The sequence below is a fragment of the Gobio gobio genome, assembly GCF_949357685.1.
Source record: "Gobio gobio genome assembly, chromosome: 5".
In the NCBI taxonomy this organism is placed as follows: domain Eukaryota; kingdom Metazoa; phylum Chordata; class Actinopteri; order Cypriniformes; family Gobionidae; genus Gobio; species Gobio gobio.
The window spans coordinates 17485460-17557548 of NC_137101.1; the positions used below are offsets into that span (position 1 = coordinate 17485460).

Genomic DNA, 72089 nt, shown 5'->3' on the forward strand with positions numbered 1-72089 from the left:
AGTTTTGTTGGATATAATGCAATATTTGGGGTTTAACTTTAGCAGTAGTGGGATTTGAACCCAAGCCTTTACCACAGTCTCACCCACAAGTTACGTGTGTTTAGCCACTGCACCATCATGGCTTTCACATTCAGTGTAGCATTTGGGAAGTTTTGTTGGATTTAAAATAAGCAACAGCAGGATTTTAACCCAAGCCTTTATCACAGTCTCAATTACAGATAGTGTGTGTTTAGCTGCTGCACCATCATGAATTTCACACTGAGAGCTGTCATTTGGGAAGTTTTGTTGCGGTTAGGGCTGGTCCGAATATAATTTTTTTTAGCTTTGAAGCTTCGGTAGTAATCAACACAGAATATTCGAAGCTTAGGAGGGAGGGGGCTGAACATATTCTTCTCTCTAATAAAGACAGGAATCTCGAGAAGCGGCACGCCTGACAGGGCTTATATGCTCCGAAAACGGACACTGCACTAGTGATACAAAACACACCGGTCTGTTACGTCCCACTAACAAGGTCCTATGTTTCGCAGTACATTCATTTAGATTGATGATAATAGGTAATTATCGAGTGAGGAGCAGAATGACAAGAGGACGGCAGAAGATTTGGTCTCTACGCGAAATGTAAAAGCGCCTATTTAAGTGAGTTTATCATTGTACTGTTTTGTTGTTGCGTTTTTCATTTAATAATTAAAAGTCACTGCACCATCATGGCTTTCACTGTGAGTTTTGGCAATTGGGAAGTTTTGTTGGATATAATGCAATTTATGGGCTTTAAAATAAGAAAAAGCAGGATTTGAACCCAAGCTTTTAACGCAGTCTCATCCACGTCTGACGTGTGTTTAGCCACAGTGAAATGCAGTGAAAACATGACGCATCCACGAAGGCAGCCTCAACGTGCAGCCTTGTCTGCGAGACCAAACAAGAACTTACAGCCAATTGGTAGCGGTCTTTGGACACAGCTGCATCGCAATCGACCGCTCCACTGGGGGGATTTCCACGTAACTCTTGACTGCCCCACCATCGAGGGTAGTGAGGGTGAGGAGGCACTGGAGGTTGGCTCGTCGATGGAGCCCTCATTGTCAGACACGAGAGACAATGAGACACCATGAGTGACCGCCTCCAGGAACACATGGGTGGAATGTCATCTTGAAAAAGACGCAGTCACACCCGTGTAAGCATTTTTAGGGGAAATGCTCTCTCTGGTGCGGAAGCACACAGGGGAAATGGCTGTGGCACACAAGAAGGAAAAAAGTGCACTCACTCATTGAAGGCGCAACCTCTCACTCGCAGAATGAACAGCAGTATTTGAAGGTGTAGACTCTACAGAGCTGGGTAAACAGCTCTTTGTAGGGATCGTGACCACTGCTGAAAGCACCGTCACACCAACACCAACTCAAGACAAGAGGCTCCTTCCCAAAAGAACTGCAGACTTGTTCAAACACGTCTGTGAATTCGCAGAGCAGAACACGTGAACCGCTCCGAAGCAAAAGGCAAATATGCGATGCATCCGCTTCCTTCCTTATTTATACCCGCATTGTGGGGTGGAGCGTCAGATGCAAATCTCGGCTTGTTTAGTTACACTCGAAGTGGATTGGTCTCTCAAGCGAGATCCCAATTTGTCGGTTCACTTTCCCGACGGGACGTCGAGAGTGACCGACTGAAAGGGAACCGACACTGCGATAAAGTGCAGGAATTGAAGATGTGACACGGCTTATTCCCATCAAGTGCATTTCTCTTGCAAGAATACTTGCAGTATGCGTGATAATACCATGAGTGACGGCATTCTCATATTCTGTGGTTTAAAGGGTTAGTTCACCCAAAAATGAAAATTCTGTCATTAATTACTCACCCTCATGTCGTTCGACACCCGTCAGACCTCCGTTCATATTCGGAACACAAATGAAGATATTTTAGTTGAAAGCTGATGGCTGAGAAAGGCTTCAGATAGGCCTCCATTGGCATTCAGTACATTCACACTTCCAAGACACTCACCACAGTGGCTCTACAATAATTTTACGATGCGACGACAATACTTTTTGTGCGCAAAAAAAAATCAAAATAACACCTTTATCCAACTTGTTATTGCCTTCCGTGTATGCCTCCACGACGCATGCGCGAGAATATGACGTAGCGCCGGCCATGAAATGCACACTTAAGCCCCATTTTGAGCACTACGCCGAGACCTAAAGCACGATCAATGTAGAATCCAACAGCTTAGACACGCGCGTCTTCCTCTGCTTGTAAACAAATCGCTTCTGGGTCATATGTCAGAACGCCGGATCTGCGTCATATTCTCGCGCATGCGTCGTGGAGGCATACACGGAAGTCGAGAACAAGTTGGATAAAGGTGTTATTTTGATTTTTTTTTGCGCACAAAAACTATTGTCGTCGCATCGTAAAATTATTGTAGAGTCACTGTGGTGAGATGGACTTTGTAACAGCGTTTTAAGTGCCTTTCATGGATCTTGGAAGTGTGAATGTACTGAATGCCAATGGAGGCCTATCTGAAGCCTTTCTCAGCCATCAGCTTTCAACTAAAATATCTTCATTTGTGTTCCGAATATGAACGGAGGTCTGACGGGTGTCGAACGACATGAGGGTGAGTAATTAATGACAGAATTTTCATTTTTGGGTGAACTAACCCTTTAAGATAGATTTAGTTTAAACTCCGTCAGAACTTTAGAACAAATGAATCAGTTGTTGCATTAGTTTTATAATCTTTGAATGAATCACCCTCTAATATTCATATTATAAGTACAATAATTAAAAAATCATGGGTTTTCACTCTGTTGTTGTAACCTTACTGTAGGTAATAATTAGCTCTTACAAGCCATATAGCATCATAACTAAATAATTCAAAGGATTTCAATATTGAAATATACAAAATAATGTCTTTCGTGGCAGCTGATATTTGTATCCTCACTTTTGAGAAGCACCCATCAAGTCAGTAAGTTGAACTGGACAACCGGATCATGCTTGAGTCATTCAATTGTGTCGGTTCTTTTTAATGAACCAGTTAATTGTTCACACAAATCTTATCATATGGGTATGGCTTCTGAAAAATTCTAATAACCATACGGACAGCTTTTAGTATGCATTTTTGTATGAGAAAAATCTTGCATTATGCTTATTAAAGCTAATGTGTGCTCAACATGAAGGAAAACATGGCCCTCAGGTTACGCTAAATATCAATTTTTATTCTTAAAAACCATACACGATACTCGACAAGTTTAAAATGTAAGTTGAATCACGATATCCATTTACATTGCGCAAGATAAACAGACATGTTCTTTTATTTCCAAACGTTAAGATAAAAAAAAAAAAACAGATCCTTAAAACAGATGGATAAACATTCATTCCCATTATAGGAAGACGCTATAGAAAAAAAAGTTATGGATTATTTTACTATATATGCTCTAAATTGCAAACTCAAGCAGGTTTTTTTTTTTCATTTAATAAACATGAAAAAAAAATGAAATAACTTATTAAAAGAAAAAAAAAAGTGCAGTTGCAATGACTGAACAAAACCGAATCCCTTTCTCCTGTTCTTCTTTATCTCTTCTCCTTTATTACACCCTTAAATGAACCAACGAATGAAGAGAAGCAACAGTCAGAACTGGAACCCGCTGCCAAAAAAATTAAGTCTACGCCTAAACATTACAAAAAACACAAAACATGTTAGTATTTTGACCATAAGTTTCATGCTATAAGCCACCCTGAGTATTATATTACTTGGAGAACCAATCACGACCCTTGTTTAAAGAGTACCCGCCCCCCCTCCCATGAATATAATTTATGTAAAATCCCTGTAGGTCTGGTTCAGCAGGTTGAGATGTTCTCATTTCCGCATAAAAATACAATTTATTTATATGGTCTGTATCAAAACGTTCCTTGGGAATCTGAAATAAAGTACCCTGTGCTGTGATACCAGTGTTACACGCATGATTTTTTTTTTTTTTGAAAATTCTTCTTGTTGATTCCTTTGTGTTTCCAGTACTTCAGGTCTTAAATATATCCTACAAACAATTGCAGCAATATTTTCTTAACTGATAGCAATCTTTATGGAATATGAAGGAGCAAAAAAAAGAAAAGAAAAAAAGAAGTACAAACTTTGTCATTTTCAGATGACCATCAAACCAAAACACTTAAGGAAATTCAAAGAAAGAAAGAAAAAAAAGAAAGAAACAATTTTTGAAAACAGTTCACTCTTTTTCCTTGCTTTATTTTTCCTTTTGACCGAGACAACAATTTACTACCTAAAAAGACAATCTTAAGTTAAACTCTTTACTTTTTAAATCATTGCATCCTTTTCAATTCAATTTTCTAGTTGTTGTTGTTTTTTCAGCCTGAGTAAACAAACATGATACATTGGCAGGAACTTAAATGTCATTGTTGAACTGACTGTGGACCGTTTCAAATAGTTAAATCAGAGATCATGATTTCACGATCATAGTATCAGAGATGCGTTCATTCTTTAAAAGGCTGACCTGGAGTGGCCTCCACTTCAAAAATCACACCGTTAAAAGCCTGAAGACTCCAGCCATTTCACACAATTCAACTTCCAAATGAGAATGAGACATGGAATCTTGAAACTTAAAAAACAAAACAAAAACTAACAACTTTAAGGGGTGAAATAGTAAGTATGAGAGGAGATGTAAGGACAGAGATCATCTACGGCTCCCTTCAATCACCAGTCCAATGAAAAAAAAAAACCTCCCATGGACCTCAATACCTTCTCTGCTATACAAGCCTTAGTGTTTTCTATTTGGCTAGAAGGTTCTATGTATCTACAAATATATAACAAATAAAACTTGCAGGCAAAAATTGTTCGGTTTCCATAGAAACACCCTTTTTTTCCTGAAAATACAGCAGTATCTGAAATATTTCTCTTTATTTCATTTGTCCCCATTTCTCTGCATCAGGAAGCTCTTCCACCAACAAACAGAAGAAAAAAAAGTATCTACAAACTTTGTAAACAGACCTGTGTCTTCCAAAAAACATAAATAATTCAAAATATTAACAGCCAAATGATGCAGAAATCAGTGTTTGAATAAGCAAAGGACAAAAAGAACAAATGTACAACACCATCCAGATAAAGAGAAGCAAAAGCTAAGAGCTAAGCTCCCGAGAGATCCTTGGCTCCGCCCCTCTCATCCAATGAGTTCTCCTGGCTTTAGTCTCTGCGGAGACGAGCAGGTGGTGTGTGTCGTACCGAGGGGCGGAGCTGATCAAAGGGACGTCTCTAGGCTGTGCATGGGGCTCCCGGGAGTCGAGGGTGTGGCGGGCTTGCTGGGATCCAAGAAGAGGTGGATGCCGCTGTCTACGGCGTTATTGTTCTGATTGGGCGAGGGCGGGGGAGGAGGCGTGGGTGTGGCGTTTCTCTTAGTGGGGGCGTCGTCCTCCGCGTCAGTGTCGTCGATGAGGGGGATGTGGGGTTCCGAGTCCTCTATCCGGAACTCCGGATGGGTCATAAAGTTGTGGATGGAGCTACGAGACTCTGGCTTCTCCAGGCCCTCATAGGGCGACAGCGAGCTGCGGAATGCATTCACCACTCGGATCTGTGGGAGAACGGGACGCAAAGTCAGCATTGCCGCTTGCAAAGATCTACGGCTCGTTTGCACACACGTACACAACAGGCATACAAAGTCAAACATCACATCACATCTTTTTTTTTTTTTTTTTTTTTATAAGTAAAGGTTAAACCAAAGGCCAAATGGACTGGTTTTAATTGATGAGTGGAGAGCAGTGAGGTTAGCGCACCAAAACCGTCTGAGAGAGAGAGAGAGAGTGTGTGTGTGTGTGAGCGGTCAGATGTCGTGCAACTTAGAGAGAGGACGAAACTCTTGAAAACCTGATGCTTGTGTTACGGTGAGCTTATCCTCTGACCGAGGGACGGAAAATCCTCTTTTCTCAGGATTGAGAAGTAACAGATGTACCAAACTGGAAAGAACTTAGGCGTCTTCCCAGTTGTAAAAAAAATCACAGATAGCCAATTATTCAAAATGCAAATGAGAGAGAGAAAGAAAACAGGAGACAGGAGAAGAGAAAGAGGACATGGTAACCCCAGAGGACACAGCTCAACACATGAGGTTAATATTTTTGGGCATGCTTGTATTGGTGGGGGAGGGATCAATCACTTATTATGTTGTGAAGTAGAGACGCAAACCTTTAAAGCAGCCAAGCAAGTTTAAGCTAACCAGCACAAGTAAATTCACAAACGGTCTAGAGACTGGACCCATGCAGAGCAGCGCTACCTTGTGTTTCAACAGAGGTAAACCTTTGAGTATAGCCCATGACACATTTCACAGAATCTAAGAAGGAATATGCGGCAGTCAGTGTCGTAGCGTTTTCAACTCGGTTTCCCAATGTCCAATATCCATTTCATTAGCAAGACTAAAACAAAAAGACAAAATACAAAGTGCCCTGAACAGAGAAAAGGGGGTTGAGGACAGCCAGGACCTGATGAAAGATGGAAATATTGATGTGGTTAGAATTGTGCTGAAAGACAAACAGAAACAACATGATTCCACCAGCTTTTCCTCCATTCGCAGATCATCCCTGTAAAATAACAAAGTTACATAAAAAAAGACAGACAGCGAGAGAGAGAATGATAAAACTGGCACTGAGTAGAGTATGAAAGAGTGTGAGAACCACGTCGAGTACGGACAGTAACGGCAAGAATGAGCGATACCACAGGAAAGGTGACGGACAGCAGGATTACAGAAACGTCATTTGCGGCTATGATCCTACAGACACCCGAGATACTTACCAGAACGACGCCTTTAAAATGTCCCACAAACCCATTCACAAGACCAATTTGGTGCGATTGGTCGGGTTATCAGTGTGACCATGGGCGTATACTCAAAACATTTACACGCAGAAGACTAGCAGCCTGGAGAGCACGCGCAGGGCTGCAGACACACCAGACGGTATTAGACAAACGACTCTTCGTCGGTGAAACCCAGCCAAAGCCATCAAACACAGACACAGATACCTCAACCTTAACACTTAAAATACACAGCCGTTAACATTGAGAAGCGATGTGGAGATACAATTCGTTTTGAACGAGGAAGCGAGAGAGAAGGAAGGACATTAGGAGAATGAAGACCGTTAGGCGAGAGGAGGAAATGTTAATTGTCATGCACTAATAAACACGCACTCACACCCGACAGTGGCAGAAGCGGTGTTGAAGGCAGTAGCAGGAGATAAGGCTACATGTGTAGGGCTAGAAACATTGGTTACATCGTGCTGTTGGCTGGTGCTGGAGGGCTGGCGCCTGACGGCCGCCTGAAAGGAAATTCCGCTCTGGAACGCACTCACTACATCCATCTGGAAGGAATCAGAGAGTGTGATAGGCCCAGAGAACGCACAGGAGAGAGAAAGACAGAGTCAGAGGAAGAAGAGAGAAAAGAGAAGGGATAGAGGAAGAAGGGCACCCATATAAAGAAGAGAGAGACAGAGAATAGCTGAGAGAGAGAAAGAAAAAAAAGGCACTGAATTAAAAGAACCTGACCTGACATTTGCCTTTAGCATTGATCGGCTTATTGCACTGATAAACTGCATTAATAAACCCTCTTCCACCAGTATAAGGTCACCATAAGTGGTGGATCGATTGGAGGGTTTATTAACTCAAACCATAAGCAGAGAAATGGAAATAAAAATCGAAAATTGATTCAGCAAGACGGGCATTTGGGCTTCTGAGCTCGGGCAGAGGGGACTGCGGAGTTGTGCGGTTTTCGAGAGGTTACCTGAGTCTGAATGCGGTTGAGGCCTCTGAACCAAAGGATCTGCCCCCTGCGGAGCTCTCGCTCAGCATGGTCGATTTCCTCCATGTCATCCAGCTCGTCCAACTCCTCATCGGGGATTTCCTCCTTCTGCGTGCCGTGGCCAGCGCTCTTCAGGAACTTCAGCCGACTCGTGGGGACCGAGGAAATGAGCTGAATGAGAGCATAGATATATATCAAGTGGCCACAGGAAGAAGAAAAAAACAAAATGCTCTCAGTCAGGCAATTTAACTCACTGCCATTAGGTGGCACTGCTCTATTACTATTGAGTATTAGTGTTACAGGCTACAAGGAGGAATAGTCAAATAATGCTCACCTGTCCCCAGAGTAGACATCCAAAGCCCAAGAAGACACACCATAGCCACTGTTCAATGTTCAGCCCCACGCAGCTGAATGGCTTTCCTCCAAACTGCACGATCACAATCTGAGGGAGGTTAAGTGTCATTTTTATCACATTTTTTTTCAAAAAAAATCACACTAGCATTTTAATTCGGAAGTATCTATTTCTGTTTAAATAGTCAGCGTGCTCTGTTTATGGACTCACTGTATACCTGAATAACAAAAGTCCCAAAGACGATGGTACAGAAGATCAAATTGTTGAAAATGCCTTCAAAGACGTTTCGTTCCCCATGGATCTTCCGTGCATTGATTTCGTTAAACAGCTGCATCATCACAAAGGTGTTGAAGACGATGGTGTAGTGCTCGGAGGGGGGAGCGTGAAGAGGGGCATTACGCCCACTGTCAATGTCGAAAATCTTCTCACCTGAAAGTAAAGACATTGCGGTGTTAGAAACCATAACAGAATACATTACAATAGATAGGGTACAGTCAACTGGCTTATAAAACGATTCAGAATAACAATTGTTGGCTTTTATTTACATTATTTTAAAGGGATGGTTCACCCGAAAATGAAAATCCTCACCCTTGAGTTGTTCCAAACCTGTATGAATTTCTTACTTCGCCTGAAAACAAAGGAAGACATTTGGAAGAATGTTTGTAAACATGAAGATCTCGGGTTAGTATCCCCCCCACTATGGAAGTCAATGGCTGCCGAGATCTGCTTGGTTACAAACATTCTTCCAACCATCTTCCTTTGTGTTCAGCATAACAAAGAAATGTATACAGGTTTGGAACAACTTGAGCGTGACTAAAAGATTTTTGGGTGAACTATCCCATTATCCCTTTTCTCCCTTTGCTTTACACCATTTTAATGTGCTTGAATCAGTCGGTTTAATCACTGTTGCTTGAACATGCGCTTGTTCTTACCAGCAAAGAGAAGAGTGAAGATGATGGTGAGCTGGTAGACTCCATGGCCCAATATGTTTTTCATCATTGTCCTGGAGATGAGGGGTTTATTACGGCCGTAAGGCTTCCTCAGCAGAAGAGATTCAGTTGGGGGTTCAGTGGCCAAGGCCAAAGAGGCAAATGTGTCCATAATCAGATTTACCCACAACATCTGTACAGCTTTCAAAGGAGAGTCCTGGGAGAGTGAGAGAGAACAGGAGGTGACCGTTCTGACCTCATTCACTGTAACGTTCAAAAACACCCTCTCAGAGTACTGACTTTTTGCATTTTGTTTTTCAAGGGAAATCAGCATTTAAACATGAGAATACGGAGCTGAAAAATAGTCCGATTTAACACAAAGCACAGAACTACATGAATTAGAGCTGCTGAAATTCAGGTGGAGTCTGCGAGCACAAATAGTGAGGGCCTGCTCATGAACAGTATCCAGGGAAAATTACATACGAAACAAGCAGAACACCTAAGGCTTAAGGCCACGTCCAGCCTTTGGCAACTGACAGCAATGCAAAGCGCAAATGTAATCCTCTCATTCATTATGCAATAATACAGGACCTCAACTGCAATCAGCCCGACTATCATTCCATTTAACAGAAGCGATGCTGGCTCATTTCGGACCGGTGCTTTTGTCTGTGGACAGCAGTGCCAGATCCCATGCTGACTGCATCCAAGTCTTCATGCCTCAGACTAACAATTTCCAATCACTTTACGCAGGATGGGTAGCAATCAGCAGCTTCCATCAGCCACCACGGTGCATCTGTTAAGATGCAATCCTTTGCGCAGAACTGCCCTATTTAGCTTAGCAGCTCGGTCAGCCACAGCATTATTGTGCTTCATGGTAGAAGAGAGGTTTTTTTAGTGATACCTGTGTGATGCAAGCTCCGGTGAAGGCCACGATCACAGCCACCACATTGACAGTGAGCTGGAACTGGAGGAATTTCGAAATGCTGTCGTACACGTTACGCCCCCACATGACTGCCTTGACAATGCTGCTGAAGTTGTCATCAGTGAGGATGATATCGGAGGCTTCTTTAGCCACGTCTGTGCCTGCAATGCCCTGAAAATAACAAGCACACAATAAAAAAGCCATTCAAATCAAAATCTAGTGCACAGAATCCTTATAGAATTCATTTTTTTCTGTAGCCACGTCAGGTAGACCCACATACCATGGCAAACCCAACATCGGCCTTTTTTAAGGCAGGGCCATCATTGGTGCCGTCTCCTGTTACCGCCACAACCTGCCTCTGCTCCAAAACAGTGCTGTCAATTATACCTGAAGAAAAAGACATTGGTCAAGACAAACGGCACAACATTAGAGACACTTTTTAAACACAGAATTAATCGCTCATACTGTAGGAGCGAGTCTCTGAGCACCTTTGACTAGTGTATGCTTGTCTGTTGGCGAAGATCTCGCCAGCACCCGGAGTTTAGGCCATATTTTATCAATCCGCTCTTGTTCAATCTGAAAAAAATAAATAAAGTAATCATATTATGAGCTTGTTAACTTCTGTGTTTGTGTGAAAAGTCCTGCCATTAATAGACCGTGCCTCTCACCTCTCCCTTTTCATTACGGATCCGGCGGTTGAACTCTTTGCCCTCCAAGCAGAGGAAGTCATCTCCTGCCTGCAGAATGCCACATTTAGCTGCTATAGCACGGGCAGTGTTAAGGTTGTCCCCGGTGACCATGCGCACTGTGATTCCAGCACGCTGGCACTTTTTAATGGCATCAGGGACCTGAGCAGGAAAGAATAAGTGAGTATGACCGAGAGAGGTTATTATCAGGGATGAGCGCAGTGACTAATATCATAAACATTTAAATGGAAATTTTATAACCGACAAGTCGACTAGACTAGTTTAAGTCAGTGTGTTAAGGTATTGTTGTTTCGTTACCACGGTAACCACACCTGCGTGTCAGGGTTTGAGCGTGCTTCTTGTGTATGGAATGTATCTGTACATGACGGGAGGCAAAATTGCAAGATAACCTTGACGTGAACTGACAACTATACATTATTTAAGCATATTCTCTTCGTTGGGATGTTGATATAGCAATTGGTCAAGTGTCATGCAAGTTTCATTCATGATGTTTCTCCTTTAATCCGATATACAATTTCATACCGTATTGTTCCTCATAATCGGTAGTATAACAAGCCTATAGCCAAAGCAAGCTTAATTAATATATGCAAGTTTAAAATGACACAAGAAAACGGAAAAGTCTCATCTTGCTCTTTTTTGAGTGGACATTTCTTTGAGTGAAGACGAACGCATGCAAAATTTGAGGTAAAACTAAATTATTTTGTTTTCCACTGCAGGTATACACTTTTCAAAATAATATATTAATTTAAAAAATGTAACATTAACTTGATAATTTAAACATAGCCTTTGTATGAAATATATGGCAAAACATTAAATGTGCAGAACACATTTACTAGCAGCAGCAGTTTTATCAACTAGTCGACTAGTCTCGCACATCCCTATTATCACATTTTAATGAGTCTCTTTCTCAAAATTAAAATGGTTATGCATTTCTATGGTTGAATTTTACTAGGGCTGCAACAAACTATTATTTAGATAACTGATTGATCTGTCGATTATTTCTTTCTTTGATTAATTAGGGAAAAATAATGATTTACCATTAAAAAATTATTTCCATCATTTACAAAATTGATATTCCATATCCTGTCTAATGTTGTCCTCCAAAGAACGTACAAGACAATGAAAAAAAATATGGTGAATGCATCTAGGTATGCCATGTGCAATTTAACATTATGCAGGGTTAAAAATAAACTGATTTATTACCATTTGAAAGTAGAAATTATTGACTAAATTATATTAAAGAAAAACAAAAGCACACACTAAAAAGGTTGGAGAAACAGACATCTGAATATATTACATAATATTACACAATATTAGTGTTACTCCTCTCATTAAAGAAGTACAATTCATTTTAGCCTTAAATGTAATGTCTTTAAATGTAAACAATAAATATTTTAGAAAAAATAATATTTTATTCAGAATGATTGCACTCCTATTATATTGTGCTGAACTTGCAGGACAAGTCTTTAAGGCAAAATGGAAATACTTAATAAGGGTATAACCGTAAAATGTAAGTTATGCACTAAGGGAAACAAGTTAAACTTGTCATAAATAGCTAAGGCTTGTACCTCTGGTCTGACTGGGTCTTCAATGCCAACGACACATACACAGGTGAGCCTGCTAAGGATTTCGTTCTCGTTATCCCAATCTGGTTCTCCTTCAGAAACAGGGAAGTCCCTGTAGGCCAGACAGATGGTCCTCAGGCCCTCAGAGGCCATAGGCTCGATCACTCTCTTCACCATGTCATCTCGGTCTCTGGGCCGGAAAACCTTTGACTCACCCGACGCTGTCAGGATTTTAAAACACCTGTGTGAGGAGAGAGCAGGTAAGATATTGCAGATGCCCAACAGCAGACAGCAACTGATCCATTCGAGTAATTTCTCAGGGGAAATCTATCAGTAACACAGGCTTGGGGCTTTGGAGGGGGAGGTGAAGCATTTGATCTGCCAATCAAGTTCGCTGACACTACTACAATGTGTTACTCATCCTGTGAGATGCAAAGATGTGAACTGGTGCCAAGCGATTAACAATGACCAAAAAATGCATTTATGATTGAGCATGGCATACTTCTTCAGCAAAATCTCGGAGGCTCCTTTGCTGAACATCCGGAAGCTTCCGTCAGCATTCTTTAGCACGGTGCTCATGGATTTCCTGACGGAGTTGAAGGTGTAGACCTTGTAAAGCTTCTCTTCAGGGATTTCGTTGCGGATTGCTTGATAGTCTTTTTTCAAGTCCAAGGCAAAGCCCAGCAAGGCACATTCAGTTTTGTTGCCCACCTGACGATTTAGGCCTCCCTCCTTCTCAGGGGACTGGAAGAAAAGATTAACTAGTTAAAAATCATAAAAACTATGATATGAAATATGCTTTAAAACATCTTACAAAAGGTTTTTAATCCAGCCACTGGTCCTAAATTGCCCAAATCAATAATAGTAAAAGATACTGCATTATGACATACTGTTATTTCATACTGTTATAGTATTAATTCATATTTTGAATGAGCTTTTTCATTTTAGGTTTAAATCGAGTCACTATTGACTGACAATGTGTAGTTAAAAATGTTCCAAAAAAAAAAATGAAATTAACAATTGGGGAAAAAAATGGGTATTGTTTGTTTAGGGACTCACCATGATTTTGGTGGTGTAAGCACAGTTGACACTAATGCCCAGTGTGAGCAGGTCTACGATGACGGCAGGAACGACATCAGGCTCAGGGACTTTCTTGTAGAACTTGTCAGCGATATGGACCTGAACAACTTTCATCCGGTTCATAGTCAGAGTCCCTGTCTTATCCGAACAGATGGCTGTGGCATTGCCCATGGTTTCACAGGCATCAAGATGCCTTACCAAATTATTGTCTTTCATCATTTTCTGAAATACAGCAGCAAAGTAAAACAATGAAAAAAATTTAGGTTGGCAGGGGGGGGGGGGGGGGGTGATAGACAGATAAACAATAAACAGATTGAGCGCAAGATTAAACAGGAAAGTCCACTAATCCCCAATTAAATGGCAGAAATCCAGTGAAGTAATATTACTGTAACAGCTACAAGGGGCGGGTAATAAATGCGAAGGGATATGTGAAAAGAGATGGCAAATCATGATTATTAGATCAGCATATACTGTACATTGTCAGAACAAATGGCTAACGTCAGCCAGAAAAGACACGCCATGAAAACCATGAAGATTTAAACCAAAGATGCAGGGTCATACTTTGACAGAGTAAGCCAGCGAGATGGTTACAGCCAGCGGAAGACCCTCAGGGACGGCCACCACCAGCACGGTCACACCGATGATAAAGAACTTAACAAAGAACTGGATGTAGACGGGCGTGCATTCTTTTTCCCAAGGAAGTCCCTGGACCCAGAAAGTGTCCACCACAAACAGAACCACCAAGATGATCACTGTGATGGCTGACATCACGAGACCTGCACAGAGACACGTACATTAACACCTCTAAAGCCCATGTTGCACACAGCAAAAACCATTACCACTGGGAGATTGACTGTTAGGCTTCGAGATCTCCCGAAGTCGCTTGACAAATGCGGTTTTCTGTTCTGTTGACATACAGTATTTCCTATTGAAGGCACTATTTTTAAATAGTGAAACTATTGTTAGTCAGTTCCAGAAGGTATTAGGGGTTATTTTTTCATTCTAGAGAGCATTTGATTGGACACAAATCTGTGTAATGCAGGATGAGTCATCAACATATTTGGCTAGTTTTTCCAGAAGAGAAAGACTGTAGATTTAAAATGCATCTACAGTGAGGAAAATAAGTATTTGAACACCCTGCTATTTTGCAAGTTCTCCCACTTAGAAATCATGGAGGGGTCTGAAATTGTCATCGTAGGTGCATATCCACTGTGAGAGACATAATCTAAAAATAAAAATCCAGAAATCACAATATATAATTTTATAACTATTTATTTGTATGATACAGCTGCAAATAAGTATTTGAACACCTGAGAAAATCAATGTTAATATTTGGTACAGTAGCCTTTGTTTGCAATTACAGAGGTCAAACGTTTCCTGTAGTTTCACACCAGGTTTGCACACACTGCAGGAGGGATTTTGGCCCACTCCTCCACACAGATCTTCTTTAGATCAGTCAGGTTTCTGGCCTGTCGCTGAGAAACACGGAGTTTGAGCTCCCTCCAAAGATTCTCTATTGGGTTTAGGTCTGGAGACTGGCTAGGCCATGCCAGAACCTTGATATGCTTCTTACAGAGCCACTCCTTGGTTATCCTGGCTGTGTGCCTCGGGTCATTGTCATGTTGGAAGACCCAGCCTCGACCCATCTTCAATGCTCTAACTGAGGGAAGGAGGTTGTTCCCCAAAATCACGCAATGCATGGCCCCGGTCATCCTCTCCTTAATACAGTGCAGTCGCCCTGTCCCATGTGCAGAAAAACACCCCCAAAGCATGATGCTACCACCCCCATGCTTCACAGTAGGGATGGTGTTGTTGGGTAGGTACTCATCATTCTTCTTCCTCCAAACACGTTTAGTGGAATTATGACCAAAAAGTTCTATTTTGGTCTCATCTGACCACATGACTTTCTCCCATGACTCCTCTGGATCATCCAAATGGTCATTGGCAAACTTAAGACGGGCCTGGACATGTGCTGATTTAAGCAGGGGAACCTTCCGTGCCATGCATGATTTCAAACCATGACGTCTTAGTGTATTACCAACAGTAACCTTGGAAACGGTGGTCCCAGCTCTTTTCAGGTCATTGACCAGCTCCTCCCGTGTAGTTCTGGGCTGATTTCTCACCTTTCTTAGGATCATTGAGACCCCATGAGGTGAGATCTTGCATGGAGCCCAAGTCCAAGGGAGATTGACAGTCATGTTTAGCTTCTTCCATTTTCTAATGATTGCTCCAACAGTGGACCTTTTTTCACCAAGCTGCTTGGCAATTTCCCCGTAGCCTTTTCCAGCCTTGTGGAGGTGTACAATTTTGTCTCTAGTGTCTTTGGACAGCTCTTTGGTCTTGGCCATGTTAGTAGTTGGATTCTTACTGATTGTATGGGGTGGACAGGTGTCTTTATGCAGCTAACGACCTCAAACAGGTGCATCTAATTTAGGATAATAAATGGAGTGGAGGTGGACATTTTAAAGGCAGACTAACAGGTCTTTGAGGGTCAGAATTCTAGCTGATAGACAGGTGTTCAAATACTTATTTGCAGCTGTATCATACAAATAAATAGTTAAAAAATCATAAATTGTGATTTCTGGATTTTTTTTTTTTAGATTATGTCTCTCACAGTGGACATGCACCTACGATGACAATTTCAGACCCCTCCATGATTTCCAAGTGGGAGAACTTGCAAAATAGCAGGGTGTTCAAATACTTATTTTCCTCACTGCACCTGCTGCTGGGAGGACTTTTAGGAGGACACTATAGGGCTGTCAACGAATATTCTAAATTCGAATATATATATATATATATATATATATATATATATATATATATATATATATATATATATATATATATATATATATATATATATATATATATATATATATATATATATATATATATATATATATATATATATATATATATATATATATATATTCGAATAGTTTAAAAAAACGAATTTCGAAGGTGAAAATGAATATTCGAATTTTTAAAAAAAGTGGAAAAAAACGACCCGCGGTAGTAGAGCCGTGGCTGTCTGCTTTGCGAGTTATACTTTCGCCTGGCTCCACAGCGTGAGCCTCCGCTGACTGCGCGCGCTCCTCCCCAAACGGACGAGGCGTTTATACTCGACGCGCTCGCCGTTGTGCTATTCTTTGAAACGACAGATGGCGACTCGGAGTAATTGTTCTATAAACCATCAGGAAAAAGCGTCGAGAAGAAGTGGGCTAATGTACACAGGTGATGATATTTATTTTAGTACACTTCACCGAAAACCACACTACAAAAGAATCATGTAAAACAGATCTAAATAAACCTTGATATTACTTGTGACACAGGAATGAAATGTAACGTTAACTTATACAACTAAATTTATGATCTCTTAAATGTTTCCTAATTTCACTAAACACTTTCGTGAGTTTTCACTTCGTTTCGTGAACTTTTCTTTATTAAACGGGTTTGTTTATGCTTTTGTAGGCTCATTTTGTAAATATAAGCAACTAATTTGTATGTGCAAACTGGACCAGCCTTACTTTGCATCGCCTGCCACAAGCTCTTTGTCTGCAACACGACAAGAGGCCATAACGGAGAAATTTATTTTGTTCATTTGTAAGACCATGAGACCGATCAGTGTCGTGGATGGGGCAGGCTTCAGGGAGTTCTGTAGGTACCGACTGAATAGATATTGCATGAATAAAGGATAAATGCACTGCTTCCACTGGTTTGATTATTTACCGTTTCATGTCAAGGAAAAGTTCCATGTTTAGCACAGCTCGCTCGGAGCGTTCAATATACTGTAAAACTTAAATTAATATTTGTTTCAATCACTGAATGAAGCCTGCTATATTTGGGACAAGAGTCACGACCTTAAATTGCTTGCACAAAACTCTTGATCAACACTCAAAATGTGTTTGTTCATTTAAACCGTTATGCGTAGAGAGCACGAGGGCGAGAGAGAGTGAGGTCGGCGGTCTTGGCCATTAGTTGTTTTACTTGTTTTTGTGTAGGTTGCCAAATATGTTTAAACTTAAATAGACTACGGACTACCTATACAAGTAGTTATGTCTCTTTGCATTAATTTGTCCTGTTATTGAAGTAATGCGTGTCATTGACAAAATGCGCAACCAGATGTTCGAATAGTTCGAATATTCGTGTTTTTTTTTTTTTAGAGGGAACAGTCGAACGTCATTTTTGAGCAATTTTGACAGCCCTAGGACACTATCATATAGATGCCCTCAAAGCGAACATGCTTACCTGCTTTTCCGATTTGGACCGCTAATTTGGTCAGCTTTCCTTGCAAGACCGATTTCTCTTTCTTTGGCAAGTTGGATTTTTTCTTCTCCTCACCATCAGCCCCTTCATCGCTGTTGAGAGGCTGCATCTCCATTGCAGCACCATCCTGGGCTTTAGCTACAAAGAAAAAGAGACAAAACATTGAATATGCAGTAGGCTCTGGAATTTAAGTATATCCCAGCTCTGACCACAGGAAATATTTTCTAATTCAATTGTGGTTCCCCGACGTGACAAATATAATTGAGAAGATTAATTATAATAGTGAATATAAATGAACGATAATTTTATTACAGTATGAAAAAACAGAGCTCGAGATCCTCCTCACATTTAAGAGCCACATGCAAACCCATGTGACCAAGTAACCTAGGAGACATAAAACCTCATCGCCACACTCAGATGTCCAGCCCATCACGCATTACTATTGGCTATAAAAGACGACACACACTTAGCCTGATCTCAAGGCCATCACTCTGCGTGCTGAAAGTACAGCCTGCCAGTGAGGTGACATCACACAAACAAAGAACTCAGCATGCATGCAATCATACAGACAAGCACGCAGCAGGGCATCTTCATCTATCGCTGCTGAAGCATGACAAAGTCGGCTTGTGTGCAGGATTTAACGGGTGTGTGATGTGAGGTAATGCGACTGCGTCTGAATTAGCGGGGGGTAAGGAGCGGCGTGGAACTGCTATTCTATGTGCTGTATTGCTGCGCCCTACTAACAGAGCTGTAACGCTAGTCTGGTGGATTAAAACTCATTTCTGGCAGGGTGATCTGTAGCCGGGAGTTCAATGAGCACAGGCGTGCTCTACTTTCTGAACACAGGGTGGCCTGAATGTGGACTCTGCCCTGCTTGGGTAGGTGATTTTAGATAATAAAAGGTTTGAAGGGAGATAGGTGCACATATCTGGACTGATCAGAGCTGCACACTGCTAGGTCGGGAAAATGTTTCCAGTGTTTTTAAAAGAAGTCTTTTATGCTTACCAAGGCTGCATATCATTGAAACAAAAATAGTAATATTGTGATATATTACAATTTAAAATAACTGATTATTAGTAATTTATCCCTGTGAGGGTAGGAATTACTCTTCAGTCTTCAGCTATTCATTATAATATGCTAATTTGGTGCTCAAGAAACATTTCTTATGAATGTTGAAATCGGTTGTGCGGCTTAATATTTGTATGGAAACAGTGATACATCTTTATTTAGGATTATTTGAATAGAAAGGTAAAAGGAACAGCATTTATTTGAACTCTTGAAAGTCTTCAGTGTCACTTTTGATCAAATTAATGTGTTCCAACAGAATAAAAGTATTTCTATTTCTAAAATCTTACTGACCCAAACTTTGAACAGTAGTGTAATAATCAGGCTCCAAAACACAATAAAAATGACACTACACACACGTCTGGTTTACTATCTTTGTGGGGACTCTCCATAGACGTAATGGTTTTTATACTGAACAAACTGTATATTCTATCCCTTTACACTAAACCTACCCATCACAGAAAACCTTCTGCATTTTTACATAAAAAAAAAACTCATTCTGTATTATTTATAAGCTTGTTTTCTTATGGGTGACCTCAATTTAGGTCCCCACGGTGACACGAATCCCCATGAGTCTGTGTGCATCCAAGTTGAAGTCCCCACTGGGATAGAATAACATGTACACAGACCTCACTAGTGTGGATAAGCTTTAATGAAGATCCAATAGCACTAATGGGTTAAGGCGATGGTTTTAATGCAGGCTGCAGCATGTAAGAGGGTAGCCAACTAAGCCAATATGGTGTTCATTATGTCATTAAGTCAATAGGGTTACTCACCTTTCTTTCTGTTCTCCACAGCGCCATCCTGCTTTTTATCTGTATGAACAGAGGAAGAGAAGCCACATGACAAACACTCACTAATTTATTCATTATTCACCATTATGCAAGTGACGGTTCTGCAGTGCACACTTAAACATATTTCCAATTATGCAAATCTTCTCTTTGATTTAACAGAAAGAGAAAAGGCCCTTGAATATTTACGAACAGATGTGTGCCACAACCTCATGAGGCTTGCAAAACCACTGCAGTGGCTAGACCACAAACGCACAAAATTGCAAAGAGGTGCACAGTCACTGAACAGCATCTTGGGGCCCAACCTCTGAAAGTACTGAAATATTAATGTATCTGCAGGCACTCATTTGGAGCTCCGACACGTGAATCACAGAATGCATTAAATGGCAGTTAGTTAATGGAGTGCACAAGAAATCGTTACATTTTTATATGAGTCACTGCTTCAGACATTTTATACCAGACAGAAAAATACTGCTAAATTAAAAAATGAAAAAAAAAAAAATCTCTTTTCTGAGATGGACAAAAGCACACTTTCATGCATGCACGCAGCCTATTCAATTCATCTCCCTGCAGCCACAGTGGCTACAGACTGAAAAGGCTACTGGTTAGTCTATTTTAGTTTCCGAGGCAGAATAAAATGACACCAAATAATACAGACAGCTTACTTTTCTTCTCTTTCTTTTTCTCTTTTTCTTTTTTCTTCTTTTCCTCCTCATCATCATCGTCCTCTTCTCCCGCCCCCAATAATGTGAAGATGATTCCAGTTTGGGAATTGACTCCGACAGCAGTGACCACCATTTTTCCAGAACCCTCCATGACATGAGTACCTGCAAAGAAGAGGGTGAGGTGAATAAGAGGGCCATGTCGTTCATTTCGGTGTTCTGGTAATGGTCCAAAACACAAATATGCGGAAGACTAAAAATGTGGCTTCAACCATCAAATAACACACAGGTCAGCTCTATGACAAATAACTACGTATCCAGAGTTTGGTTCACACATAACTTGCTCTCAAAATGTTGTGTTTGAGAAGGTAACAGTTTTTAACACTCTACAGGCAGGTCTACTGATTTTTATTAGGCTCTATGAGCACTAGTCAATGGCATTTTCTTAATGTGCTTTAAAATAAAATGGAAATGAGTGGCCATTTTTCTTCCCCCAACTCTGGTTTCAATGCAGCTCTCTACTATTATTGAGGCTTGAGGAGGGGGTCTATGAAAATAAAATTGTCAAGGAGAGGTTTCTGCTAGGGTAGACTCTGTATGCTAACGCAAGCTCTGCTGGAGGAGTGCCCACTCTGGCTCACAAATCCCCCTTCATCTCTTCTGGGATGGCACACAGCAATGTCATTCTATCAGAGGATCAACTAGCTTTCATAAAATGGGATTAGCTGAAGATGTGCAATAGCCAACATCTGAACTCCCAAGCTAGGCATCCATTTGGTTTGACTGAACTTTTGGGTAGAGGTGAGACAGAGGACTCAACAAACAAACAGAAAAAAAAAGGTTTGTTTAGCATTAACACTAATGATATGTTGCTGTGGATTGTATCTTCATGTCCCACCTGACAGCAGCATAGGATCTTTCTCCATCGATTTCTTCACATGGTCAGACTCTCCGGTTAAAGAGCTCTCATCTATTTTGAGGTCGTTGCCCTGGATGAGGACGCCATCAGCAGGCAGGAGGTCACCTGACAAAGAAGGTATCCCATCACAATAATGTTCATTTTTGTCAGCAATTTTTGGACTTATTTCAAGGTGACTATACAGGAAAAGGTAATAATCACTCAACACTAGTGAAATGTTAGACTGGTAGTCACATTTTTCTAAATGTCATACTGGCACTTTTGGCATCCCTCTAAAAAGTAAATCTCAGCATATTAATGTCAGCTTACCATATTTAATTTGTGCAATGTCCCCGACGACAATCTCGGCCACAGGGATCGGAATGACTTGCCCTCCCCGAACCACCGTAAACTTTTGCTCTTGTTCTATGCGGCTCTGTAAGCCACGAAATTGTTTCTCCTTGCTCCAGTCATTAAATGCCGTTACGAGCACCACACAAACAACAGACAGGAGGATCGCTGCTCCTTCTATCCATCCAGCGTCAGCTTCTCCTTCATCCTCTACTCCACCCGCTGCATTCCCGCAATCTGCACACACACACACACAATAAAAATCAGCTCAGAACAGCCTGAATGAGAGATGATAAGCTAGAAATAAAGCAGAAAGAAATAAATAGGTTACTTACTTTTACTTTCTGAATCAGGAGGTTTATAAAAAGAAAGGCCTAAAGAAACTATTGCTGCCACTTCCAAAATAATCAATGTTACGTCTTGTAATGCTTCCCATACTAACTGAAGAAAAGTTTTTGGCTTTTTCGGAGGTATAAAGTTCTGTCCAAATGTTTCTTTTCTTTTGTCAATATCTAAGGGCTGCCCACTTAATCCTGGAAGAAAAAGAGAGAGAAAGAAACACAACATTAATAATTCAAGCACACACAGCTCTTCTTATACAGCAGCATACGATACTTAATGAGATTCTATGAGAGTCAGGATAAGTGAGGAAGGAAAGACCTGTGGGTCAGCGACAGTAGCTTAGAGATAGCGTCTTCCCAGAATGAGACCAAAAGGTCACAGAGAATATTACAATTTAAAATAACCGTTTCCTGTTTGAATACATTTGTAAAATGTAATTTATTACTCTAGTATTCATTGTCAAATGATCTCACGGAAATCATTCTAATACGCTGATGTGATCATCAATGTTTAAAACAATCAAGGTAGCTGCTTAATATTTTTGTGGAAACCGTGTTACAATTTTTTCAGGATTGGTTAAAGAATAGAAAGTTCAAAAGAACAGCATTCAGCTGTCACACTTGATCAATTTAATGCATCCTTGGTGAATAAAAATATTCATTTTGGTCTCAAAACGACAGTAGAACATCTATATTGTATTATTCTACATAATATGTTTTGACTGCACTCTTGAATGTTTCTATGGATGTCTGACAGAACAGGTAAACATTTGAGCCATGTCTGTCCACGCCCATGCTAAAATCTTTGTTAAAAAAATACATTTACAAAAAGGCTTACACTCTTTTGTATTTCATCGATTATGAGCTATTAGCACAGCTAATCCATTAATACTGGGCGTACAGCAGTAAAGCGTGTGGGATTTTGACAAGATCCTGCGAATTTCCTGGGTGTGAAAACTTAGCTAATCCAGGCCCGATGCCAAAAGTGACAGGCCGAAAACAAATGTTGGGCTCATTGTACACCATCATTCTCAGGAATCATTCAAATGCACTGGTTTAACAACAGTCCTCTGGTTTGCCCATTTGAATAACTCTCTAAATTCAAAGCAGGTATTCAAAGAAGTCATGGTGTGTGTGTGTGTGTGTTCAGTTCACTCACCACATGCTAAGAGACAAAGAAAGGATGTCTAGATGTGGTGAATAGACGAAAAGCATGCATGATGAGTGTGTTTATGCGTCTAGTGTCCGGGCGTCAGAATGAATGTGTACGTGTGAATGAACAGGACGGTTTGCCTGCCAGACCAGAGAGCAGCCTGGTCAGCAGAGCCTATTGTCATGACAACATCCTCCACATTACTCAGCAAAGCCATAGAGCCGCTTGGCTCTGCTGTCTCCCATTGAGCTGAAGGGTTCAATGCATATTAACACTCATTGTCTCAAAAGCTCTGCTTTTGACTGTACACAACCAAACAGCTTTTTGTTTGGGCATCTACAATGTGTGTGACATTTGCATTAATTAATTCATTTGGCCGATCATTTTTTATTCAAAGCAACTTACACAGCGTTTAAGGTATACATATACAAAAATAGAGGTCATTGGTTTGATAGAGGTCATGAACTGATCAAATGTATACCTTGAATGCAATGCAAAGTCGATATGGATAAAACCATCTGCCAAATGCATACATTTAAATTAAAATATGTTGAATAATTTCTCGTTGCTAGTGGCATGTTCTACCAAGAGTTGTAAATACAGATTATTGGACTGTGTTTTACAATCTTTCCATTTCCTGTTTAATTAAATTTTGTTACTTGCCATTCATTTGTAATGAAAATTATTTCAAACTAAATCATACACCAATTTTTTTTTTTGATTGAACACAAAAAAACAACAACAATATGGCTAGATTTTTCTCTTGCTTAAATTGGTTTCTATTCTAGTGGAAACGTTCACCGGACAATCTGAACATTATTTACTTTGTGATTGTAATAAAAAAAAGTTTTGTTGGGGGAAATGTCATGCACTGGTGCATTTAGACTATAGACAGAGGGCGACTTAACTTTACAACTATAACTTTAAATAGCATTTTAGATCACTTCAGCAATGTCATGTACATACATAGATTCTGAAATAAGGAAGAGAAACCAAAACTGAAGCAAACTAAAAATGTTTGTTTGTACTGGTAAATCAATACTTGATGAAAGCACAGCAGCTGCTGAAAACTTCTGCTTGCTTCAACGCCAGTGCATTAAATCCAGGTTTGTGTAGTGTGGAAATTGAGGATGAGGATTACATTCTCTCTCCATGCTTGGAGAGTGGGCTAAGGAGCAGATGAGTCAGGTCTTACGCCTCTGTCAAAAATGCATTTATGCTGCAGTACACATCTCAATTTCACTCTCACTCATGATCATGAAGACAGCTAGTCTGACTGAGGCGAAGATTAAACAAGAAGAAAAGAAACGAAAAAAAAACATAGCGTGAAAACATGGGCATTTAGACAGCTAATTATTAATTTGCATTCTATTGAGAGCTGAAGTAGCACTGTGGTGGCTGGAAGTGCTTATACGTTTTAGGTGTTGTAAACCTCAAACTAACGTTTGCACTAGTTGCTGTGAAGACTCCAAGGTTTTTGCCTTTTCCCAAAGGAGACCAAATCATTTGACGTCAGTTTCTATTTTCACCTGAGACCTTGACAGCCACAAAAACAGGTGCCTCTAAGGACAAGAGAATGTTTCACTAATCTCTAATGTGTTGATCTAGTGTGTAAAGGAAAGAAACGTATTTAACTAGCTAGACAAGACAAGTGAAAGCATTAAATAATAAATCAACATCAACCCATTCGAATTAGAAGCAATGGTTTTGCATCCCTCACATTAAACAACATTCTAATGAGCTGAGCTCTATGCTGGTTTACTATTTAGATGCAATATTTCTTTCTTTTTTACTAAGAGCTCATTCATAAGCATCTATAGTAAGTGCTTAAAACAGAAGGATATCTGATATCAAATGGAAGTGTGTCTTTTGTTCATCTAGACAATTCCGTCTCCAACTTCCGCTATTGTTTGAGCCAATGTTGCTGTGTCAGTCTGGTTAGGATGCACAAACAAACAGTGCAATGTTTTGAAGCATACACTTTTCGTGGAAATCAACCTACAAATGTCTTGCTTATAAGGTGAGAAAAAGGAAAGTGCTAAAAAACTCACACTTTACCTTTAACACACTTAAAGGTCCCATGGCATGAAATTTTCATTTTATGAGGTATTTCAACATTAATATGAGTTCCCCTAGCCTGAATATTGTCCCCAAGTGGATAGAAATGTTGATCGGTGTAAACCCGAGTTCTGGCTGTCTCTCTCTGCCTTTGAGAAAATGACAGGCCAGACGAGCCAATCCTGAAGCCTCCTGGTTTGACGTCCAAGCAGGAACGGTTTCCTCCCTTTCCTCCGCCCAGAGAATCTGGCACGCCCATGCAAACGCTCGAGAGATCATTAAAGTTACTTGTGAACGAGTGAACTGGCAGTTTCTCAGTGTTTGGATGTACAAATGAAAACAGAAGTCTTTCTTCAGTTCCTTCTGATCTGTGATCATTGATTTCTGATGTGTAGCTTATTATTTATTATTCGTGCACACGCTGCGGCTTCTCTCTCTCCCGACAGAACGGTGTTTTCGTGTTTTCTATCTTGTGAGTCAGTGTTTTGTACGTCCTCGTCGCGTCTATCTGTTCTAAAATGTGCATACAGTCTTTTCTGTTTAACATCAGCAGTAACATCTTTAGAGATAAACCTCACACACGCCGAAGCTCGGCCTTCAACATCCCCGACCCCCAGTACTGCATCTGGCCCACAGCGGAGGCACCAAACGCGGCGTGAGATTAAGCAGAAGGGGGGTAAGCGTGAGGGTATCTGGGCTAGGCTAGCCAGCTTTCCCCACAATAAACTGGATTACATTCGATTACTGCTGTTGTGTCTTTGTTTGCGCTGTGTAAGTTACTCAATGCGCATCACTGACGCTATTCATATGATTGGAACATATCTAGAAATAATGCTTTAATCAAACTTACTAACTCGTTCATCTCGCTGTAATGGTACATTGCATGTGTTACAAAGTTGGTAGAATAATGATGAAGAGGACTCGGTGTGACTGGGACTCGTGTTTATTCAGAACTCTCAGATACAAACACAATAAACTCGCGCTGACTGACAGCGCTCTCATAACTCAGTAGTTACTATAAATAACTTTGTTAGCAATCGCTCCGTCTCCGTGATGTCCTGTTCGCGAACGAATCATTCTTTTGAATCGGTTCTTTTTAGTGAACCGAACCAGTTCACCAAATCGGACTGAATCGTTCTAAACGGTTCGCGTCTCGAGTCAGCGCTGATCCATAATTTACTAACTTTCTGACATGAGTGACAGCCCCTCTGACTAGAAATAAACTAATAACCTGAAGTATATTCTAGTAACTACAACAGTTCACCCTGAACTGAGACATGCTGAGAGAACTGATGTGAAGTGAACACAGGTCCATCTGTCTCTGGCAGACTCGTGCCTGCTCGTGCCTCGTTAAACCACGCCCCCTCCGCTCATTTAAAATGCAAAGATGTCAGCCAATCACAACAGTGGGCGTTTTTCCTGAAGTCTCACAGCAGACACGCCTCTTGAAGCAGGGCAGTCAGCCACAGGGCAAACAGCAGTATAGAAAAAATGCCTTTTATTTCTAAATTATGACATTTTATGATGTAAAAATCATACTAACAATATAAGTACACCTCAGGAAACACTATAAAATAATAGAAAAATGCCATGCCATGGGACCTTTAAGAGAGTGCCAGAGCCCGGGTCACTAGTATCAAGAGTTCTGGACGGCGCTTGCGGCTGGACGTATACCTTACAAACATCACCTCCTACTTGATTTCAGCAGTTTCAGAGAGATCCTTTGTGAATACCGAATTTAGCATTCATTTTTAACTCTTACCACCCAAGTAAGATTGCTCTGAGGGTCCATGAAAGTGGGTCATGTATACTAGTAGGCCTTTCAAATTCTCCAGCCCTTGCCTTTAATTTACAGAAGTCCCTCATGTCAACACATGCGAATTATGTAATATATTAGATTCTAAGAACCTTTCAATAGTTGCCAAATGGCCTAGCATAAAAGACATATGCACATGAAAAGAACATCACTATTTAAAGTGACGCCAATAGAGCTGTATAAAGTAACTAGTTAAATCGAAAAAGTAGAAAGATTAGTGGTGGCTTTGCTACGAAATTGAGAAATGGCCTACTTACTAATTAGAAATCCCTTTTCAATTGTCAAAGCTCTTGTAATCTTGAATGACTGCTTAATTTCCTATGGCAAAGCTGAGTGATCTGATTAAGCTGTAAAACGTGTCATAACAGCAGGGCTGCCTGCCAGCGTGCCATTGTGAAGCAGAGGGAACGGGGCAGAGCTAAAGTGGCAGATCACTGTGGGGCTCCGATCTCAGTTAGCCGTGTGCCGTGCAGCGAGACTGGCTAAGCGGCAGGGCCCTCTATCATTCGGGGCACTGAATAGAATATCTAGGGGGAAATTCTCAGACTATTCTTCTATGACTAATGCGCAATTCACACGTTATACAAAGCTCGGGCACAGCATGGGCCAAATTTCAGATGGTCTATTCAGGAAACAAAACACGCATTTTTAGGAGTCATATCGATGTTATCAGTGTGACCCCATTATTAGAGCTCTGAAGTCAAAATATACATATCCACTGACGCTATAGTTTCCACTGACACCATGATAAAGGTATAGCTGTGGACTGCAGACGGCACAGTAAGCCTTTGCTTCAATCACTCAGTATTTCATCGCCTGCTAATAAAAGTCAGACCTTGTGAGGGCAGGATGCAGCAGGTGACACTACATACAAGCATCCAAGCATGCCATGCATAGTAGAATGTAGAATCACCTCATTATTACGACTGAAAGAAAGAGTTTGCTGCTCTGCCAAAGTGTCAGATACTTGCAGATTAGGTATTGTTTAAGACCTAGCAGCAAAATTAATACAAAATGTAAGCATCACTATTATTATTGTTATTCATACTGAAATATTTGGTTGTCCAAAAAACCCCTAAATAACGACTTATATAGTGATGACGATTTCAAAACACGGCCTCATGAAGCTTCGAAGCGTTATGAATCAGTGAGACGAATCAGCAGTTTGGATCGCCAAATTTCAGCAGTGTGGCGGTTAGACACGCGATCCGAATCATGATTCGACTCACTGATTCATAACGCTTCGAAGCTTCATGAGGCCGTGTTTTGAAATAGTCATCACTATATAAGTCGTTATTTAGGTTTTTTTTGCGCACAAAAACTATTCTCGCCGATTCAGAAAGTTATTGTAGAACCACTGTAGTGAGATGGACTTTGTAACGACGTCTTTAGTACCTTTTAAGGGTCTTGAGAGTGAACCGTGCATTGTGCCAATGGAGGCCTTTCAGAGCCATCAGATTTCAACTAAAATATCTTCATTTGTGTTCCGAAGATGAACGGAGGTCTGACGGGTGTCGAACGACATGAGGGTAGGTAGTTAATGACAGAATTTTCATTTTTGGGTGAACTAACCCTTTAAGCTCCGTTAATGTGGCGCGCGTCTGGAGAAAGAGAGAACGCGCACAGAGCTGAAAGGGCTTGAATCAGTGTTTCCCACACATAGACTAATTCGTGGCGGTACACCACAGAATCAACACCGGCCGCCACATATTGCGCGTCGTTATTCATTAACTTTTTAAAATCTCACGCCAAACTGCCAAACCTGCTTTTGATATGAAAGTCTAAGCTTTTAAAATTGAATACAAATTTGCCGCTAATGTGGCACAACAGTTAACGCCAGAGGCGTTGAAAACAGAGTTGCGACATGCTCTCATCTCCTGGCCGGCGGCGCGCGCGGTCACGTGGTTCACGGAGCTTCTAAACAAACCAATGCATTTGAATGGCTTAAGCGGATACACAACAGTTTTACTATGCAGGTATTTGCAGCATTTTTTTATTACGTCAACCATATTTACAGGATCATTTTATTATGGAGAGTGATGGAGATGCAACATTGTTAACATTAATGTTTTTCTTGTATTTAGCCCTCAGGTTTTCCTTACTAATTGGTCACACTCATACTCATTGGTGGTCAAATGTGACCATACACCTTAACTATTTTTCAATTAAATAAATGTTCTATATTTTAGTTTAATAATATTTATTGAATATTTTGAGGAGATCTTTTGGTACTAAATAGGCCTATGGTCCATTAATGACCACTTAAAATATTTTTTATTATTTATAATTACAATTAGTGTCGTAATTAAAGTTAAATTCCAATGCAAAGAGGCAAATTAGAGTCATTTTGTGGCTGGAAAAATAATCATTTTCATTTGTAAGGCCATGGTTTACCTACTAGGTGCTTGTATGGCTTTTTAATAAATATACATGTATCTAGTCTGATCATAACTTCTTACTTATTTTTAGGTTTTGCATTTGAATAAATATGTAGACATTAGGGCTGGGTATTGACACAAATTTCACAATTCGATTCGATTTCGATTCACAAGCTTTCGATTCGATTCGATTCGATTCGATTCAATTCAATATTGATTACTTTAGATATATATCAGGTACAATACATGGCCAATTTTCTCAAGGAAAACAAATCTCTGAACTATGTTGTAAACTATGGGAGTCAGTTGTACTACATTAGCCAACTAATATTGAAGGTAAAAAATGAATTGATTTGTATACAAACACTTAAATTACACTAAATTATGTTTTTTTAACTTTACAATTACATAATCATATTTATACTCCAATTAGTTTTTTGAAATATAAACATTTGGCTGTCATAAAAACTTGCCAGATTTATTCATAGGCTACATACATGCATTAAATTGAAGAACATTAAAAATGACAATGAATATGTAATGTGGTGCATATAATTATCAAAATGCTATTTTTTCTAGCTGATTAAAGCTTACTAACGAGTTTATGGACACTGGATATGGTGTTTCTGGGTTAAATGTGATGTTACATGACATTGTTTACTTATTAGCCATTTTACTTACATCTTTCTGCGATTGAAACTTGAGCTATTCCATGTGACATGATACGGATTTCAGTAAGTTGTCCTGTATCTTTTAAACACACTTTCAGATGCTTATTCATGTTTACTTCGCGCTGTAACTGGTATTAAGGCGGAAGAGAAGATCAGTTCATGTGCATTCCACGCTGCCGGTTCTCTTGAGCTGAGCTGCGGCAGAGCGATCTCGCGCCACAGCGCCAAAGCGGTATTTATGCTTTTGAATATCGTAAAAAAAATGTAGACTTTGTTTTATATCAATAGTAATAAAGTACAAAGATTATAGCGATTTATTGGATGGGAGGTGCGCTACAATGTTTATTTCATTCATTAACTGAAAACAGGATGACTAATCGATTCTTGGGATTTAAGAATCGATATTGTTTTGTAAAAGTGAGAATCGATTAAAATCGAGAAATCGATATTTTTTACCCAGCCCTAGTAGACATGATCAAACGCTAGATTTCTTTAAATGTGAAATTTAACAAAAAGTTAACAACTTACAACCTAATATTTTTAATGATACTTATATAAGCAAACACAAGTGAATATTAATGAATGCCAGCAAATATAATTTAACCCAAGAAAAGTTTAAAATAGTGCTAAAATGACAAACTATATATACACATACGAATGGATACTGAATCAAGATCGAAATTGATTTTGTGCCAAATATTTGTGAAATTCCTTTTTCTAAGTGACTGGGCTGGACTATAAAATAGTCTAAAGATGGCCCTGAGCTAATCTACCAGAATATCATAGAAACTTTGATAGTCACCAACCAGAACATCCAACAACATTTTTAACATTTTCTTCTAAGGAGGAGCAAAACTAATCAAGGGTCAAGGCACTAATACGGTCTCCATCAGGAACATGTGCTATATTTTGACTTTCAATATCAAAAATGCATTACTGCTGATCAAGCCTGCATGCCAAATAGATAAGTGAAGTATTCTCATGGACACACTGGCCAAAAGCCCCCAATTGACATTGGTATTGATCTGCGACCCCAGCGTGTTCACGCACGAGAGAACTGTGTCTCAAAGAGCCTGCAGAGAACTGCTATGGACATGGTGCCGTTTTAATCTGGGATCAAACTGAAAATCCCTTCCCCCAAGAGTTCAATCAAGGTCAGGTCAGCGATTAAACCTAATGTCTACAGAGAGGTAATAAACCAATGGAGCTACAGCTGTGGGCTGCACACTGACTCTGCACTTTTCTACATTTTACCCTAAAGACTATATACCTGCTCAAACACCCCTTCCAATGAAAGAAAGCAGAGTACAGAAAGTAGAGAAAGCAGGGCTGCAACAACCAATAAAAATAAATATTAAAAATAATTTATTGGCGATTAGTTGGATGTCTCAGAATGTGTCAATTATTTCACTTTGACTGGGAGGAACAAGTTTACGACCAAAGTTGCCCAAAGTATGGGAGAATTTCATATTAAAAGCTTTGAAGAAAGTCATGAGCATATGGCTCCATGTGGGTTGTCAGGTGCTTCGACAGATTGCTCGTGCTTTTTAATACTTACACGCTGTTATATTGCTAAAATAATCTCATTGGTAAATGTTATAAACTCAAAAGTTAATTGAGTGCATCCTAACAGTAGGTGGTTTGCTATTAAAATTTAAATACTCCTAGGAGCATGTTTGTGATTTAGCTTTCCTGCAAAAAGAGATTGAAAAATATGCAGCCCTAGAGACAAATAAAGAAATGGATAAATAAAGTTTGAGCAAAATAAAGATGGACAGAGCAGGAAGGGTCTACAACTAGTCATTAGAAAAGCTGTTAAATTCTTGCTGTAGCCACACTCTCACAGGCTATATCGGATGGGATTATAAAAGCATTTGTGCTTGACATTAAGGGCTTTTATTTGAAATGTCAAACACACAGACGTGCATGCAGGCTATATTTAGGATATCCTCTGTCTAGTCTCACTGTTTAGTAGGGAAAAAAGATCTACATCTCAATCAGACATTGTGTAAGATATCAGCATACTATCCATGTGCTGCCTGAGCCCTGGCTCATGTATCGAGCAGCAGCAGCGATGGAACAAAAGCAACGTGCCTCCTGATAGACTGCAGACGCACTAAAATGCAGCAAGATGCCATTCAAGTGTAACGGACCTGCTCTCAACTGCAAACATCTATATGCTTAGAGTGAGATGCAACAGTGCTGTTTAAAACCATCCGAAAAGTGGGTGTTCCTTCCTCTATACCTCCTGGAACTGCATTTTGATTTCTGCAAAGCAAAGCAAGTGCAAGATAATGATTATGTACCATCTACAGGCGATGTTTTCAGTCTGCTGCAAAGTCCATTAACGTCCGCATAAGATTCCTGGATTTTGAATAATCCTTCAGCCCCTCGCAGTTCCATGAGCGAGCGCAGGTCTTTAAGCGAGCAACCAAACTCTCCATCGTGATTGGGCTCGGCCACAGAGTTCTTCACCCCGCTGTATGAGTTGTTAGCCATGTCTCCCGGCTACACCGCGTCTCAGCAAGGGTGGAAAAATGGAGTCCCAAAAGGAGAGCTATATCCTCAGGAGACCAATGCCAGTAGTTCCCATAAACAGCTGACGTCCTTCAGAGGAGGAGGAGGATGCCCGACTGCAGGTGGCAGGACTGGGATAATTCACAAGCCATTCCCCTCAGCCTGTGGCGTTGCTTTCATTGTGAATGAACCTTAAACAATCGGTCCAAGGACCTGCAAAAAAAGAAAAGAATGTTCAATTAATATGTACACAAATGCAAAACCCAACTACACAATAGATATTTTTGTAGATTTCAAAACAATCAACAAACACCTTAAGTTTGGAAACTCTCCATTTGGCCTGGAATTAGTAAGAACGAACTCACTGGCTGAGTTTCAAGGTGACATGCTACCCACTTTTACAGGCAGAAATATGTGGTTCTTTTTTTTTAGAAGTAGCGTGGGAACTGACCTGCCATCTTAACTATGTGAGAGACAAAAAAAGCCTTTTTCCCCCAACATTATACATGGCTTTTTTGAGCAACATGAAAGTGCTTTAAATTTGGAAACTCGTGGAATAGAGCACAACTGAGTTTTCAGATTTCACTGCCCGGAATGACATTTAATTATATAGTCAGTCGATGCACGACACAATAATTGTGTCTGAGAGCATGGCCAAGGTCATAGGTTCAATTCCCAGGGAATGCATACACTGATCAAATGTATACATTAAATAAGCATCTGCCAAATGCACAAAATGAAAATGAGCTAAATAAGTCCAATGAGACCTTGGAATGCTTGTACAAATATTTTCATGTACACAAACAAAAGAGAACACTCTATATCTATAACATGCCCTCAACCCAAATAACACACTATCAGACATCACAGTTGAACCCCACTGGACTTTCAATGAAAAAGCTATTTTAGTAGATAATAGGGTAGGGCTGGGCGATATGACGAAATATATCGTCTGGACGATAGAAAATGTCTATCGTTTTATATATGGCTCTATCGTTTACGCCACGATAAGGCGTTTACGGCAGAATTTTACGTCAAGATGCACCTCACGCCACGGCATGCCCATGCACGCTGCAATACATAAACAAACATGGAGGAAGACGGTAGTAGACGCGGTTCAGACCAGGGTAATTCTCAACAAGATGACCAGCCAACCCAAACCAAGGAGCTTGTACCTAAAAGAGGGGCGACTTCTGTTGCATGGACGTGGTTTGGATATAAGAAGACCGACTTACACCAGACAACAGTTGTTTGTAAAGTTTGCCGGCTCCCAGTGCCAACAACGGATTCCATCACTCAGTGTTTCCCACACATAGACTAATCCGTGGCGGTGCGCCACATATTGCGCGTCGTTATTCTTTTTTTCTTTTCTTTTTTACCCTGTTTAAAACACGCAGCGCATTCAGCTGCACTTTCTTTCCCTGCTCTCCCTCACGCGCGTCTCTCTGTCACTCACGCGCGTCTCTCGCTCTCAAACGCCAGACCTGCTTAGTGCGTTATAAAGCAAAGTCTAAGCTTTTACATTTTTAAAAGTTTAAATACGGAATTCAAACAATAAATAGCGTTTTGGCGCTAATGTGGCATAACAGTTAAAGCCAGAGGCGACGTGCTCTCTGATCTCGCGGGGGCGCGCACGGTCACGTGGTTCTCCATACTTATAGTGCTGGGTCAATACATTTGAATGGATAGACGACAGTTTCACTATTCAGGTATTTGCAGCAGGTTTTGGTAAACAGTACAGCATAGTGTGCATTGCTTATTACGTCAACCACATTTACAGTATCATTTTATTATGGAGAGTGAAGGAGATGCAACGTCTTGACATTAATGTTAATGTTTTTCTTGTATTTAGCCCTCAGGTATTCCTCACTTATTGGTTACATTTGTACTCATTGGTGGTCAAATGTGACCATACACCTTTACTATTTTTCAATTAAATAAATGTTCTAGATTTTAGTTTAATTATATTTATTAAATATTTTGAGGAGATCTTTTGGTACTAAATAGGCCTATTATTTGTGCAATAATTATGTCCCATTAATGACCATTTAATTAATTAAATAAAAATAAATACTTCTAATATATTTTTTCTTATTTATATTACAATTAGTGTAGTAATTAATGTTAACATGGAGAAATCCAATGCAAATTAGAGTCATTATGTGTCTGGAAAAATAATTAATTTAATTTGTAATGCCATGGTTTACCCACTATAGGTGTCTGTGTGGCTCTTTAATCAATATACATGTGTCTAGTCTAGTTGCTCAAAAAAAGTATTGCAGATCATAACTGCTTACTTATTTTTAGGTTTTGCATTTGAATACATTTAGACATGATCAAGCACTAGATTTCTTTAAATGTGAAATTTTAAAACATTAATAACTTGCATCCTAATATTTTTAATGATACTTATACAAGCACACACAAGTGAATATTAATGAATGTGAGCAAATATCATTTAAAATAGTTTGAAATAGTGCTAAAAAGGCAAACTTATTTTCCCTTATATGTACAGTAGGCTATATACATATGAATTGATACTGAATCAAGATCGAAATAAATCGATATTTGTGCCAATCACCAACCCCAAATTTCCCGCCCACCACCACAAATTGGTTTCTAATCTGTGGGAAACACTGAACACTACTAATTTATTTTATCACCAGCGCAAGAACCACGAAAAAGAATACAGAGAGAGTCAACGAGCAAAAACTGCAAAAGCAGCGTCGAGTGGTGGCATAAGCGCTCAAAACAAACTCCAGACACAAACACTGCAACAGGCTTTTATGCTCTATAAGAATACTACTTGGAAACATCTTTACACCTACATGATGCTGCAAGAGAAGTCTGGGTGGTGTTACTGTTAAAAGTTGGCTGCTGCTATATGTTGAAATATTTTAGTGGCAGGTGTTAACGTTACCAACAGTCTTGCTTGAAAAAAAAGGTTCTAAATAAAATAAAAATTTAGTCCATACTACCTTTATTTGTTTTGTATATCATTTCAAACTGCATTTCCACATTGCAATTTTGTATAGACTATTCATAAACTGAATTAACAGAAAAATTGCTATATCGTTATGTATATCGTTATCGGGATATCAAATGAGCTATATCGGGATATAAAATTTTGGCCATATCGCCCAGCCCTATACTAACTAAAACGCAGACAATCAAGACATTGTCCGTCCGAGCACCATACAGCCTGTCTCTCAAACCAACACCCTTGTCATGTGGCCATTCATACCCTACCAGCCTCTGCTATCCTAGCCTTTATCAGGAAGATTTCATTAAATTCCATTATTAGAATTATAACAAAGGAAATTACCAAGCAGCAGTAGGGGTTTAAAGGACCAGATAGAAAATTCAAACTATGAGGATGAGAAGATGGTGTTGTTGAGAGTGCTTTGCTTTCGTTCTGTAAGTAGCCCACCAGGACTGATTTACTTGCAGCAGTACATGCGGAGCGTGGAACAGCATGCTGCTCTGTAACAGGCCACCAGCTGGGCAATCAACTTCTCTCACAGCCAATGTCATGAACACTGCAGACAAATTAAGAGAAAAATCTTTCGCTAAAACTACTCTCTCAGGTGCTGAAACTCTGGATTTGACCTTTTTATGAAGCTGCGACAAAAAGTGTTCCTGCACAACCAGAAATAAACATAGTAAGAGCACCGGCAAACAACGTCTAAAGCACGTCAGTCGACAAGCTCACTTTTATCTCTTTTTAAAACTGGAAGTGAAAAGGGAAACGCCCAACAGCTTTGCACTGCAACGGTTCCTCCCTTTTGAAGTAGCAACTCGTCCTAGAACGCATCTGAGAAAAGCAATGATGGGTAGAAACAGAACTTCCTGAAATGACTCATCTCAAGCAGTCGTGGTACACGTTTAATTATCATAGTTCATTCTGACGATCCTGAGTGTAAATAACAATGCGTGCAGGTTTCAAGCAAGATAACCTCTGTCCTGCACAGTCGACCTCTTTTTTCTCCCAGTTACCATCTATGAGTGTCTGCACGGCCACGATGAGGGAAGTGCCAAACCTTTGCTGTGCCGTGACAGTTTCAGGTTGCAGAGCAGGTCACATGTCACAACAGTGGAAAATCATTGTGATTGGATCTTCAAACTAACAGCTAGCACAGTATGGTTGAGCAACAGTAATGTTAACCCTTGCCATACAAAGCTAGAGGACGGTTTTGGACCTGCACCTGTGGCCTGCCTTAAGACTAATAATTTAAGCATCCTATACTTATAAGATATATTCCTGACGGTCCTCACAAAGAGGCATTTACGCCCGACATTGTGTAATTTCATGTATTTAGCCACCACATCATCCACCCTAAAAACTATACACTTATCTGCGCACCTGTGAATAAATCAGCAGGTTCGCATGAGATCTAAGAGCTCCCCAATGACAAAACGCAATGCATTTGAAAGCAGGCTGCAAGAAAACCTAAGGAAAACCCTCTCGTTCTTGGTTGGCAATTGGAGACCCTACACTGTACAAGCCAACTTCATGGCATGCTAGTCAAGGACAGCGATTCCAGGGATCCCTCTGCAGTAGAGCAGTCGGTAATGGGGTATTTTTAGCAGCCTCAGACTGCCCATCCCCCTTGCTGGCTGATGCTGAAATGGGTCAGGCCATTTCTATGTGGAGGGTACAATGCAGACCCCGCCTTACTCATGCTACATGGCTCAGTGCACTTAAGGCCACTTCACACCACAGACTGGGCACTTCTACTATACCCTTAGACACTGATCCTGCCAACTCACAGCAGCCTGCCACCCACTCAACCACACAAAGCACAACTCCTCAAGAACAACCTGAATGACACCTCCAAAAAAAGCCCATTAACCAAAATGTATCCTTCACACCGAAAAAATAAAACTCTTCATATTTCTAGGGCGCTATGATTCCTGTGATGCAGAAAACACCGCAACAAGTCTTAAAAAATGTGCTAAATGTCACAGGATTTGGATGAATAAATCAATAGTAGGACTGTACACTTAATCAAATTGCAATGTGGATAATGTCTGTGAATATTAAACCACAAAAATTAAGCCTGCAAATTTGTTTTAAGTCATAAAACGCATAATAAATAAAACATTCCATATGGCACTATTGTTGTTAAAACAAATGTTTATCATTAATACGTTTTACGAATTCAAATGAGAAAATTAAAACTGACAACAGAATTTGAGAAATGGCCTTGATTTTTCTTTCTGCTTTGTTAGATGAGCACAGTGGGGAAAATATTGAAAATGCAAACTGCTTCGTACTAGAGGTCGACCGATATATGTCATTTTTTAATGTATTGGCAGATATCCGTGTTTAGTAGCGCCGATTTAAAGTCAGACACGTCCGCGGGCAGCCCCGTTTTATTGGTGCGATGGAAGCGTCCGGAACTGGCATAATGCTACAGCTGGTAGAAGATTTGCTTACTTGCAGTTAACTTTAAGGACTGTAGTTGAAAACTATCAGCAGCTTGCTTGCTAACATATTAGCCCCAATGTTATAAGTTCTGTTTTATTTTTCCTGCATCCGAGTCTGAGAATTTCACTCTGTGCGTGGGGTGGAAAAGGCGGCAGCTCTCACAAACACTGCAGCGTGATTGAGGGCGAGGGCTACGTTACTCCGCCCCGCTCACAGACAGCACCAGGCTCGGAGACACAGAGCTGTCCTGACTCCTGGAGCAGCTCAGAACCACACGAGTGCGAGGGTGAGCGCGGCATAAATTACGTCAACACGGAGTGGACGGTCATACGCGTTGAGCGCAGTCATCAGAGGCGCTCGCGCAGTCAGCGGAGGCTTGCGCTGCGGAGCCAGACAAAAGTATAAACACAAGGCTTTAAGCACCCTCAGTTGATACTGTAATAATATACTGGCGAAACCGATTGGGCAGATTTGCACATTTGTGTTCGCGCTCTGGAGGGCGCTAAATGTGAGAGCGCCATCCATTTACAACGTGTTTTTGCAGCGGTGAGTAATGTAGCCATGTAGTCTCTTGAACGCGATCAGAGTTTTTATTCAGTGCTGAGTTAATGCAGGCTAGCGAAACTCTATAAAACCCATTGAATAAAACTATTGTTTTGGACCGACAGCCAACTGCATGCTGCAAAGTTTGGGAAGTGACATCTAAATATAAATGCTGGATTCACTCTGCACAAGACAAAAATATCCTCCTGAGACCCAGAATAGAGGTTTTGCCTCTGTAGAGGACATTATATTTTAGTGAATTTCTCTGACAACATACACAGTTTTAAGTCTGGATATTCTTATGAAATATGAGATTCTTATGAAAATATTCCTTTTTATTACTCCCATTATTACACGTCGTTTTACATTACATATTGTCCCAAAAACACATTGCTATGCAAATTAGATATAGTGTATTGATGCATTTCATAGAATGGGAATGGCATTTATGGCCATGTTTATCATTAATACTTGGTCAGTTTATTGATTTGTTTGGTTAACTTTGGATAAATAGTAGGCTTGCTACGATAGTCGGTGTTGCCGGTGTTACCGGTGTCCAGACTCAACACCGGTTACATCACTTGCCCACCGTGGCACCGCCCACCGTCTTTTAGATTTTTTTATAGTAATAAAATAATTTAGTTCAGTTAGAGAACAGACAATACAAATAAAAACTGAACGTATCTGCTTAATAAAGCAGGATCCGACCGTGAGTCTCGGCAGCGGCAGGAGTCATTCATCAGATTTAAGAGTGAGGACGCAGCTGACTGAGATGATTGCGGAAGATTTGGTTTCAAAGCGAAACGTAAAAGCGCCTATTTAAGGGAGTTTGTCATTTGTTTTGTTGTTGTGTTTTTCATTTTAAAAAAATAGGCTAATGAACCCACAAATGAAGCAACCCGCAGCCGAATTGCCGCTAATTCAAAACCGAAAGTAAAATGTGCACGGCTGCACAGAGCGAGCATTGTTTACTTTCGCCTGGCTCCGCAGTGAGAGTCTCCGCACTACGCTGACTGCGCGCATTTATTTTTGCCGCTCGTGCGGGCGTGTCGAGTATAAACAAGGCTTTACGGACGAACTGTTATTCATTCATGGCGTGCATCTCAATCAAAGACTGATCAATGCTTGATCAGTGCCCTGACTACTGAACTAGGGAACTGATTGAGACGCACCCATGGCCTCACAGAGCGCGCATTTACAGACGAGCTGTCATTCTGGGTGCGCGCGCACTGGCGCGTTTTCAGTTCAGAGCGGTCGTGTGCATGTTACTTTCGGTTAGATAGAATTAGTGATTTAAAAGCCTCCGCCGGTGAAACCGGTATTACTGGTGTTGTCACACATCAATTAACCGGTGGGAAAATGTCCTCACCGTCACATCCCTAATAAATAGCATATTTTATTTTAATACCATGCAGTGCACAAAATGAAGATTCGAGAGATGGTTCAAGTCAGTGTTCAATAAATGAAATTAAGTATAGAAATGTTGTGCATCTACTTATTATTAGTGTGACATTTTAGCATGCAAATGAAGCAGAAATCAGCCCTAAAAATCGGCTGCACATATCGGCCATCGGCTGACCCTGACCTCTAAACATCAGCATCGGCTATAGAAAAACCCATATCAGTCTATCTCTACTTCGTACTTAAAGGCTCTGCACTTTTGTGTTCTCACCAGGGACAGCATATCTAAAGAAGTGATTTTGAAGAACAGGAACCTTTAAGTTGATTGTTACGGGTGCCAGTCACAGCACATAAGCCATCCATTTGCTCCGACCCCTGCCTCCATGTCTGACACTGCACAGTAAATCAGAGATGACTCAAACCATTAAACGTGATGGGATAATGGGCATGATGAGGCTTCAAAATTTATATTTGCTTAACTCATTGAATGTCACTTGGGGAATGGATGCGGGCATGACCAACATGACTGAAGGTTCTGTTTCTGTCCAAACACAATCTGTTTATATTTAGATGCACACTTTTTAAAGACAGCACCTGTAAGCACCAGTCAAAGAGTACGGCTTCCACATTCCTTTGACTGGGGGGGGGGGGGGGGGGGGTAGACGGGATTTCACTAACTGTTTTTACTGAGAATCAAGTTGAATGCATCGAACCAAATAATACATTTGATTGCAAATCAAAATTAATTTGCTTGAAGGTGGTAATTTTTTACCCCAGTCATTTAAGGGCGAAGAAAATATACATCATTGATATAGATGAGGACAGAAAACACATTTGCCCCCAAGATGGCCGTTTTATCTCTGTCATCAACATAAAGCATAAAGCATGACACTATACAGTAATTAAATAGCGACATTATTCAAATGTAGTTTATAGCACAGCGCTCTATTTTTAGCTGTTTATAATAGCTTATGAGGGGTTGAATGTCACCTCAGATTAATGTGACACCAAGGCAGTGGCCCCTTACATAAACAATACTAGAGAGAGGGGCTAAGTTACCCTTTTTCCATTCTAGTCATTATGGAACACATTCACATTTACTTAATTAACATATGACGTTACAGCTTGTACTACATGCGTTGCACAAAATCATGCTCATTTTGTTTGACCACACGGTTTAGTTCGGTCTTGTTACTGGAGGTACAACCAATGTCTATAATCAAATAATTTGGTTGAAATTCAAGTAGTGGTGGAGTAGTGGTGCAACAGACCTCAAAACTAAAAAAAAAAATGGTTCGGACCATATTATGGTTTAAGAGTCATGGATAGTGTCATTTTTCGGATCAGCAAAAATAAATAAATGAATATATTTCCATGTATTACTACTTAAAGCACACTTACTTCGATACCACAGCACAAATTACTAGCCTAACTAATAAAGTTCAGACTTTATTAAAGACAAGTGAACAGTGAGTAATAAAATAAGAACAAATGCACTACACTGTAAACCCAAATAAGTTGGCAAAACCCCAACAATTAGTAACCTCAACTTGTTTGTTATGACATTTCCAAGTTTAATTAAGTAGAACTATTAGATTTTGAGTTTGGGGTACTCATGTGTTAATTTCCCTTAACTTGAAAAATTGAGTAATTGTAAACCCTATTAAGTTGGAAGAAATATATTTTAATCTAGTATACATATACATTTTGATTTTGTACTATACAAGCATGTTCATTGTACATACATTTTGATAAGGCTGACTTCAGCCCAGTATTATAATCTAATAATTCCATTGCATCATATTTTAAACATTTTGACTCAAAGTAAACTATTAACGACCAAAAGCTTAGCTACAAGTGCTAATATAATTAACAAAGAGACTACCACTACATACATACATACATACACACACACACACAAGTAAAATGCAAGTTTCACAGCTCATCCTAACCAACAGGCTCTCTTCAGCACAATGGTAACCGAAAGCCCTACAAATCCCAACATAACTGAATATTAAACACTAACATATTGCTCCATATATTAATCTGGTGAAAAAACACACAAAATAACAGTTAATTCATCATTTTTCTCCTCATAGAATCTGACGCAAAGCATGCTGGGAAAAAGAAAATCCTCTGCCCAGTTTCAGTTAAATTTATGTTACTCTAGTCTAAATCAAAAGAAACAAGTTCAATAAACTCAAAACAATGAGACAATTCAGGTTATTTAAAATGTGTCAGTTTCATGAACTCAGAGAAAAAGTTCTGAATACTCATCAAGGTTAATTTAAGCCTGCCCTACTCAAACCAATTAATTATTCTGAGAATTAGGGTTTACAGTGTAATTACAAGCATAGATGAATACATTATAACAAAGTTACAAATAAAGTCTAACAGTAGCATTCAGGTATACAGAAATGTAATAATTAGGCTAAATGTAAAATAACACTACAGTGTTCACTGTATAAATTAAATAATAGATTAATCTTTGTTAAAGCTGTGTTGTGTTTTGTTGTTTGATTAGCATTAGTGACACAGAAGGCTGCAGGTATTTATAGGCTGCTGTCACTTTAAGAGCTAATACGCCCATCCAATATACTGATACACATCCGATTTCTTCCTCCACTGTTTACGTTCACTTTAGACATAATCGATGGTGTTTACGAGAATACTTGCAGATATGGGTATTTTGACATCATTTGGTGTGTGTGTCTGTTCAAGCGCAATGAGATGCAAAAAAGAAATCCATTTGGTGTCTAAGTAATATCCAAAACACCCCTCTGTGTGTTTGCTTTGGGCGTGTGTGCGGCTGTGAGGACCGATAAGTGCGGAAGTAACGAATTGAGTGTAAACTATCAAGACAAAATATGTGCAAATTATAAACTTTCACTCTATAATGGTTAAACTTTCCAATGAATCCACAAATCATATGCTTGCCGAAGCATGGGGCCTGGTCCGCTACAGAGAAATGCATCGTTCCAACATCCGTTAAGAAAACCCCTTTCTTAATTTAAGTCAGCATGGAAGTTGCAATAGTCTTGTCTTCCCTATTGTGACATATATCCGGCATCTTGAATAAGAAAAAAAATGTAGGGCGGGACTTGATTTTGTCCTTTGGGAATTGATTGGATAGTTGGATCTTTGTCATTTGCGGGACTTGATTTTGTCCTTTGGGAATTGATTGGATAGTTGGATCTTTGTCATTTGCGGGACTTGATTTTGTCCTTTAGGAATTGATTGGATAGTTGGATCTTTGTCATTTGCGGGACTTGATTTTGTCCTTTGGGAATTGATTGGATAGTTGGATCTTTGTCATTTGCTATGATCTCATGTGAGTGACATTTTTTGTCCCGCCCTCATGCCTCAGAACACATCATTGTCGTTGCAAGTGGGGAGTATTTTGATTAAAGATTACAAGGGCACATGAGGTTAGTAAAAATATTGATGTGCACAGACAAATCATTTGAAAAAATATGAATTGTCAATTTTGATTTCATGGTGACTAAGTTGCAACTTGTTGGAATGCTCTAAGAACATGTGCTTATATTTAAAACATAATAATACACCATTTTCATCAATATATTATATATGGCAATAATAATATGAGTGACAATAAGACTAATCCTAATCATTATCATTTGCATGCAAGCCGCTTCTCACAAAGCTTAAGTAACAATTATAATATTAAGCTTTAGGAATAAGAATATGTCATTGTACATTAATATCTAGGTTAAAAAAAGAAGATATTGAATCAATATATATACACAACTGGGCCAAGCTCGTGCTCATAACAGTCCAAAGGCCTCTGAAGCTCACTTGACAGTCAAAGGTTAGTTTATGTTAAGGGTAAATCATTAAAAAAAATGAAACCATTACTGAAGTCAAATCATATATTTCCATCCTGCAATAAATCAAAAAACACTTTTTAACAAAGACAGTTTGATGCTTAGCAGTTACAATGTGGACAATGTTGCTCTGAAGAATCCTGGCTTGCAACAAAATCCTCAGCATTTGCTCCAAATTTGCCTCTGTTATGCATCATGAACTGTTGTTATTACAATGACTTAATATGTTCACCACAAACACATTTAAAATTTCAATTCCCTGAGTAGTGATCACACATATCAAAGGTCAGTGTATACATATAGCATTTGTGTAGACCAGAAAGGTGCACAAATACACCCTCACGATTTGAGTTGGAGAAAACTGAATGTTCACTGTAGACTCAAGGTCAAATTCAGCATTGCTGTCATACAGCAACGCATTATCGTGGGCTATAAAAGCTTGAGCAAAAGAAGCAACAAGGCAGGGAATGATGTACGCCAAGAAGCAACAGACCTGACACGCTATTTAAACGCACACCGGGGTCTATCTAGAAATTCTAGGTGCCATATTCAATCTCAACACATTAGGAAGACAGTAGACACAATAAGTCAGCCGATTAGGTTGGGTACATTGTGTTTTGCACATCTGCTCCTTCAAATACGATCCCAGCAAATTTGACGTGTCGCACAGCGCTTGTTCCAGTCTCCATGCCCAGTCACACATGACAGGAGGAATTAGGACTGTATACTACAACTGTTGACACGAATGCGCCAAGCTTAAAGGGACAGTTCACCCAAAAAGAAGAAAAAAAAACATTTACTCACTCTAATGTTGTTTGTTACACATTTAACTTCACAAATAAATGATGGTAGAGACCAATAGCCAGTGACCAATGCATTTTTCCATACAATGAAAGTGAATGGTGGCTGCGGCTGTCATTCTGACGAACATCTCAACACGAAAGTAACACGGTTTTGTAACAACATAGTGGAGAGAAAACGATGACCCAATTCACATTTTATAAGTGAAATCGCTTTTTAACGTTGGTTGAATGAAGGTTGTTGTAAAATACAGCTAAATGCGATAACTGACAAGCAGGTAATGGTTCGAAAGGCAAGTTGACAGCTGAAGCGCCCTCGCATTTGGCTTTAGCCTGCTAGCGGTCTTAACTCAAGTCATTCTGTCAAAAAGGCTGCACTGTTTTAATAACACCAGACCAACATCATATCTTTCCCCGAAACTGAATTGGTCTCCAACTTTCCGTTGCAATTCAAACGGTCATTTTCGGGTAAAACCCCTTAAAAAATACCCGGCCGGGCTAATGTCACAAATCCACCGTCCGTCCGACTGACTGACAGAGACGGTCGCTTTTAGCTGAACAAGTTGGCTCGCTTGACAGCATTTCATTGGAGCAAACTGTCATTAAACGACAAAACGCTCGTGTAAAATAAGAAATTGTCGCTTAAAATGTAAGAAAACCAGAGACTGTAGTTCATTGACCCGGCTGACTGACAGTTGAGGGTTCTGTAACGGTAAAAGCGCGAGCATTTTATTTGACCGCTTTTAAACGACTGGCGGCGGTTAAAATAACACGATTGTCATCCTGTCTAGGATAACGAGTAAAACACAATGTAAAAGCTCCAATTTATACATTTTAAATTAGGCTACGGTTCCAAATTGTACATTTCAACAGGAGTATTTCGAAAACATCCTCTGTGTCGCGTGATCGTATCTGTAGAAACGCGGCGCGCACACAGTCGAACACATTTCAGAAGATTCATACGTCAAAAGCAACTATTCAGCGTGCACTACACACCATCCCAGCATCTCAACACGGTGTGATATATTAAAACCCCATTGATTTTCCACACACCCCCTCCCCTGCAGTGACAATAGGCAGGTGTGGGTTAAAAATGCACAGCAGCCCGGTTGCCTTCTTGCCCCTTTCTCTGCCTGCTACCAACTAGCAGGAGTTGCCTAGCCAATTTGGCTAGCTGATAATAACGCAGGCTAACGGAAAGCACGGTGGATGTAGACACATCAGCAAAGAGGAAGCAAAAAATGGGTGCATTTCAAATGCAGCAATACCACACGCATGCATGCGAGAAATGGTGAAATTACACTCACAAAGCTCTCCGAACGGTGCCTCAGAGATCCCCCTCACTCTCTCGGTCTCCCTCAGACTCACTCTGCCGTCTCTCTAGCTCCTCCAATCTGCAGAGAAATCCCTCCCACAGCCTCGCGTCGCCAGAGACATGTGATGCACGTCAGGAGGACGGGCACTGACATACAGAACGATCCCCATTGGCTGAGACGAGATGTCAATCACATTAGGCGCACACTCTGCTCAGCGTCCGCGCGCATTAACATAATTTATAAATATGTTCCTGAGACCGGTTAAGTGTGAAATAACTTATTCCGCATCGTTGTTTGTTTTAACCTAATAAACGGCACGCTTCAGCACGTGGTGGCGTGGTTAGCTCCGCCCACTGTCACAGACGAGTCTTCCCCCGCGGCTAATTAAACTTGACGTCATTCTTTCCATGACGTCGCCCGTTCTCTCTCTCTCTCTCTCTCTCTCTCTCTCTCTCTCTCTCTCTCTCTCTCTCTCTCTCTCTCTCTCTCTCTCTCTCTCTCTCTCTCTCTCTCTCTCTCTCTCTCTCTCTCTCTCTCTCTCTCTCTCTCTCTCTCTCTCTCTCTCTCTCTCTCTCTCTCTCTCTCTCTCTCTCTCTCACTCTCTCTCTCTTTCTCTCTCTCCACGATTCTGGTGTTGTTTGATTCGCAGTGCGCAGAAACTCATTACACTGGCTAATCTGAACCGGATTGATGCATTCATCAGCCTGGGTCCTGGCTCACCTTCTTTCCCAAGAATATGCATTAAACATCTGTCAGTTAGTTAACATGTCACTGTGGGTCATTTGAATGTTCACGTTGAGTCTCATTCATTGAAATAGATAACCAGACAGAGATTGTGCAAAATATTGTGCAACCCTCTGTCCTTTCTTTCCGATGCAAATGGTGAACTTGCATGACCAGCATTTTTGCATTTAAAACATTTTGTCAGTTAGTTAACATACATACTCTGCTCAACATACTGTTACTCTTAAAAAAATGGTGGGTTGAAAACAACCCAAGTTGGGTTGAAAATTTGATAAACCCAGCGATTTGGGTTGTTTTAACCCAGTGGTTCGTTTAAATGTTTCCCCAACTTGCTGGGTAGTTTTATTTGACTCCACTATTCTTTAAAAATGACTGTATTCCTTGCTTAAAATGAACCCAAAGTATGCTGGAAATGAACATTTATTAATATGTTTAATAAATTAATAATAATTAAACAATAAACATTGATTAAATTGCTTATAATAAATGTTTACTTTTTGATTATTACTATTGTTGCCTCTAGTAGGCCTAATTAGCCTATGTGTCTGATTTTTAATTTCCAACCTATTTTGGGTTCATTTTAAAGGAACACTCCACCTTTTCTTTGAAAATAGGCTCATTTTCCAACTCCCCTTGAGTTAAACAGTTGAGTTTTACCGTTTTCGAATCCATTCAGCTGATCTCCGGGTCTGGCGGTAGCACTTTTAGCATAGCTTAGCATAGATCATTGAATCTGATTAGACCGTTAGCATCTCGCTCAAAAAAATGACCAAAGAGTTTAGATATTTTCCCTATTTAAAAGTTGAATGATCTTGCGCAGTACCTGAAAATAGTCCCCAGCACACTCTCTGTGCAAGCAGGTTGTCACGTTGGTTAAGTTGACGCAAGTTAGCCTATTTTGATTATTACACAGGAATGAGTTCCTAACCATATCGGCCTTAGAAAATCGCAACTTTTCATTTTCCACCGGTCTTAGTACACAATGTAACTACAGAAGAGTCACATGTTAATTAGGAAAAATAGCGAAACTCTTTGGTAATTTTTTTGAGCGAGATGCTAACGGTCTAATCAGATTCAATGATCTATGCTAAGCTATGCTAAATCGGCTGAATGGATTCGAAAACGGTAAAACTCAACTGTTTAACTCAAGGGCAGTTGGAAAATGAGCCTATTTTCAAAAAAAGGGGAGTGTTCCTTTAAGCCAGCCATATAGTATTTTTTAAACAAAAGTTGATTTAAATAAAACTACCGAGCAGGTTGGGTAAACATTTAACCCAACCGCTGGGTTTGTCCATTTTCAACCCAACTTGGGTTGTTTTTAACCCAGCATTTTTTTAGAGTGTATGCTATCACTGTTGGTCATTTGAATGTTCACATTGAGCTTCATTCATTGAAATAGATAACCAGACAGATTGTGCAAAATATCGTACAATCCTCTGTTCTTTCTTTCTGATGCTAATAGAGTGAACTTGCATGACCAGCATTTTTATCTCAGCATTTTCATCACATTCATGTCCACGGAAGCACTTAGTTTATAGCAGCCAGTCTGGCATCTTCCTTTAAAACTGCAGTACAAGCCTAGAGCATTTCTGTTTGTGAACCTTTGTTATAATATATACCAAGTCCTCATGTCGGAACTACCTGTACCAGAGGAGAATGCAATCTTTGGTTAGGTAAAGAAACCCTTTTTAAATAGATGTCAAGCAGGAAATTTTAAAAATGTTACTGCGGTGTTTCTCATTTCGTATACAGATACCACAGCTTCCTCTAATCCTGACATAGATGGAGTTTCCTGTTCCTGAGGTGCTTCAAGACTTGCAATGTATAGCATGTCTAAGCTAATCTATTAAGAATGTGATAAAATGATACTGATAAGTAAGATGCTTATTTTTTATAAAGCAGTGCCTCGCTTCTATCAATTAAACTACAGTACACGTGAATGCTTTGTCACTTGCATGTAAAAGGATTCAGGATTCATTATAAAAATGTTCTTAAAAATAAACAGGAAATGATGTTGAGAAAGTTATTCATAAAAGGAACAATGTTACCAGAATACTTTTTTTTACACCTAACATCAACAAAAACAAAAAAAAATCCCCAAGTTTGTGGTTGTTTTTTCACACCCTCAGCTGTCATGGCAACCATTGTTGGTATTTTGTTGACCATGGTGTATTGAAAGATGATGCCAAAAGGGTTTCCCCGTGAAGGCCTCAAAAGAAACCACATCGCCATCCTCTTTCTGTTCTTTTCTTTTGAAACCGCTCTACTGACATTTACAGTAATTTATGAGGCATTCACAAACGCCCTTTAGCAAAAAAGGTAAAACAACGATACATCCCTAATTTTGAAGTTGAAAATTGAGTGTTTTTGGTAAAGGGCGTTTGTATTAGTCTTCACACGAGCGCCTTGTAAACACGGGGGCGGTACTTTTGCCTATACGTCTAGCGTTCCGACGTGATTATGTCATCCTTAGCACCTTGCTGTGGAAGATGAACAATTTAGGTTAAAAAGTATATTCATTTAAAAAAAAAAATTGAAAATGAGAGATTGTTTCGCTAGATAAGACCCTATTCCTCATCTGGGATCAAGCAGAGCCTCTGGAATCCATCGAAGCGCTTTGAAACTGCACTGATTTGGACCTACAGTATTTTGGTTGCAACTGATGAAAAACCCTGGAACGTTTTCTTCAAAATATTTAATTTCTTTTCGACTGAAAGAAAGAAAGAAAGACATGAACATCTTGGATGAGATGGGGGTGAGTAAAATAATTTTCATTTTGGGGTCAATTAATCCTTTAAGAAAAACATGGTCATGTCTGAATTTTGGTCCCCAAATTTTTTATCAGTTTTACTGGTAGTCCACTGTATGAAGAATGTTTGGGTATAATATGTCACAGTTTACTTTATTTTGCTATCCTCACTTACATAAATAATTATATATAATTATATATATAACGTTATGATTCTGGTTGTGTCTTCAACTCTGCTGATTAGGAAGATCATTCCATTATGATGAGGTTCATGCTTTCACCATCTTTATGTTTTAACCTTAATTTATATAGACAGAGACTTGCTTCCATCCAGTAGCAATAATTCTCTGAAAACCCAAAGCCCAAGACATCTCCTGGTTTTACAATCACACAAGCACCTCTGCTCAACCTGGGGGGAAAACAGGCACAGTTGATGATAAACAGGCAGGAGCATTTGTGCCGGGTGCTATTGACAAGATCCTTTCACCTAATGGGTTTTATCATTAACAAGAAGGGCATCGCTGCACAAGACCATCTTCAATCCTGTAGAGCATTGGGTTTTGATATATGGCAACTTTTCAACTTTTTAAGACCATGTACTTTTAACTTGCATTAAGCAAGGCTCAAAGGTTTGCTAATGTTCAATCAGATGTGGGGAGGGGAGGTGTCAGTGAGTGCATTGATTGCTCAGCTTTAGTGCAAGCAACTTGTAAACGTGGAGCATGTGATGCATATGTTTGCTATAGGTTAACAAGTCAATCTATTAGGTCAGACCGCTTTGGTTTGCACCATATTTTCATCTAAAAAGTCACATATAGCCCTTGCTAAGTCACAAGAGACTGACAAACAAGTTTCCTTTCAGGCTTCCAAAACCTCTGAAGTAGAGAGGACATGAATCCTATTTTTATTTGTTCCAGTTTCCACTTCTGAGATTTTTATTTGGAGCCGGCACACAGTGATGCCTGGCCCATGAGCAGATGTCCCAGCACCGCACAGATCCGCAAGTGCAGCCATCTTTTTTACTTCTTAATCATATTCTCATATACACATACGTGCAACCATTCACTACCACGACTCACAGTGTCAAAGTTTAGGGTTTCAGGATATAATTTTATATTTAATATCCATATTGGATTGTACACACAACACTGTGTGTTCCGAAACAATGGCAAAATTCGCATTTAGAAGATATAAGCGTTCAAAACTTACAGTCTTTCGCTACACTTCAGTTTCATATTTTCTGTCCAATCAAAAGCTCTCTAGAATCGGAAGCGTCCAGCCCCCTACATTATAAATAGATGCTGAATCTGCGGCTGAAATCGGTCACTTGTTCACACACATTTACATCTACATGGTGAATGGCACATAGTGCACTATATAGGGGATAGGGAACGATTCAGGCAGTGTAAATATGCATTCCATTAGGGCAAATGTCTGGTTTCACGTTAGTGTCATGCGAACCGCTGCAGCGCATACACAGTCTGCTCCGGTCCAGAGACACGATAGCACAGAGCGGATTGTATACGCAAGCCGGCACAGATCAGAAAACATATCGGACCCATTTGAATTCTGCACAGAATTATATATGGATATCAATATGGAGGAGATTAGGAGGGGAAAGGGTTAGAGATTAGGAGGAATTTGTGGCTTTCCCGAGCCTATGATATAAACGAAATGCTATTGGCTATTTTTTAAAAAGGGGAGGAGCTGATCAATATGTCCCGCCCTGTCTTCCTGTTTAAGTGGAAATTATGTCAACACATGGAAAAACATTGAGTCTTTAATATATATTTAATTATATTAACATTAATACAATGTTATATATATATAAACTACAATATAAGTTTTAATGTATGACCTTGCTGAACATTAGGCCATACATACCTGTGATGTCAGAAGAGGGAAGTTGGTGGCGGTTTTGCTTTCATATCAAGATCTGAGATAAGAATGTTTGCTTAACAAGCGGGTCAGAGCGAAAAACAAAGCATTCTTGAGTCAAAAATACTTCTGACAGGAAAAACTCCTCAGGGCAGGCACTGAAGTTGTCATAAGACTTAAAGGGCGTCACTGCTGAAACTCGGCAAAAGATGACAAAAGAGGTGTCATGGAATGTCAGCTGACTCAAATCAATGTGGAAGAAGAGGACAGTGGAAATGGTTCATTATAGCAGACTTGCTCAAGAGGGTCCAGTACCCTATCAGTCAGGACACACACTCTATTATAACTTCCTCTGGTTATCAATCTCCCTTCTCCAGCACTCTGGCTCTTACTAGAGCTTTTTCCACAATGTCAGCACAGAACTTCCTTCATTCTGATGGGACACAAAAAAGAGAGAGAAAAAACAGAAGTCAGACTATATTTAGCATTATAATAATATACATACAGTGGCCTCAAAAGGTTTTAAAATAAATGAAATTGAATATCAATTTCATTGCAGAGATCAATCCAATTTCTCAGAACAAACTTGACTTTCCTGAGACATTTTTGCTTGTACTTTTAAGTGTCCCAAGGTGAGATCTAGTTTCCCTCAAGTTCACACAGATCACACAGTCAGCAGAATAAACACATGTGAACATGTTCCAGATAAGTTGGACACCAGAAAGTGTCCAAATACTTTAACATTACCGTTAAAATGTTTAAGGTCAGTAAGATTTTTTTGTATAAATACTAGCAAGGATGCATTAAATTGTTTAAAAGTGAAAGTAAAGACTTTTACATTGTTACAAAATTTCTTTTTTAAATCAATGCTGTTATTTTGAATGTTCTATTAGTCAAAGAATATGGTAAAATTTGTATTACTGTTTACACACAAAAAAAAATGAAAAATAATTTTTTCAACTTTTGATATTAATATTTTTGTTTTACTTAAGCACCAAATCAGTATATTAGAATAATTTCTGAAGGATCATGTGACACTGAAGACTGGAGTAAGGATGCCAACATAGGAATAGATTACATTGTAATAATATTTCACAATATTATTGTTTTTGCTGTATTTTTAATCAAATAAATGCAACCATGATGAGCATAAGGGAAGCATATTGAGCGTATTGAAGAGTATATCTCTGTTCTACTGTGTTATTAATATCTTACCAAGTTATATTTGCTTGAATTCCTATGCTACCTTTCTTAATATTAAATGCCACTCTGCTTGATGTTATTTCATGTAATGAAATTCAGGCATTTTTAAGTGTCCAAACACTTTTTGGGGCCGCTGTATAATAAAATACCAGAAGACATGTAACTAAAAGCAATATTTAGTGGCAAGACACGCTATTACATTTCAAACATTCTAAATCCTATAAACACGGGGTTACCGCTATCAGACGCTGCTATTGCTGCAGTATGCGAAACAGGCATGGGTTTCTATTGGGGCAGGTTGTTTGGGGTTAGAGAAACTTAATGAGAAACATTCATTATACCAAACATGTCATCAGACAGCTGTAATTACAATAATTGTCTCTTCTCAGAAATACTACATGGGGGTGAATATGGGGTTTGTGTGGTGTAAGACTCCTTAATTAAGTCAACAATAAACTCCCCTCACTGTCAGAGCGACAGTCCTGAGTTATTTTCCATGAGAGAGTAGAAATTGCATTTGCACAAAGTGCGTCTCCGAAAACACATATAATGCAGTCTGATGATGCTTCATTGAGTGTAACGGCAGCCAGGGCGGGGTTATGGGATATGTTAAAGTATAACTTTCAAAAATTAGACCGCAAGAAAGATGTTAGTCTGCTTTGGATAGGGGCATGTTTGTGTTTCCAGTTTCCAGTGGAATTTACAGCAGAGGTGAATGGCCCAGTGGAGAAAGACTACAGCTGTACACTGTGTGTGTGTATGTGTGTGTGTGAGAGAGAGAGAGATAGAGAGAGAAAGAGGGGGGGGGGGCAAAAACACAGACAGTGCTCTTAGTCAGCACTGGACCGACAGCCGGGCCGGGGGGCCAAGTTTCCACTTGCGAACAATAATTCACCTCAAGTGCCCAGCGTGTATATGTGCATATGTGTGAGAGGACATCCCTCACTCTGAGGGTTAAAGAAGTGCCTCTCCCGCCCCAACATCCTCCAGTTCCAAACCAAACCATTTCCATGTAAAGATTTGACATATTTACACTTAATGTTTGAGTGTGTTTGTGTTATGTAATGGAAGCAGAAGGTCTCTTCAAAGAAGGTCAATGAACCACTATGGACACTTACGAACAGTGAGGGTGGAATATTCCAGGTTCAATACAAGTTAAGCTTCGTCGACAGAATTTGTTGCTCAAATTGTCTTTAAATAGAGCAAAAATCAAGGTTATGGCAAGGCACTTACAATGGAAGTGAAAAGGACATTTTCATGAAACAATAACAGATTTTCCACATAAATCGTGTCAACATGCATATTGTTTATTTTGTGTGGCTATACTATTGTAACATTTTTGGATTGTCCCCTTTCACTTCCATTGTACATCCCTCACTGTAACCAAGCTTTTGCTATCTTGTAGAGAAAAATCGTAAAAATTCCAAGACTTCAACAGTGGAATGGGAAAATATGCAAAGTGTCAGAACAGATTGAATTTTTAAAAATCTTCTTTTAACTTGAGCGCCTCATTTTTAGAATGCCATGTCATGGGATGTTCCAAAAGAAGCGAATCCGGCGTTCAAAGGCGCATCTAGCGCAAATTTACATAGGAAAAACAATGTAAAAGCAGCTCAGTGGAATACAAAAACACATTCTGTGTGTACCACTACACATCTTGTCTCTAAATCAACAAACCTACAGGCCCAATAGTGTATTTATAGAACAATTACTATCATATACTGATATTAAGGCCTTACAGCCTGTGTTTGTGTTTAAATTGGGAGCCATCTGTAGGGTGGCAGTGTCTGTGTTACCAAATTGGTTGAAACAGATGTATTTATGTGTCATTTTCACATTGATTTATTAGAGCAAAGTGCCTAGCTACAAACCAAGTGGCCAATCAACCATCATTTACTCCAGTGTAACTAAACTCACAACATATAAACCTGAGCTGGTTATGCTGGTTATGAATTGTTGAGAATTGGAGCAACTCTTATGGGAAATAGGCGCCCTTTCGTCTCTCTCTCTTCCTTTTTCCCATGGACTATATACCTGATGTGAGCCATGAGGGAGACGAGAGGAAGAGGAAACGGGGTAATACAGTGGGCCTTCACATCCTGAAGTCCAGTAACACAAACACACATGCACATTCCACCTCGTCTGCAACAGGTATTGGTCCTGACCTAAGAGCGTTATATGGGAGAGGAAGAGACAAAGAGGGTGACAAAAGATACACTGCAATGAGATATTAGAGAAACATTTTAGTTTATTGCTGCAAACACACATTTAGTGTTGTGCTAGGTTGCCCCGCCCACTCTGAAATCTCATTGGTCCACAATTCTGTATATCAAACATCAAATATGTGTTCTGGTCTTATGAGGGATTGTTACATTCTGAGCCTTTTTTGTTTTTTCCCCTTTGAAAACAATGGATTTTCAGCGTTCTCTGACTCAAATAACTCTTATGTGTTGGCACCCTTATGCTCCACATGCACCCAGGCCACACGGTGCCTACAGCAGCATCTGTGCTGAATGAATGAGTGAGCGTGTGGTTAACCCCTAAACAGAGCAGGGAGAAAGTGGAAAGTGAAGTGAAAAATAGTGCTGCGTGGAAACTAGACCACAACCATTTTAAGAGCTGAAATTTTCCTACCTCTGACCACTGGAACAAGCAAAGTGACTACTAAAATGATGGCCTGTACTTTGAAAAGATACGGTGGAATAATTTTCTCTGATTCATTCATCCTCAGAAATTCATATTTGGATTTTGCTATCGTGAATCAAAAGGCGTATTGTTGTAGCTTCTTTCCTCTTGATGTCAAACAGTTGATCTCATGGGCCAGTCGAAGCTCAGACAGAGACAGAGGAGGGATCAATGAGTCTACTACAAAGGAGCGAGTCTCTGAATTCACATCATAATCACGCCAGCCCTCAGCATATCAGCAGTCTACTGTGCCATTGTGACGTCAGTGTAGACTCACATCAGACAAAGAAGCTGTCAATCAGAACATTTAGTATACGAAAGTGGAGCATGATTGTAGACCAATGACATTTCATGGTGGACGCAGCTACCCAGACTCTGTGGGTATAAATAAACCTAATCACATTTGTTTTTCCACTGCAAAAGCCATCTTCTTAGCTTTTGTATTTTTGTTTTCTGGTACCAATTCCCATATTCAATTCAATTCAAATTTATTTGTATAGCGCTTTTCACAATACACATTGTTTCAAAGCAGCTTCACAGAAAGTGCATTTCATAAATGTACATTGAAAAATGTTAGAAAGAGAATGTTAAAGAAAAATGTTAGGATAAGTTAATCAATCATGTATTATTTTAGGCCATAACAACGCTGGCGTTGAGTCGTCTCTTCACAGGCGTCGAGTCGTCTCATCACAGGTGTTGGGGCATCTGAAGTCTCCATGAGAGGCTGGATACAAACTGGAGCTGACGAACTAGTTAGGACTAGTGTCCCGAGATAACAACAGAAAAGAAGATGGGAAATAATTAGCATAGCTGCTGTTCAGAATATTAATGCTGTTGGTGCGATTTAACTGCAGTATAAAACGTATTTATAATGTGAATGCTTGGCTAAAGAGATGCGTCTTTAATCTAGTTTTAAACTGGGACAGCGAGTCTGAACCTCGAACAATATCAGGAAGACTATTCCAGAGTTTAGGAGCTAAATGTGAAAATGCCCTCCCTCCTTTAGTGGACTTAGATATCCTAGGAAAGACCAGAAGCCTCGAGTTTAGTGATCTTAAAGAGCGCGATGGATTGTAGGGCGATAAAAGATCCGTTAAATATGCTTTCACACAATTACCGGCATACAGGTTATTTTTGAACTCTCCATTTTGTTTTTATACTGCGTTCAAGTGCAGTAAAAGTAGAGCGTGGATGAGTGTTTCCATCTTCCGATTTAGGTTCTATGTTTAATAATCATAGCATTTTAGCAGTGTTCAGTTATTGTTGGAAAGCATCTTTTGGCATGGAAAATAGGATTGTGAGGATGGTTCATTCTGGTAACCTGATGGCCCCAAACCACACAGGCTGCCAGAGGTGATTGGTAAACCCGCCCTACTGGTTCGGCTGTAAATGCCCTTTTGTTTTGCATGGCCAGCATGTGGTGAGCGAGAAATCACTGTTCATTACATGGCATCTTTCTTGTATTGTTTCCACTCCCTCAATGAATTACCATAAAACGAGAGAGAGAGAGAGTGTCATAATTTCATGAAGTTATAATGCTAAGCCTAATGATCTCTGTTGATTTTCAATTAAATTAAACTATTTTTAAATAAAATATTTTGTGAAATAAAATATAAGTGCAAGAGAACAGCATCATTTATTTTTTAATATATTTAATGCCTAACCTATAGCTATAAAACATATATGCAAAAAAAGTATACCAATAAATATTTCTATTATATTATCATAATATACAGTATAAATATATAAAATAAATAAAGTTTAACATTTGCTTTTAAAAAGTGTATCAAATAAAATACCCTTTGGCTAAATAAAAAATAAATTAAATAAATAAATGATACATATTGTCATTATTTGAATGTGATTTTAATATATTTAAAGTCCAATCCATAAACAAACATAATATTATATTATATGAATTATATTATATTATATTAAAAGCTATATTATACCTTTCAGTATGTTTGCTGGCTGTATCCAGTTGCTTCACAAGCCTATACCCCCTGGGAGACCAACAGGAGGTGTAAAAGCAATAAGACAGGCCACTCTTTGTTCTGTACAGTGAAGGAAAAATATCACATCCCTGTTTGGAAAGTCACTGCCAAACCCTAAACCAGGTTAAACACTTTTCAGTGAAAGAGGGAAAAGATTTTCAGTTTAACATCAGAATGAAGAGTTGGAGATATGTTCCGTTAATATCCATTTATCACCACCGCTTTCAAATAAACCAGCCTGTTTGGACTTGGACTTTTTTGGAAAGTGAATATCTGGAACTTTCTTTCTGTATTACTACTGAGTAGTCGCTGGTGCATAATGGAGTAAATTAAGGTGTTGCAAAACACTAAGTCAAGCTTATTTTGGTGGTTGTGCAAATGAAAGGTCACGTTAAAAAAAATCTTTAAGCTGGAAAGATTTGAGTGATGCGAATTAGCCTTAGCAGTAAACTGTATATTTTGGAAGCAGATGTTAACAGGTCATTCAACCCAGTAGCAGCGTCTATACATGATGAAGACAAACTGTGCTTCACCGCACCAGCTGACATGTTCTTCAATCACTAACCCCCAGAAGTCGTAATGTTGCCTGGTCATGGCGACGGTGAGTGTAAACGGCGCAGGCCGAAACTAGCTCCTGATGCCAGCGTCTGAGCCCGGTCTGTTGATCGTCTGGCTGTGTGATGCAGGCCAGCTGGAATATAACGGTCGTTTACATCCTCCTGTCAAACAAGAACCTCCAGCCTGTCAAACTTAGTGGAAAGACGACAAAAACTACACTCCCCAGAGCCTTCCCTGGAGAAACGGTTTGAAGAAACGGCTAAATAAGGGCAGAAATCTTGACGAATGTTTGGAAGAAAGGCGAGTGCTGTTAATCATCTGGAGCATTTGATGACTGTGTTCTCTCGGTGTTTGTTGTAAAGAAGACAAACCTGTTCTTTCTCCACACGGTGCTGTCACACCTGATCTAACGCAGTGTACAAGATACAAGCTACTGAGGACACATAAGGGCCCGGGTGGCACTGGGACGCCCAGATTGAAGGCAGACCACCCAATTTTAATTGCCAGAATATACTAATAAATAAAATTCACATACATGCATATCATCTGTTGTAAATATAGTTTAACATAAAGAGGTGTGCAATACCTTAAAAAGCATTCCCATTGATTTTAAAGGCATTTGCAAAAGACAGCTAATACGCACTCAAGAGTTCTACATACAAAGATGAACTTGTTGTAAACAATACTCACTATCCTCACAATCTGTGTAAATAACAAAATGAACAATAAAACCGTGGTCTTATTCCTGTCATAGAGCATGCTGGGAACTGTAGTTCTTCCAATACCTAAGGTAATTAAATTAAACAATGGTTGCTAGCTTTTACTGGTTAAACTGCAGGAATGCTCAACATTAAATTTAAAATGATAGTTCACATTGATAATCGTTTACTATAAATGTTATTAAATGGTTACATTATTTTTATTTTTGGGTGAACTATCCCTTTAAATTTAATGTCATTCTAAATGCATGGCTTGGTTTCATCTGTGTAAAACAAACTGTTTTTCAACAGTTTTTGCTAAGTCAATGAGGTCCAAAACACATTAAAGTGGTCATGAATTGAGAAATATATTTTTCCTTGATCTTTTGACATGTAAGAGGCCACATCTTTAGAACTCAAAACTTCCTTGTTAGTCCAAAACAGCTTTTATTGAAATCAAGCTCCAAAAATGACTCGATTCAGATTTTGTCACATTATGACATAATATTGAGACAAAAGACCGCCCCCGTTGCAGAAGAAAAGCAACACCTACTTATACGCCATTGCATCTTTGGCCCCGTCTCCTGGTACGTTAGTGAGAAGAGAAGAGAGATGCAGGATCACTGGACTAAAATTAATATTACCTTACAAAGGATCGTAATGCTATAGGAAAGTGGTTATTTATTTTCAGCTACAGTATGTGAATGTCTCAGTAGAACATTAGGAACATTTGTTTGTTCAGTACATTTCACTGTACCGAACAAACCAGTCACAATTTCGGCGCAGGCTTTGCAAACTGACTGTAAGATGGACAACAGTAATGCCACATTTAAGTAACTGTGTTACTTATCAGAATTAGGCATTTAATGTAATGATTCATGTACAGTCAGACATTCTTTGTCTCAAAATCAAAGAATGCTCCCTTTATAATCTCTGGATCTGTCAATCAAACAGCGCAGGTTTATCAGTGACTGAGTTCTGGACTCTAACCAAAACTCCTGTTATAATTAATGACACTGTCTACACTGCACAATGAATCTCTTATCTAGTGTTTGCACTGTTAGTTATGATTAAAGCATTTGTGAGAGTGCAGAAATCAAGTTGCAATGATGAGATCACTGCAGTCATGCGCTCAACAGACATGTCTGTCATTGGCCTAACAATGCTCATCACTGTTTCATGCCACGAAAAAAGATCTACATATAATGTTATAATAATGAAACCAAGTAATACTTATTTCATATGCAAAGATGTTAGCCAATCACTGCAGTGGGTTTTTATATTGAAGTCTCACACCAGAGTGTGAGACTTCAAGTGTAAAACAGAGTGTTCAAATCAGAGTTTTTTCTTACTTACATTATAATTGCACCTCAGGAAACATTATAAAATAATAAAAATGCAGTTCAGGACTAGCCTGACATCGTCATACTCAATCCTAGTCAGAATATGAGTCTGATACTGCTCCATTGGGCTGTGATTATGAGGCGTGTTTCAACCGAACCAGGAAAGACCTCAATTGGATAGACCTACAACCAATCAGAGCAACGGAGCAACGCATAACGTTAGTTGTCAACAAAACTCAACTGCACGCACACTCGAAGAAGTAGAATGAGATGAGTGTAAACGATCTTTGCCGGTGTTGTAAAAAATAATCGGATCAAAACAGGGCAAATACTTTAAAGATAATTAGCAAATATGTCTATATGTCCAGGTGGAAACTGTCAAAACGGCAATCCCTCAGAAAAAACATAATGCATAATTTTCAATGTCAACAGTAAGAATAAGCCAATTTAAGTGCAAAAAGTGCCCAATATAAGAGATCGGAAGAAGCAATGTAAATAACAGGCATTCACACACGGAGTATTTACCAACACGATCATAATTTTTGAGAGAAATAGTAAAGGTGAATGCATATATGAACAAGTTCTCCTTTAAGGATTAGAACGAATTCAACCCAAGCGCTCGTTGGTGACGTGAACGATTACATTACTGTTTATCATATGTCCATCATCATATAAAGCCCGCCCTGACAAATTCATTGTTCCGAACAGCTCCTGTTCTGGCATAGTTGCTCCACAACGGATCGAGTCCAGACCGAATTTCCCGAACTCAAATGTTGTGGGCGGGGCTAAATTCGACTGGCATCGAGGCTAGTTCAGGACCCTTTTAAACCCCAAACAGAGACATTTTTCAAAATATCTTCTTTTGTGTTCACAGAAGAAAGGAAGTCATGGCTTTGACATGAGGGTGAGACAATAATGACAGAATTTTAAATTTTGGGTGAACTATCCCTTTAAAGGGATAGTTCACCCAAAAATGAAAATTAGCCCATAATTTACTCACCCTAAAGTCATCCTAGGTGTATATGACATTCTTCTTTCAGACGAATAAAATCGGAGTTATATTATAAAAGTCCAGGCTAATCCAAGCATTAGAATTGGATTTAAAGTTGCTCTGTTTTTGAAGTCCATAAAAAGTGTATCTGTCCGTCAAATAACGTGCTCCACGCGGCTCCGGGGTGTTAATAAAGGCCTTCTGAAGCGAATCGACGCGTTTGTGTAAGAAAAATATCCATATTTAAAACTTTATCAGGTAAACTTTCGGCCGACCGCCTTCTGTGGAAAAGTGTTGAATGTTGAAAGTGAAACTCAAGATGCGCAGGTGACGTCACAACAAGCCTACCTGGTCGCGTTAGTCTTTCGATCGGCAGAGGCACTTTCAACAATTTTTCCATATATTGAACAGGGAAGGCGGTCGGCCGAAAGTTTACTTTATAAAGTTTTAAATATGGATATTTTTCTTACACAAACGCATCGATTCGCTTCAGAAGGCCTTTATTAACACCCCAGAGCCGCGTGGAGCACGTTATTTGATGGGCAGATACACTTTTTATGGACTTCAAAAACAGAGCAACTATAAATCCAATTCTAATGCTTGGATTAGCCTGGACTTTTGTAATATAACTCCGATTTTATTCATCTGAAAGAAGAATGTCATACACACCTAGGATGACTTGAGGGTGAGTAAATTATGGGCTAATTTTCATTTTTGGGTGAACTATCGCTTTAAGTGTGCAGTTATTGTAGAGTTAAATGTGCAGTTATGCATTACGCAGTGTAAAATCAGAAAATATTGTCTTATAAAGGATAAGGAAAATTATATGGTTCATTATATACACATTTATGATGACAGTAGGCAACAAGTATAATGTCCACTCTGTTTCACCAAGGTTCTCACACTTCATTTAAGCTGTAATGATCAACTTCATTTGTGATGTGGAGACCGGCTGTATGCATCTCTATTTGGGTCAGAGTTTTATGAGGCAGGTCTGACGGTGGCTTCAGCAGCCGTGTGCATTGTACCTGGTCATTCATAATAAAACAGTCTACAAATAATGAATGAGAATGGTGAGTAACCTGAGGATAAGGTGGGATAGAAAGACTCCATGTCTCTTCTCAACTTAAAAAAAAAATAATAATAAAAAATTGAACCTAAGGTCCAACAATCCAAAAACAGGAAACAGAGGCAGCTATAATTTATAAAGAAAAGGAAATGACCGCTCTAATTTGGAAAAAAACCCTAAACATTTGTATCATCCATCCGGGACCTGGCAAGGAGTAGTGGAAGAACACTCAAGTTAACAGACTCTTGATGTGTTTGCAAACTTACTAGTGCAAGGTCACATCTCCATATTTCAAGGACCACTCTTAATTTGCGCCGGTAGCCAGATACTTTGGCCTAATGCTGATAACACAGCCAGGAGTTTTGTACATTTGTCTAAAGCGCATGAGAGGATGTTTACTTTTGCATGGAAAGAAACGAGTGTCCCAGGTGATCCATTTAAACAATGGAAAAACACTTACTGTAAGTGTTTCTGCTGAATTTTATCTTGAGTGACACAGGTGTTTGGAATGCAGCGGACCCACACGGCAGGACCCTCGCAGCCCAGCAGGTACGGCCGGCCGTCCCCTTCACCAGCTCCATCTAATTAATTAAAACCTTCACACCTCAAAAAACACCCATTGATTTCAGGCAGCGAGTCCTGAGCGCAGCTGGGGCAAGGAGGACGCAGTGCTTTCGAATCAGTAGTGTAGGGACAAAATAAATGATCTATCATCTATCTTGGTTTAGGTGATTATATGAGTCTTGGCGTTTAGAATTATTTATGGTTCCTGTAAACTTCCTTTGGATGGATAGAAAGTATACCCAGATGGCAAAGAACATCAGTTCAGTCTTATCTGTCAGATAAACTGTGCAAAAATGGTACCATCAGGGGTACAACAGCCTGTTTCTAGGGCAGCACTCTCAAACGGAACACCTTTGTCAACATATTTGTAGCTTAAAGTCAGTGTTGAGGAAGTTACTTTGGAAATGTTAGCTACACTACAAGATACAAACAGTAGATAATTACATTAAAACAATGTGTTTTATAATTAAAAAATAACTAATCCAATTTATAATAATCAGAGCCGTATTCTCCTTATTGAATTAACAAGAAGGGCTTTTGAATGTATCTTAATTATTATCAGTATCAAGCAAAAACTTGGAATGAGATTCCATCACATATGAGAGAGAGCTGTTCAGAACCAACTGATTCACTAGAATGAATCAGACTTTCTATTACATTGCCTACAAAACGAGAGTGGTTAATTTAGCATGAACTGATTCACTAAAATGAATGAGAATTTCTAAAGATACAGTATGAGAGACATGACCACCTAGGACAAACTGATTATATAGAATGAATGAGACATTCCAACTCCACATTTGAGAGGAACGACTATCTGGAATGTCTAATTGTATGTAGCAAAAGAAAGTCAGATTCATTCTAGTGAACAGCTCTCTCTTTCGTAGTGATGGAATCTCTGATTCATTCTAGTAAATCAGCTCATGGTAAATTAATCTCTCTCTCTATGTAGCAATAGAAAGTCTGATTCATTAGTGAATCAGTTAACAGCTCTCTCATATGTGATTGAATCACTGATTCATTCTAGTGAATCAGTTCTTGCTAAATAGAAAGTCTGATTCATTCTAGTGAATCAGTTGGTTCTAAACAGCTCTCTATAAGTGATTCACTTAAATGAACAGATTCACATATTCTGTCCTTGTACCATGTGCTTTGTTTTCAACTGTTATGAAAATTAGAGTGTTTTGTTGTATTAATTAAATTTTAGTTTGATACAGTCACCTAATAAGACCCCTTCTTGTTTTTAAATGAGGAGAATATGGCTCTCTTTAATTGGTTATTTTTTATATGAATTGATTCACTAGAATGAACAACACTTTCAATGAACTGGTTCACTAGAATGAATCAGTCTTTCAAACAGTACATACAAGAGACAGAGGCCCTGTCCCAAATGGCACACTTCATGTGCACTTTCGGTCTTTTGGACTTACAATGGCCACTGCGTGCGCGTGTCCGTTAAATCCACAAAACCGTAGGGTTTCACATTTGTCATTCTCAGAAGGGAGCTCGCTCGATGTGCACTTCTGCCGAGCCCGCACTGGTGCAAGCTACGCAGCAGACTTCTTCCCGACAGTCAAAGCGGCATTACGTCGTGAAAATGCGGACTCAGAGGAAGACCGTGAGGGTTTAGGGTGCCATTTGGGACAGGGCCTGAATGTAATTTAAGATGAACCGATTCACTAGAATGAATCAGACTTTCAAACACTACATATAAGAGAGAAAGTAATTTAAGATTAACTTTTTCAACACAGTATAAAAGAGAGAGCCATTATGAACCAATTCACAAGAATGAATACAAGTTTTTAGCACCGCAAATGATAGAAAGAACCGTTTAGAACAAACTGATTCACTAATGATTCAGACTTTCCAGCACTGCATATGAGAGAAAGGAAAGCTATTAAAGGGATAGTTCACCCAAAAATGAAAATTAGCCCATGATTTACTCACCCTCAAGTCACCCTAGGTGTATATGACATTCTTCTTTCAGACGAATACAATCAGAGTTATATTACAAAAGTCCAGGGTAATCCAAGCATTATAATAGCAGTAATAGTTGCTCTGTTTTTAAAGTCCATAAAAATTGCACATGTCCATCGAATAACGTGCTCCACGTGGCTCCGGGGTGTTAATAAAGGCCTTCTGAAGCGAATCGATGCGTTTGTGTAAGAAAAATATCCATATTTAAAACTTTATCAAGTAAAGTTCCAGCCGATCGCCTTCCATGGAAAAATGTTGAAATTTGAAAGTGAAACTCAAGATGCATACGTGACGTCATGACGAGCGTACCTGGTCGTGTTAGTCTTTTGATCGGCAGAGGCACTTTCAACACTTTTTCCGTAAATTGAACACGGAAGGCGATCGGGCGAAACTTTACTTTATAAAGTTTTAAATATGGATAGTTTTTATACACAAACGCATCGATTCGCTTCAGAAGACCTTTATTAAAACTCAGAGCCACGTGGAGCACATTATTCGACGGACAGATGCATTTTTTATGGACTTCAAAAACAGAACAACTATTACTGCTATAATAACGCTTGGATTAGCCTGGACTTTTGTAATATAACTCAGATTTTATTTGTCTGAAAGAAGAATGTCATATACACCTAGGATGACCGGAGGGTGAGTAAATAATGGGCTAATTTTCATTTTTGGGTGAACTATCCCTTTAAGGATGAACTGATTCACTAGAATAAATCAGACTTTTCAACATATGAGAGAACATGTTCTCTTGAGTTTAGAAGAGCGTCTTTGATTATTCCTCCAGCTCTGACTCTAACAGTTTGGCTGCTACTCTACAAGCTGATAAAGTAGCTTGTTACAGGAAAAGTTAGTTAGTTGCTCCTTAATTTTTTGTGACAGTGCACCCTGCATGACTGTGAGGGTGTATGCAGGGGGGTGTTTACACAAAGCCGTTTGGACACTTCGGTGACACATGCAGGAGTGAATGCATAATGAAAAACAAAAGAATTAATAAATGAACAATACAGGATAGGAAAAGCTTTCAAGGCTTCTGATGTCCGACTTCAAACACAGCAGCACAGTGGATCAGCCGGGAGAGGATAGAGGGGTGGTACGATGGAGAGACATGAAGATGGAGGGGGGAGATTAAGAGAAAGGTCAGAGGAGGATGCATCCTGTCTGCTCAACTCAGTGGCATGTCTGCTTGGTGGGGCGGCCGTGCTGCATGTGTCTCTTTACTCTTTATTGCACCTACCATATATAGTGGCAGTCCCCAAGTAACTCATCATAGGCACAACATGCTGACTTGTTGCTCTGGAAATGACAAGTACTGCAATAATGGCCCTTGTGCGGGGTCCCGCAGCGAACGTGTTCCCATCCCCTGTGGCAAATCTCGCTCGCGAAATGCAATCAAGACTTGCATACGCTGATGAGTTAACTGTGTCACCCTGGGGAAATTGATCCTGGAGATCCATTTAGTGTTAAGAGATTGCCCACCTCTGCCCCATCCATCAAACCTCAACTGAGGGAATAAAGTTTTTTTCTTTGAAATTTAATTCCAAAACAAAATCTCTAAGCTGTCATGGTAAAATGAGATGTCGCAGTCACCTTATGTGTCACATGACCCATTCCTGTGCTTCTACACTAGATGAATCATAGCTGTGCAACAGGGCTGGACACTGAGATTGGTGAGGAACGACAAGAATGAATATCTTAATATTACCCATGATTCCCTTGGCCAGTGCGCACATCCCAGATCAATCTGTTTGGTTATGACAAGGGCAAGGTCTCTATGATTGCACATTTGACCTATGACAGCGATTGTTGAGAGACTACGCTCTGGCTGGCCAATGCCCTTGAGCTTAATAGCTTCAAATTAAACTCCGGGATACCAGAGCAGCAGAGATTGGCAAGGAGGGGCTAATGGAGTATCAAAAAACCTGAAGTCTATACAAGTTGGCTCCCCAAACTGTAGCTCAACTGGCAGCTAGAAATAAAGTGGTCGGATTAAAACTATATTTTGCATATTGTTGGGCTTATGCATTTCATGGTCAATTATTAAAATATATATAAAAAATTATTATAACAATTTTATTAAAACAATTTTGGCTGCCAAAACATTTAGAAACCAAGCACTCAAACTATATGTAAACAAATTAGCTTATTGTTGGGCATATTACATTATTCAAATGATCTATTATGGCTGTCAAAACACTTGAAACCCAACTCTCAAACTATATTAATCATGTTGCATATTGGGCATAGGCATTTTAAAGTAAACTATTCAAATACATATTGGAATAAATTATTTGAATGATCAGTTTTGGCTGCTAAAACATTTAGAAAACAAACACTCAAAGTATATGTTAATAATTTTGCATATTTGGATATATTTTATGATAACTTTTTTGACTTTTTGTTTACTTTTGTATAATGGACAATTGTGGTACTGCATTGGGTCGTGATGTCCAATGTAAAATCTATGTCCAAAGAAGAACCACTGATATAAAGTTTGTCGTCATGCCACCAGGGAGACACAATTTGATATGAATTTTTGATTCATAACATTTCACAGAGAAGTTGAGGTCTTTCTAGCACAGATGATTTATCTTCTTTCACTATATTGGCCATTTCAACATTAATCAATCTCCACAACCCTACACATGTCATTCATATATATATATATATATATATATATAGAGAGAGAGAGAATATGCCCTTATCAGCAGAATACACAGTGCATCCATCAGACATGAGTGATAAATCTGAAGTATCTGAGACTGACAGCTGAAGGGTCAGAGACAATTATTTGACCATCATGAGCTATATCTAATTTGATCCTATTACAGTGCAGTCATCTCCTCCACACAGACCTGCAGACGGAGAGATGGAACATACTTTAAGCACACAGGCATTATTTTCATATCACACATAATTCATCACTTTAGTACATGATCAACAGTCTCAGCGAAGCGTAGCACAGAGCGGAACGGAATGTTCTAATAAAATCCCAGGGTTCACCGTCCTGTTTCTTTGGCTATGAGTCCATAATCCTTGATATGATTGTCACACTTTGGAACACATTTTTTTTTTCCTTTTACCCTTGCTACCCTGTTATCCATCCATCCATCCATCCATCCATCCATCCATCCATCCATCCATCCATCCATCCATCCATCTGAACCCTATTAAATTAATTTAATTAAATATGTATTTATAATTCATTTATTTCCCCCTCATATATTCTCCAAAATAAGTCTAATTATCTTATGCGTTTTTACATTAACCCCCTCGAGTCGGCGGTTGCGCCGGCGCGATTGACTCGCTTTTCTTTTTTATCAGTGCCAAACAGACTCAAATACCTCTGTCATTTTTTATTATTCAGGCAAGTGTTATCATTATAATCTTTTAAGTTTCTTTTTTTTGTGTACAGTCACAATAAAAACAAAATGTTTTGCTTTTTGCAAAATAAAGAAAACAAACATGATGCGCGTTCTGCAGCCTCTCTGTCAAAGAGGTTCATTCAGAAAAGGAACTCTAGCTTAGTGAATACTTGTCTCACAAACATGAGACATATGTCTAAAGAAACATTGAAATGTCAGGTTTTAAATAATGTAAAATATTGCAAATATGCAAATATTCTGTGTTTATGTAATCCGTTTGAAAAGAGATAGATGTCAGTTACTCGCGAGCCTCTTCATTATCCGGTAATGCGACCACACCCACAGAGCTTTAGAACTTCTAAAGGGCCCCAAAATGGCTCAGACTCCTAGGAGTTAAGTAAATGTCAAGTAAAAAATCTTGTTTTTAAAAAGGTTTAGATATTTATACAAAAATGCACTTTTTCGAATGCACTATTTCGAGTCCACTTTAGACATTTTCAATCAAGTAACTTTGCAACTACATGTCTTAATTGGATAGTTAATCCAAAAATGAAAATTCTGTCATCAACCTGTATGAATTTCTTTCTTCTGCTGAAGAAATTTTGAAGAATATGGGTAAACATACTTGATGGACACCATTGACTTCCATAGTATGGAATTAAAAGTTTCATTTTTGGGTGAACTATCCCTTTAATATGTTAACATTTATTTTGATGGTCCTCCAACAGTCATTCTATTTGGGTGTTGGGTGTACGCATTAATGAGTAATTAATTACTGTAATTTAATTACTTTCCCCTTGAACATTCTACATAAAACATTAGTGGATTTAACATTAACATTTCATGTCTAATGCTTTAATGTATACCTATATTTTTTATGTAACCATCTCCTTTTAAATACAAATAAATTCAGTTCAAGAATAATGTATGCAATTTTATATTATTTATTTGAAAGAATTAAAAGAGAAGTTTCATGTCTATTCTTGTATTGTTCAACTGGTCAAGGTTGATATGTGATTTAGAAAGTAATTAGTAGTAAGAAATGCAATACTTTTAGCAGAATAATTAGTACAGTAATCTAATTACACTGTTGAAGATGTAATCAGTAGCTAGTAATTCATTACTTTTTTAGAGTAACTTACCCAACACTGATGTCAACCTATTTCTTCTAACCCTAACCCTAACCTAACAGTCTATACTCTGAGAGTTATTTGACATGTAACAGCAAAGTTACTTGTAGAATGTCTAAAGACTATCAAAATAAATTGTTACCAAATGCTTATTTACATTGCAAATGGACTTGTTATATAAACATATTTTGCCTTTAGTTGTCTATGATTTATACATTTGCTAACTTTTAATTATTAATAACCTCTTCCTCAAGAGTCAACAGAAACTGCAAGCTAGGATGCTCCATCTCCTTCCTCTTTAAAAGCAGGGAGCGAGAAAGAAGCAGGAAAAGCGATATGGGATTCGGTGCTGTTTGTGATGTGATGAGCACAAAACATTTTATAAATAACTAAGAGACACATGCCTGGGGCTCATTAAAATTAAACAAGCCCACAAACTGAAAACATACGGTGTCTGAGATATTAATAAAAACCAAACCCCAGGGCGAGGGGAGTCAATGCAGGGTATGAATTGCAACGGTCTCAAACCCAGCATGGAAGACAGGCGACATATACCACCTGTGTGCATGCGAGTGTACATGCGTGCACCTGCTGTGAAGAAAGAGAAGAGCGGAGTGTTGAACGTGTGAGGCAACAAACACACCATTATTGGTGATATGAAAATGAATGATTGGCACGTGAATATGTGTGTGTATTGAGACAGACCTTGCAGGGTAGGGTGCATATAACACTCCTAAAAAACACACATACACACTTCTTCACAGGGCACACCCAGAAAACCAACACACAAATGACAAACAGCTGGAGCTGATTATAACTAACACTAGTGTCCAAAAGTCCCAGTTGAGTTAATAACTGTCATCCGTATAGAATCAGACAAGGCGCCTACACAGCATTTTGTGTGCTGCATTAATGCAGACTGACAGAGATACATGAAAGTTGTTTTGGAATGGAACAATGCACCACTCTGAATTCACAACGGGTTTACATACAAGAGTCCTGGTGCACATTTGAATGTATTAGTGGATATCACTGATAGCTCCGTCAGAGCTTGTGGGTGTCAGTATCAATGAAAGAGTGAAAAAGGCCTATCTAAGAAAGCGAGCGAGAGTCATGGGTATTGAAATCATAGAACAATATTACAGCTAAAAAAAGCTGTTGGAGCAGCTTAAGCCACATTCACACTGGGCTTTGAATTTGGAGAATTGATGTCAAATTGGCAAAGAAACGGCTGATTGCAACTCTTGAATTCATTTATGTTGGAATTAACTATATTTTTTTCTGTTCTATTGTGTTTCACATGCTTTTCTCCTCTTTGTTAATGTGAGGATTTCTCAAAAGCAATTAAGCAGGCCAAGTCAAGACTCATGTTTAAATTATTTTACACTGAATATGTGATGGTTGGCCTTGAAAACATTATAAAATGATTGTGACTTAGCGGAACTGAATAGCACAAAATATTGAAGTGGTGATGCAAATTACAGACAAAATACGCAGCCAATGTAAACTTTCTGTGTGTTGTGCTATGTGTATAGAAAATCACAATTTACACTATTGTTCTAAAGTTTGGGTTTAGTAAGAAGTTTTATGCTTATGAAAGAAGTTGCTTTTGCTCACCAAGGCTGCATTTACTTGATCAAATATACAGTAAAAACAGTAACATTGTGAAATATTATTACAATATTATTACAACATGCTTTCTATTTAAATATATTTTAAAATGTAATTCATTCCTGTGATGGCAAAGCTGAATTTTCACCATTACTCCAGTCTTCAGTGTCACATGATCCTTCAGAAATCATGATGATCTGATGCTCAAGAAACATTTCTGTGCTACTTAATGACATTTTTCAGGATTCTTTGATGGCTATCTGAAATAGTATACATTTCTATATAATATTGGTTATCATAATATCAGTTGTTGTTAGAGATTTTTTCTTCTTAATTGGTATTGGACGATTATGGAAATTGAATTTTGCATGCTCATTTTCACTATTTTTACAATAGCCTGTGTTGTCATCTATGCTCAGGAAAAGTTAAAACACTATAATGTATTAAAACTTTTAAAATGTAATCTTAAATGCAAATCTCAAAATTAATTTTCATTACTGTACATAATAATATTGCAATGTCCAAATTCACTTGCATCATTTGAAGGTGCACTGTGTAAATTTTAGCAGCATCTAGAGGTGAGGTTGCGAGTTGCAACCAGCCACTGCTCACCCCTCCCTTTCGAAGCACATAGAGAAGCTACGGTGGCCGACACAGGACAAAGATGTTGTCGTCTGAGACAGCAGTAGCGCTCTGTAGAGAAGTTTGTCCGTTTAGTAGGGTTGGGTACCGTTCACATTTTAATCGGTATCGGTACAGGTACCTTTTTTCGGTACTTTAGGGATGTTTACATCAATAACTATAAATATTATAAATAAACTATATATATATAGTTAACTATAAATAAAACCTGTAAGTCATTTATAGAAGTGTTATTGACATTATGCCATCTCTGTCTGCCATTGTCTGTGATGTTTGTATACTGTAATATTTACTAGTAAATAGTAGGCTACTAGTTACTTAAATTTAATTAATAAAAACAACCATATTATAATTTTTTTTTCCTATGAAGAGATTTCCCACAAATGATGTGTTGTGTATTGTCTGGTAATCAAATGAAGACATAAGACATTAATTTAATTTATCTTTTAATTTAACTAAACTTTTTTTTGTCAAACAAAGTGCTGCACAACTGAGCTTTATACAGTTCAAATTAAAACATTAAAACTTAAAAAAATATATATTTTTAATTATTACATTAGTGTTAGTATTATTAATTGAGACGTATCTAAATTCCTCTGTACAACATTAATGTATTTGTCAAGATAAACCAGACTTTTATTTTGACGGGTTGCCGTGAAGACCTGAGTTTCTGAGTGTTTATGATGTGACGGTATAGTTTTTCTCAAATTAAATGGTAAAATGCTCATAAAGTGACTCTCAGTGGCTCTGGAGATGACGTCCGTGTGTTCATGTCCTCATATGAGATGGCAGAGATGGAAACACGCGACAGTGAGTCGGTGTGTGTGTGTGTGTGTGGTAAACTGCGCTTCTACGGCATTCGTTCGCACAGAGACACGTAGGATTCTTAAATAGTCTTTTTGCGGTTTAATATTCACAGACACTAGTCTATATCACCAGATCTGTTCTCAGGTACCGACATTTTGTACCGATTGATTTAATGTGAATCGGTACTCGGTAGTACCGGCGTAATCCGGTCTGTGCCCTTAAAAGTACAGAGTTCGGTACCCAACCCTACCGTTTAGAGCTACTGTATAGAAACATGGTGCAAAATGGTGACTTCACTGTAAGGGGACCCACAGTGTAGAAATGGCTCATTCTAAGGTAATAAAAACATAACGGTTCATTATGCAAGGTCTTTATACACCACTGAAAACATAAGTTATGTATTTTATATTGCATTTCAGTCGATAGATCCTCATAACTACTACACACTGCCCCTTTA

The 72089-nt window shown here is 39.2% G+C and overlaps 1 protein-coding gene across 2 annotated transcripts; it reads right to left on the reverse strand.

The window, feature by feature from the left end:
• Positions 1-3174: 3174 nt before the first annotated feature.
• On the reverse strand, positions 3175-46104 carry atp2b1a (ATPase plasma membrane Ca2+ transporting 1a). Of its 2 annotated transcripts, XM_079817664.1 has the most exons (22): positions 45613-46104; positions 32075-32498; positions 21687-21884; positions 21331-21588; positions 21001-21126; positions 20106-20267; positions 19426-19464; positions 17567-17722; positions 13880-14094; positions 13298-13540; positions 12741-12982; positions 12242-12479; positions 10635-10814; positions 10455-10542; positions 10247-10353; positions 9946-10137; positions 9048-9261; positions 8333-8544; positions 8098-8205; positions 7746-7934; positions 7240-7326; positions 3176-5555 (listed from the first exon to the last, which is right to left on the reverse strand). In XM_079817664.1, exons 2-22 carry the CDS (start codon positions 32265-32267, stop codon positions 5226-5228), a joined length of 3777 nt encoding a protein of 1258 aa, XP_079673790.1. In that variant the 5' UTR covers positions 32268-32498; positions 45613-46104; the 3' UTR covers positions 3176-5225. The 2 variants fall into 2 exon arrangements, with proteins under 2 accessions (XP_079673791.1, XP_079673790.1); XM_079817665.1 differs by lacking the exon at positions 7240-7326 and having other exon boundaries at positions 3175-5555.
• Positions 46105-72089: the final 25985 nt, after the last annotated feature.

Bases quoted from the DNA above. Each gene is read 5' to 3' on its own strand.
- atp2b1a (XM_079817664.1), bottom strand. From the start codon at position 32,267: ATGGCTAACAACTCATACAGCGGGGTGAAGAACTCTGTGGCCGAGCCC. The intron at 21,589-21,686 runs GTAAGTAACCTA...GTGTGTGTGCAG, and splicing joins TCCTGATTCAGAAAGTAAAA to ATTGCGGGAATGCAGCGGGT. The intron at 8,545-9,047 runs GTAAGAACAAGC...CTTTACTTTCAG, and splicing joins CTTCACTCTTCTCTTTGCTG to GTGAGAAGATTTTCGACATT.